This window comes from Chenopodium album, chromosome 13, assembly GCF_948465745.1.
Source record: "Chenopodium album chromosome 13, dcCheAlbu1.1, whole genome shotgun sequence".
Taxonomy (NCBI): Eukaryota; Viridiplantae; Streptophyta; class Magnoliopsida; order Caryophyllales; family Amaranthaceae; genus Chenopodium; species Chenopodium album.
In genome coordinates, this window is record NC_137846.1 from 46,778,046 (window position 1) to 46,850,134 (window position 72,089).

The window sequence follows — 72,089 nt, forward strand, 5'->3', positions numbered from 1 at the left end:
ATCCTTCGCCATGAAAATTCCACACTTTATACCTCTTGTTAAATCTATGAGCAATTAAGTGATTATATACCACTTCTCTAGGGAACCAGTATCTATTAACACACTTCGTACATGGGCATAAAATTTCTGGTTCATCATCTTCCTCAACGTCCATGGTTGAATTTAGAAATGCAAAATCAAGAAAATTCTCAACTCCTTTGATATACTCTTCGGAAATTTGGGGTGCATCAATCCAATCTTTATTGGATTTTTCCATAACTTAATACTCTGCAAGGACTGTAACACTATAAGTTATAAGGACAGTCAACAACAAGGGTAATAAAGTAAGAGACAACTAATAAATCCTTGGTCAGTCTAAAACAAAATAACAAAACAATAATTATGTGATTAAAATGCATATTTGGAAGCTTTATCAACAAATTCTGGAAATAGCTACCCCATACTAAATGTCCCTACTATTTCAAAGCTATTTTGATACCTTAAATAAAAGCCACATTATTTTACAAAATGTAATTTTATAAAAGCAACATATCATCTTATATTGAGGACAAAAGGTTGGATCAGCAAAGTTCACTCACATCGAAACTTAGATGATAAACAGTCAAAGAAAAAGTAGTATATTTTATTCCAAATTAATTAAAGATTACAATACCATAATTGAGTCATACCCTAGAGAGGTGCTAGAGAGGGGAGTAGAGAAATTGCAAGATTTCATAACTAGCACAGACACACACAAAAGAACAATTATAGCTACTTATGCTAGTTGAAAAGGAATACAACACGATTATGATTGTAACATAAGCATGGAAATCAATTAAACCCATGAGTACCAAATAAAAAATGTAAAAGCTCACAGTCAGACTTGGATGTAAGAAAAGAACTTTAGCCAAAGTGAACAATAACAAAAACCAGAAGATCCAATACATCGTATTCTAATGACAACACAGGATCATCTACTTATGTTACCCCCGCAATATAATACATCGTATACTATTAACTATGATATAGTGTCATTCTCTAGATTGCTTATGTTAGTAATAAAAAATTTAGACAGGAAAAAGGGAATAGCAGAGCACCATAGGAGGAAGTAGGCAATAGCTAAAGCCAAAATGAAGAACGACTATTGTCTACTAATCTTGAAAAGGTCCATGAGTGTACAATATATAACTTGGCATACCATATTAATTAACTAATGCATTTTATATGATTGTGACAATAAAAACGAGCTGAGTTCAGACTACTGAGCTATGATACAAATATCAAACTAATCACAAATTTAGCTAGCTATACGCTTTTATTTCAGCAATGATAATCAATAGTTCATAATCCACATTATAATTTGATGAATTGTCAATTTAATACTACATTCACAATTGAAATAAAAATTAGGTAATAATGTAATATCAAAACCTAGATTGTGAAATTGACATTCTAGCAATTATATAATGAAATCTTACCTCAGAAGATATATCAATGGTGGAGAGAAAGCTCAGAAGATGCTTCAATGCAGATTTTAGAGTACGCTTCAATGGAGGAGAAAGAAGAGAATGAGTGTTGCTGCATAAAATTGAATAGTTAGGTATGAAATAAAAACGAAACCATTAGAGGAAGATTAATGACATGATGTTAATTCGGGCACCATAGTTTTGGGCCGGGTTAAATGATTAAATCGGGTCGTGAGTAGTTTTGGATATAAAAATGGTTTTAGAAGTTTCAAGTTAGATCGAATTTTTTTTGAACTAGAGTTAGATCTAATTTAGATCTTCAATCATTGGGATTTATTGGTTTTGAATAAATAATGAGTTGATCACAATTCGGTTTAGATAGCTAGGATCCTATTTGATTCACCTTAATTTTGCTGAACTGAAATTATTTTTACTGAACTGAACTTATTTTTACTTAACTGAACTTAATTTTACTAAACTTAAATTATTTCTACTGAACTTAAATTATTTTTACCGAACTGAAATTATTTTTACTGATTTTCTACTATAGAAAATTGAATTTTACTGAACTGAACTTATTTTTACTAAACTAAAATTATTTTTACTGAACGTAAATTAATTTTACTGAATGAACTTATTTTTACTGAACTGAAATTATTTTTACTTAATATTATTTTTTTAAGGTGCGTGAAGAGAACAGGGCCTAAGTACCGGGTAAAGTCGATTTGAGTCAACTTTGGGTTTAGTTAAGGTCAACACCAAGTCTAGTAATTGGATTTTTTCAGGTCGAATTTTAGATAAGGTCAACACCAAGTCAGGTAATTGAATATTTTCAGGTCGAATTTTAATCGAATTGAGTATAAAATGAATTAATAAAACTGTTGTTAGGTTGATTAGATCGAATAAAATCGGTATGTAGTTGAGTTTTTTTTTTTTTTTTGAAAGAAGTATGTAGTTGATAATAGGGCCTGTTCATATTTACTGAACTGAACTGATTGGAGCTGAATTGAACTAAACTGAACTGAACTGAACTGAAATGAAATGAATATTTTATGAGAGAAGGAAATTAGGAGCTGAACTGATTGGAGCTGAACTAAACTGAACTGAACTGAACTAAACTGATTGAAGCTGAACTGAACTGAAATTAAGTAAATATGAACAGGCCCTAAGTCATGATAATCCTTAGTTTGATCAACTAATGCCTAACCACAACAATGGATGGAGTTTGGTTAGATATAATTGCATGGACATTTTGTGACTATTGAATTAAATACTTTATTTTCCTAATAATCTATACAATTTTACTTTCACATTCGTGGGGATTGTAGTGTTTGGTTATTTTGATAGTCATTGTTCATTTGTGTATCATAAAAAGAGGAGTAGTGATAGACCACTACCAGGTATGGGCTCGTTGGGCCCATACCAGGGGCAAAAATGTAATTTCGCGTATTACTTATCGTATGAGAATTGAGATTATAGGGTGTTGGGTAGATTTAGAAACCCTTAGGTATTGAGGATTGATATTTATTTTGATCTCTACATGTTTTTCATTAATCTATATATCTATACTATAAACTAATATCAACTTAACTAACCAATCCATCTTAAATTTAAAGTCTTTATCTTGATTAATTCTTCAAAAAAATCTTTACTCACATATTCACATGATCTATTAATTTTATTATAGTGAAAAGTATAGATTGGTCAAATAAATTATATTTATTGTTAAGTTTCATTATTGCTAAATAGTTTGAAATGAGCTGAAATGAATATTTTATAAGAGAAGGAAATTAAGAACTGAATTGATATGAACAGATTTTAAAGTACCAATTATTTTCACCAAAATAAAAACCCTTCATTTAACGATTTACAGGGTCACTTGTAGGTGTTACTTGTATTCTGAGTAACTCCTACCAGTAACCTCCGACTAAACCCCATACCAAACCAGTAACATCCTACAAGTAACCTCAGAATACAATTAACACCCCGACAAAAATCAGTAACACCTTACAAGTAACCCCAAAATACAATTAACGCCATACATGTAACCTTTGTCGCACCATGTGACCAGCCGCGTACAAAATTTTTTAAATGTTTTATTTGTGAATAGATAAGAGTGAAAATAAATTTATAAATTAAAAAAAAAAAGTAGTACACTAGTACCGTTGGATGGATGATGAAACCTATGAATCTAGACAATATATTAAGCTATACTAAGATTATACGGAGTATACAGAATAACAGATAGAACTTAGACATTTATTTCCAAAAAAAAAAACAAAGGTTTGCCGGTTTCATCTCCAAAACCCGCGAACATGGTGAAATTTTTTTGGCTCCAACAATTTCCCACTAAGAAACAGTTACTCACGTTTCACTTCTTGATCTGCTTCCCTCACTACCCAGTTACACAATTGCCTTTATATATGCTGAGGTGCGAATTGATTAAGGGTGTATTTATTTTGCAATGAATTAGTTGATTTGCTTTTTTCTGAACTGCTCCTTTGCTTTTGAGATTGACCTTTGGTACTGGCGAAGACGCCGTTGTTCTCTGTATCTCATTAGTAAGTCTTCATTGCCTCCTTTTATATCTGAAGTAAATGGTTTCTTTATAATTGGATGTTTAATTTTGATGTTAGATCTGAGTTGAGTTTTATGACGGGTATATACTAATTTGTTTTGGATGTCTTTGAATTCCATAGATTTTACTTGAAAAGCATGTGTTGATTTTGATCTAATGATTGTATTATATGCATGTAATTTTAATTTTCATTTATTGTACTGTGGAATTTCATCCAATAATGTAAGTTAGGCACTTTGGCATACAAATAGTGACGTTGAAAGAAAACATCTAATTTTGGATGTATAATTTCAAATATTAATCCTATAAGCAATACCCACTTGCATTTACTCTATTTTGCATATTATTCATTGGTGAGAGAGATAAAGAGAGAGATGGGGTGGGGGGGGGAGGTTTAAGACAAGTTATGGGTAGGCCGTAGGCTACAGGGTTCTATTATGTACAATTGTACATTACCAAAATTTAAATTGAAATTGAGAAACTAGAAGTTGAGGACTAGTATTAGTTACTAACAACACATGATGCTGACTATGCAATAATTCATGATCCAATTGATTGACCAATAACAAAGTGCTCTAATCCAATCTTAATTTCGTTTGGTTTCTTATGTGTGCTTCTATTTTCCATAAATTTAAATTCCACATATAGTTTGATTCATACTTCGAGGATTTCTAATTTCATAATGTTGTAGATGAACTCTAATTGAGTTATAAAGGTGTGATTTGGCGTATGGATAGTGCATAAAGTTCAAACCCACATAGCATAAGACTAGCAGTTGCAGAAACCTGATTTACTATGGTTTAACACTACTGCATAATAAAAATATCAACTTGATGCTTTATTTTTTTCTCTTTGATTAATTATTTGTGTTTTGTTGTTCAATTTACATATATTTACCCCTTAGCTTAGTTTTTGCTTTTCATTTTATACAAGCTTGCTTTGTGACAGCTTATATATGTACATATATGTGTTTTTTTTCTTCTGTTTCATTGGATTTATTTTCAAATTTTATTAGCTTCAAGTATGACAAAGAAAAAATTAACTAAGCTTGGAGCTATAAGAGGTTCTGGTGATCAGCATCAAACTCGTGAACCAAGAACATCGGGATATGAGAGAGTTAGAATGGAAAGGATCAAAGAAAATGTGTCTAAAATGCAAGAGCTAGGTTTGAAGGATCAGGCCAAGTCATTTATGGCACTAGTTCAAAACAATAGAGGCAGTCGTAGTAAGGCTAAAATAAAAAAGGTTTCACAGGATAATGAGCTTTATCAGCCTAACCAAGATTCTGATATGGAGCATGAGCTTGTTTCCTGCGGCGAAGAGTTACCTAGTCCACATTCTAAAAGTAGTCTCAAGTCCAAGTCTATTCCATGGAAGGTAATTATATTCATGAAATGAATTATCTTAGCATGTCTCAATTCTTTACACTTGTTAATGCTGCTTAAATAATAAAGTGTTGTGATGTTATGTGCATTTTAATTGTAGTTGCTTAAAATGTCTCTAATGTGTGCACTATTCCCATCCTTATGGCCATGAAAACATTTTATTGTTGTTTTGTTTGTATGCATTATATATATTGTGAAGGTTAGAGATTATTAGGGTATGGAAAACTTAAACAAAGAATAGATGAATACACCTCAAAATAATCTGATCAAAGATTGTAAGAATATATCAAAAGAGTTGTGTCTTATCTTGATTTTGATACTATTTAATTATTCTTCCATGGAGATTGAGGAAGCTATAAAGCGTGGTCAAAGATAATTTAATTGCTTAACTAAAGATATATATTGAGTGTGGAACTATTTTTTAATTAGATAGACATTGTTCTTTTTCATATAATGTATGTATATATGTTAGAGTATTGTACTTCTTTCCTTCTTTTTTTTCACATTCACAGATTCGCAAAATGAAGGCTGTGATTCAAAAATCAGTGAAAATTGCTTCAGCTTTTAAGAAACGTCGACAGAAAGTTCATTTGGCTTCTTCATCTTCTTCATCTGGTGGCCTTTCTACCCCTAGTCATGCATCACAACGTCATGTTATAAGAAGAGAACCTGTTGAAATACTAGAATTGGAAGTCAGACACTTAGATCAAAATGAGAATGATAAAGAAAATGGCAAGCTCTCTTTCTTTTCTATATTTAAAAATTATAAAATGTATACCTACATATGATCAATCATTATTTTATATAATTTTGGAATATCTTTGTTCGTGTTAGGTGGAATGGATAAGCCTAGAAGAGGACCAACTATGTGCTATAAAGTCCATGGACGCAGCGAAGAAGAACGTTTAGAAATTACCTTGAATGAGCATGGACAGCCTATTGGTCCTGATGACAAAACTTGCAACGAGTTCACTAGCTTCTTAGGAACAATAGCTCGAAAAGCAAATATCCTACCATTAACTGTCCAAAATTGGCCCATATTAAGGAACGAGAAGAAAGATGAGCTGTGGGAATATGTCATGGTGAGTTACTTTAATCAATTAAGTAATTATGCTATAATTGTTATATAAGTGTCTATACTTTATGGCTTTTATATGCTGTAAAGTTTTATAAATTTAAGACATTTTTGCAGACTTTAAGATTTTTAATCGTCTTGCTGGTACTGCTGGAATGTCTCTAGTTCTTGGCACTCCCTATCAGTGTGTGTGGCTGACGTTTGTTGGGTATATATAATATGTGCTAGAAGAACATAGTGGTGAAAAAGTGTGATATAGGTGTGTCTGTGTGTGCAGCACTAGTGTATTTTAAGAACTCTCACAAGTCTACCCTCAACTAGGTAGCCAATGAAATTTGTTTTAATCAAATAACCTGTAAAAGAATGGATTTGAGCATTCAAATGTGCTGCAAACAAAATAAACAAGAATAAACAAATTCTATGTGCTAGTAGCTACTAGTAAGAGCTAATTCTTGCCTCCAGAAGCATGAAGTAACTCCAGTTTTCCTGTAGTTTCTTTTCTGATTAGTCAAACTCTCATATAACTTAGAAACACGAGTGTTGTTTTGGTCTAGCTCTTTGCATTAAATTACCTGTCATAATATATCTGTTTTATAAATATATGTCCAATTACTAGTAACATCAAATCAACAAACTTCATTACTTCCAACATATACACAATGCAATATTTTTTGCAAATAGTCTAGACTCCTTTATGTCATTTAATAAGCAATTCTACTAGGATATCTGAATAATTTTGTAGAATTGGAATCATTGCTTTTTCTATATTGTTCAGATTTAGTATTACTTACTTTGTTTTGTATTGCTGCAGAAACATTACATAGTTCCTATTGAGGGTAAGAAATGGGTTTTGCAAACCATTGGTGCTTGTTGGAGAGCCTACAAGTGTAGTCTGAAAAAAAATCATTTTAAAAAATATGACAATGATAAGATGAGGATGAAGAAGCGCCCAATACGGGTTCCAAAAATAATGTTTAAAGAATTATTGAAAATTTGGCATAGTGACAAGCATAAGGTATGTAAAATAATAATTTGCTTTGACTTCCCTCGCTCCCTTATAAATGTAATATGTAAATTCCTTGTGTTATAAAGATATTTATTATTCTAAAATATTTTTTCAGGAAATTAGTGAGCGAAATACAGCAAATCGTCTAGTGGGAAAAGAAAAAAATGTTATGCATACGGCAGGGCCAAAGAGTTTTGCTAGGGTCCAAGAAAAGTGGGTAAGTATTTACTTATCACATAATATGTTTATTTCATTTACAAATTAATATCATCAATATTTACCAAACATGTGTAGAAAAAGGAGAGAAAAACAACAAAAAAACCAACACTAGCAGAAATGTTTATTGAAACACGCAAGGAAAAGCAGACAAAGCGCAAGCCGGGTGACCCAAGGGACAAATTAATTGTAAGTTTCAAATTAATTATATGTATATATACTAAATTAACTTGCTGCACACATTATTCTTTGCATTAATTTTCTTATCTTTTCAAAACTAGAGAGAACTCAGGGATACAAATTCACAGAAAGATGGTGATAGTGTCGTTGCTGCTGTATTTAATTCTGGTGACAAAAAGAAGGGTAAGTTATGCCTTCAAGGAAGGGGTGTTTCTTCTACTCAATTAAATCAAAAGGCTATGATGAGGGAGACCGAAAAGAAGCATGCAGATGAAGTTAAAGCTATTGAAAAATATTATGAAGATAGGAGGCAGCAAGATAGAGTGGAGTTCGCCAATGGTCTTCGATCCCTCTTCTCTCAACTTCAACAACAAATTCCTTACACGTCTTTTGACCTTGGTGTGTTTGGCTCTTTATTGCTTGATGATCACTCCGAGAAGGATGCTAATTGTCAACATAATATGGAAGGAATGCTTCCACTTCAGTCTGCATCTACATCTAATCAGGTACATAATATTTTTAAAAAGAGTAAATTAATAGTGTAATGCGGAATTTGAGGACTGTTTTAATACCAACTTAAGACATACTACTAATCAGTAATAATCATCTCAAATACTTAGTTTGAGAGGAGGTTATTTTGAGCGAAGTTAGTTTTGACATTGTATAGATTATTTGTAATGAAATCATCCCAATTGTGATTATTCAATGGGCAACTCTATTTCAGGAATCGATTTGAAATTATAAATATTTTTATTCATGTACTACAATTTCCATTATCTGTAATACAACACTAACAAAACACTAATAAAATTTTATCACAAAAATTCCTATTTAGAAATGTTGTTGAATTATTTATTTCATTTTATATTACAGGGGGTGAACCACATGACTGATGAACAAGAAGAAGAAGCCATTGAAGACGAAGATGAAGACTTTATTTGATCATGCATGATTGACACTTATGCTAGTCCATTATTGTCACTCCATGGAGTTGTATCAACTCTATTGTCTATATTTTCTTTATTTTGTTATATATTTATAATCAGTAGTATGTACAATCTTAGACATCAAGTTTATTGCACTATGTGAATCTAATTGGGGATCAAAATTTATGTAGTTATGGATGCTAATATTTGCTTGGATGTTTGAAGTTTATTGTAAAAATGTTTATTATGATAATTGTTTCTTACCTAGTGATTAACAAATTTGTCTTCAAAAATTATTAACATCACAATGAATATTTCACAGGGATCGCATATGGTGCTCAATTTAAGAATAATTCAAACAATTATCATAATAAACAATAATTATTTGGTGGGCAACAAATTCTAGGAGGTTGTATTTACGGGTAACAACTTATAGTTGTTGCTTTTGAAACAATTGGCAACACTTCCTTTTAATTATTAACATATACGACAAACAAATAATTGTTGCATATTAGAGATTAGGTGATAGTTTTAAATTGTTACTAAAGGATGCAACAATTATAACATGTTGCCTTTGTAAAACTGTTGCCTTAGGTATCTCTTATACTTGTTTTTAAAATTGTTGCCTTTGTATCAAAAAGTGTTGCCTAAAGAATAGGCCACGGAGGTAAATGCTACGCCTCAATTGTGTTGCCTTAGATACAAGGCAACACTTTTTTAACATTAGGTAACACTTTTTTGTTGTTACCGATGCCTTATTTTGTTGTAGTGTACTCTGAAAACGGCTAATCTGCAAGGATTTTAATCCTAGAAAGCAAAAACAGAAAATCATTTGTTGTAATTTGCAGTTATATATAGCATCCATTAAAGTTGTAATTCACAAGAAAAATACCTCAATCATAGGCATGTATGTCAGGTGTGAGCTTGGTCAATGTCAAGGTTAAGCAGCTCTAGCTTAAAAAATACCTAAGATTGTCAGGCTACAGAAAATGGTCTCACTAAGGCTACTAGAAGTAACCTCTCTGAACCTTAAAATTGTTAAAATTAACAACTTTTATTAAAACCATCCATTGTAAATCTAATATTTCAAATTAATAACCTGGATGCAAATTTTGTACATGAGGTAAGATTCAGGTCGTTGAGCTCTAGACAAATAGACAAATAAGTATAGGGCTGAAATTTTAATTATTCACTAAATTAGAAAAGAATCTAGGTGTGAAAAGTAAGAGAAATTAGTCAATGTAAAGTAGAGGTACTCACATCTAAGCCAGAACAATCCCACAAGCAAAGTTTCTTCTGCTTGATAATAAGCTTCAGGATATATATGATGCAGCTTAGCTTGCTACTTTTCTGTGGACACTTATCACTGCTTTCATCTACAGAAGCATCATCCACGTCAGGATCATAAATAAACATACCACAGGTTATTACTCTAGAAGAGGTAACTGAGATTGAATACCATTTGTTCATATGCAGAAAGATGCATACATTCAGAATAAATTAAATGAAATGTAATTGAAAGCAACAAAAAATATCAAGGCAGCACAATTAAATCTAGGCAAGGAATATAAATTTACTTGAAGTAATATTAGGACAAGTAATGAGTTCATATTAATCAACATTAGCTGATCCTCCTGACATTCACTCCACGGATGAGCCCCTAGATAATGCCCCTTGAAAAGAACATGCCAACAAATAAGACATAGCAATAAAAAAATAAACAACTTTGCAATAAATTTATAAACATACGAGAATTAAAGCTCACTCTTTTTGCTTCAAAGTGTGGTCTAGGACTTCATTGGGACGCCTACGTAATCAACTATAAAATCAAATCCATGATACATAAGTCATCCCCTGAGCAGAAGAATAATAGTATATGAGGGAACTAAAGATATTTGAAACATAAGAGGATAATTGTTATATCTTGACTTATCAGCTATTCAATATCAAAATGAGCCAAACTAGCAACCATCTAAGCACTTACAAACATCGAGAAACCTTATATGAGCCTTTTACAAATATTATTGTAATTATAGGTAAGAAATTTTGTCAATAATGTAGAATAATATAATTGGGTAATGAATTGAACAAGAAAATCTAAACTGGGTTAGCTATAAAGGATTATGGCTGAGGTATTTTGGATACTATTGTATACTTCATATGTTATTGGGCTTGATTGTTTAATTTCAATAATAAGATTAATAACCAGTGCCTTTTAATAAAATAATTGATTATCTAAAATAGTAAAAAAAAAATATATTGCATAACTCACAAATACTGCTTAATTTCTAAAAATCTAGAATTTGTTGTTTATTATTTAAGAACAGTTTCATCCGGCAATACAATTTTATTTCAAGATAGCCATATAATGAGTTATGAAATATGAGTTATGAAATATGGCAACATTGAGTAATTGATAGTTAGATTAAAATTATCATACGAAATAGAGACATTTTAGAAAAGGAAAATACAACAAATTTCTAATATAACTATAGGACAGAGATTCAGAACATTGAATAAATTGAAATTAGATAATGCTCACACTCAAACATGCTAATACATTTATATCCATACATGACAATTTACACCTAGCTTATGTATGCATCAGGACAGTTATGCTGAGGCTTGAGAGAAACTCATACAACTTTGAAATGATTTAAAATTCGGGCAGAAGAAGGAAAACAGGTTTAGAGTCACCACTTAACAACTACTTGTTTATTTTTTTTTTTCAGAAATATCAACTACTTGTCTAAATAACACTAATCTAGCATTTTTCCTCATATCAATTGTTGGTCTAATGATTAATTTAAAATCACAACCCAGATTGTAAATTAAATATCAACCAATATCTATAATCTAGAAAAAAATAATCAAATGAATAAAAAACACAAGCGTTCAGCAATACCATTTCAAACCTTTATTATTTTGAGAATAATTATTAAGAATAAGAGGTCGTGGGATGATTAGGAAAATGGAAAATATTATGTTATCATACCACACAAATTTTAAGATCTGCAACATTTTTAATTAAATTAATTTCTTCTTCCCTATTTCTCCTCTCCAGCAAATAGAATGTACAATTGCAGCAACATATTTCTCCTCTCCACCCTATTAGGTTTTCAATTTTGATTTAAAAACAAAGCGAAAGGTACAATTGCAGCAACAAATTTAAACACTTGGGCAAAACAAAAACAAAGAGGTGAAAGTGAATCTAGGGTTTAAATGTTGGACGAAAACTTACAACTTGGAAAACTGAAAACCAGGTAGTAATAAGAGGCACCGTCAGATCAAAATGACAATTTAGTTCCGACTCTGGCTAGCTGGCGGTGGTTGCGGCTTGCGGGGTCCATTCCTAGCTCCTTCCTCTAACATCTCACTCCTTAAATTCAAGATGCCGCTTGAAAATTTGAAGAAGAGAACCTGTTTTGGTTTTTTTTTAAAAAAAGCCATTTGATTGAGAAAGCTAGGTGGATCGGGTTTGTAGCCTTGTTGATTATTCATGAAAAAGAAAAGGAAATTGGGCGGATTTCTTTTGTTTTTTTAGAGGAAGGGCGGGTTTTCTTAGGAAAGCGTGAAACTTTTAATTTTGGAGAAAAATTAGGCGGGATTTTTTAGTGCGTCCAGATAAAGAGTTCATATTTTTAATACTCATTGTATAAAACAGCCCTATTGCAACGGCCAGCTCTTATCCGTTGCATTAGACCCTGTTATTGAGAAGGTATTAAGCAGCCGTCGCAATAGACCTAGCTATTGCAACGGTTATGTACGTAGCCGTGGCGTTAACCAAAATTTAGCCATTGCATTTGGTTAAAAATGTAGTAGTGGAATTATGAATACGGAGTTAGGTTGTAATTTCCTAAATTTTTCTATTTTAAGTTTCGAGGACGAAACTTGTTTTAAGGAGGGTAGATTGTAATACCTGAATATTTTATGATTTAATACAATATATTTTATATTGTAATACCCGAATATTTTATGATTTTATACAATATATTTTATAAAAAAAGTATATTTTTATTTATTAAATAACTTTCCTAATCTCATATTTTTAATTTAGAGTTCTGAAATTTTTAAACGCTATTTAATATCAAGTAAGACTCTTGTTGCTTTGAGACTATAAAAAAAATAATAAATAAATAAATAAAAAGGACTCACAGCCGTTTTCCAATTGTCATACATTATATGCGGTTATCAAAGCCAAATTTGTTTCTTTCTTATTAGCTTTTATTCATTCTCTACTATCCATCACCTTAATTATTGCTTTAGATGAGGATTTGCATCGTGTGATCAATAGAGAGGACGCAGGTTAATTGTAACTCCATCTATTTCTTGCCTTGACTACATGTATGTAGTTCGATTGTAATATGTCGAAGGTAATCACACTATCAACCTTTAAAAATCGTTTGTTTATAATTTGATTGTATTATTTGTTATATGTAATCACACGAATCTTAATCTTTAGAGTTGTTTATTTGATCATTGATTATTGTTTGTATTGATTATATTTTGTATTATTATATGTAAATTTTATGATTTATTTGTATGATCAAGATTTATATATATGTGATTAAAGTGTTGTATTATATGATTTGATTGTTGTATTAATTGATTGTGTTATTTATGCAAGGGTTTTTAATGTTGTTGTTATAGGGAGTATTGTTTTATCGAGGTTTTAGGGTTGTTAATGCAGAGTGTTATTTTTGGGTTGAGATTTGATTATATTTGGGTTATTAGTATTTTTTTTTTAAGAGTTGAGATATTATGATCGAATTGTCATGTAATTTGGGAAGTCGTGCCATTATTGAGATACTATCTATTAATTGTGAATGATTATTTGATCGATGTATGAGATCAAAAAGGTTGAGATTATTATTTTGTTCTTGGTTTGAGGCTCGGCGTTATATAACTTAGTCCTTAGCTTGTTGGTAAGAGGGTAATAATCATGAGCTAAGAATGAGGTATAATCTTTATTATTTATTTTTCTATGGTCCCCTACAGTGGGAATTGACCCGTATGTGGTCTGGTTCAAGGTGTTTTCTGGTTATTGAGAGTATTCAAGTTTTTATACTTGTTGGTTTGTTATTCGAATTACCCATGTCCAAGGCTAGGTATAAAGAAAAGAGCGTGACATACTTATTGGTTATGAGTTAATTGAGTGAAGGATTGTATTATTATTCAAGGTTTATTCGACAAAGGTTATTTTCAAAGTACAATGTGTAATGTAGTTTTAAACTACATTATTTAATTGAGTTAGTAATGTTGATTATCCTATTAAACTCTGTATTCTGATATGTGGTGATTACTCAGCTTTTTGTTAATGTGTGTGTTTGTTTGTTGTGCTATTTGTATTTGCGGCCATGTCTTTTTCTTGTGGTGGCCCTGCGACGATCTATTTTGGAATTTGTCCTTAATGGTGAGCAGTCAAGTTTGTCTAAACAGGTTGATCAAGTGGTCATAGCTAAAGGAGCTCAAGTGTTTCGATTAGTTTGTTATAACAAGTTTGTAAAGTTGTATAAATAGCTCACCTAGATTTATTGAGTTGTACAGTTGGAATTTTGTAAGCCTTAACACTCGACAGCTTGTTAAGTGTGGCGGTGATACCTCCGATTTAGGTGTATGCTTCCGCAATTTTATTTAAGCGTTGTCTATTTTTCCTTTATTTATTGTTTATTATTAGTTAGTAAATCGGCAGTGTTACATAGGTTTAGAGAGATAGAAAACGGAGTCCAACTAAGCAAAGCATTATTTAATGAATAATAGATTAACAATGCAAAACCAAGGCATTTATTTTTCAAACTGCCACTATATTAACAAAACATGTTAGGGCCTGTTCTATTCAGCTTATTTTCAGTTCATTTAAGTTCAACTCCAATAAGTTCAGTTCAGTTCTTATCTTAATTTCCTTCTCTCATAAAATATTCAGTTCAGCTCCAATAAGTTCAGTTCAGTTCAGCTCACTTCAGTCAATCAGAACACACCCTTAATATAGAAATATAGGATATCAATGGGGACTAGCTCAATTCTGCATTTAGGTAAACTATTACATGCATACGGTACCCCCCAAAAAAACAAAGGAGAGTTCAGTTATTTCGTTTTGTCTGCGGATGAAGAAGCTCTTGCTAATGTTACATTGTCTCTGATTCAGAAAAGCAAATCATGGATCATAAATTGCGTGCTTTGGCAACTAAACTACGCTAAGAGAAACATATAGTATATTACATGCTATACTTCCTCCGTTCCAATTATATTGCAACAATGATGAAATTACGCACCCCAAAGCATAATTGATATGTTAAATATCTATAATTATATATTAGTAAAAATTATAAAAAGTTGATATTGTTAAACTATTTTATGAGACCAATCAAATAAGACAAGCCTCGTATTTGGACTACGGCAAGCGGGGCGGCCGCCCAATGCCCCAAAATTTTGAAGCCCAACTTCTTAATGCAAGTCCAAAAGGAATAAAAATAAGCATACAATGCAACGTACAATACTTAATTCATATTTATGTTCTTTATCGTTGAAACTTCCATATACATTCAATGTTCTCCTAGAAATTAGCTATTCAATTTTGGAAGTTGAATATTCCATGATTTATTCCTCCAAAAACTCCTATTCACTTTCTCTATTTCATAGTGCTAGTCCCATATGGAATCAATCACATAAAATACGAAAATAATAATATTTGAAATCTAACATTAAAGTTCAAAATAATTCATAATTAGTTTACCTTATTTAAGATATTTGATTTTTTATGGGAAAGCATAAGTCAGAATTACATAATTCAAGGCAGAGGTTTCCTTACTTAGGCTCTGTTCAGTTCACCTTAAAAATATAATATTCTGTAAAAATAATTTCAGTTCAATAAAAATAATTTCAGTTCAGTAAAAATAATTCCAGTTTAGTAAAATTAATTTTTGTTTAGTAAAAACCAATAACTATAAAGAAGAAATATAATGGAGATTCAGTAAAAATAATTTCAGTTCAGCAAAATTTATTTCAGTTCTAGTAAAAATAATTTAATTTTAGCAAAAATAATTTAAGTTGAGTGAAATTAATTTCAGTTCAGCAAACATAAGGTGAAGTGAACGGGGCCTTAGAATCATGTCATCAATCCACAACCAATTAATTCCAAAAAAAAAGTTAAAAATGTAACATATTCAATTTGAGTAGATCTTTTTAAAATGCCCAAAATAGTATATGGAACTAACATTATGAAATAGATGGACTAACTTTATGAAATGGATGGAGTATCAATTTTCATAAGTATAATCCTTCTTTTTCTACGAAATTAATTCTTCTATCATTATCATTACTTTCTGATTTTTTTATCTTACTTTCTAAATTAATTCTCAATGTTACCCCATAAACGGTTTTCTTTACATTCAATTTCATAAATGATACAATTTTAATTGTTCTTCAAATCTCAATTTTTCTTATTACTTTTCTTCATTTGTTTATGTATGCAGGGTCATAGCAATGATTTTGGGGGCCCTGTTCCAAATAGAAAAAGGGGCCCTTGTGAAAATTATACAATTTTAATCTATAATTTAGACAATGCACAATTTTCCAATGTATACATTACAAATGATAATGCTTTATAACAATGTATATTTAATCACGCAAAATGAATTCGGATATTTTATTAATGTTGATAATAGCAACTAAATACAACTCAAAGCTTATATAACTTAACTTTTATTAGTGAATTACAATGTTCTTCTAGACAAATTAATAGGTTAGCACACTTTAAAATTAATTATACAACGAACTACGGTATTAGACCAACTAAAATTGCTTCGATTGACATTATCAAAACCAGAAAAATTGAAAAAAAAAATAAATTAATTGCTTCAATTCGTTCCCCTCAAAAAAGAAAAAAAAAGAGAAGCTTCAAGTTGTTTTTGTTTGATTTTGTATCAATTGAGAATTAGATGAAGATGATTGAAAAATGAGGGAAGAAACCCATATATATATAAAGGAAGATAATTGGCCGTTTGATAACTATAATTATGGAAAATTGAAATTGATTTCTCATTGCCATTGTTATGGAATTGGAACAAATATAGTTTGAATTTTACATAATTTTTTTACTTTTTTTTTCCGTTAAAAATCCTTGAATAGAAAAATATGCAATACAATTTTCCACGGAATTGATTGATGTAATTATGGAAGAATTTGGAAATTGGAGAAATTAAGATGGAAGCTTGAAATCCTTGAATAAAGATAGAAAATAATGAGGAAAAATCAGAGTGATAGACTAATCGTGAATACTGCTGCTTGCTTGGCGTTACTAACAAGGCTTGCTAACAAGGAGAATTTACTTTTTTTTTTTTAACTAAGAATAGGGAAAAAAAATGGGTCCCTTTAAGATTGGGGGCCTAGTGCAAGAGGGTACCTTGCATATGCTATTCTACGGGCCTGTATGTATGTTATTTTATTATCTTAGTTTTTGGATTTTTTGCTTCAAAGATGAACTATCCAAGAACAATAAGTATGAGAGTGCTGGCAGCCATTATTCTAAAATCATTAGACGATTATGTGATGTAATTCTTCAACTTTTTCTATGTTATTATTTTTTTTAAGGGTTTTTCTACATTATAACTCTCAAAATTTTCGTTTTCTAAGATGTGCCTCCCCCTTTGGAGAAATCCACGCTATAACCCCAAAATACATTTAGTTTCTATACGGTAACCTTACCGTTATTCTGCCGTTAACAAATTTCGTTATTGGGGCCTACTCTCCACTTAATAATATTTTTTTAATCAATTTGCGTGTTGGAAATTATTCCGTTAAAGGTTTCGAGGGTATTTTGGATTTAGAGGAACCAAATTGAGCTCAGATTTGGCAAAAAAAACATAAATGCCTTGTTTTGCGTATTAAATACGTAAACACGCTAATTGAGACATTTCTTATTACACAAAAAGAGGAGTTTACATTTTTTTTTTCAAATTTGAGCTCTATTTGGAATCTTAAGGGACAAAATAGCCCCCAAAACCTTTAACGGAACAATTTCCAACTCGCAAATCGATAAAAAAAAATTATTAAGTGGAGAGTGGGCCCTACTAACGGAATTTGTTAACGGCAGTATAACGGCAAGGTTACTGTATAAGAACTAAATGTATTTTGGAATTATAGTGTGGATTCAAAAAGAGGGACACATCGTAGAAAACGGGAAGTTAGAGGGTTACTATGTACAAAACATTTTGTTTTTCTTAATTTATAATGTTTTTGAGAAAACATGCATCCAATTATGATTAAAGGTCAAACAAGAGTATTGAATAGTGCAAAAATCCCATTATTGCAATATTGATAGAATGAAGCATAATTTAACTCCTATGCACTTTGTATAATTTCTTAGGCTTGTTCTTTTTGGTTTTATAAATTCTACTGTTAAATTGTGCCTTGATTAAGATTATATGTCATATGAATATGTCTACCTTGGGCACCAAGCGTTTTACTTGGGCACCAATCTTGGTAATACTTGGGCACCAAGTGTTATACTTGGGCACCAAGCTTGGTAAAGTTTACCTTGGGCTCCAAGGTTAGGAGGTCTATAAATACCCCTTAGGATTAGTCATATTTATTCATTCAATTTCATGAGTAGTATTTCATATGGTGATACTCATGGGGGATAATCATGGGATATATTCATGTGGATATTGAATGGGGATATTCAATATCACTTTGTAATATATAATTTGTAATCTGGAAAATTCCTCAAGATCAATAAAAGATTTTTCTCTTGTCTGTCCGTGGAGGTAGCCAATTTGATAATTGGTGAACCACGTAAATCCGTGTGTTCTTGTTAATGCATTTTTATTTTGTTTCTCCCTTACATCCGTCATAACAAGTGGTATCAAGAGCTAAGGTTCAATCTTAGTGAGGGAGATGTCTGGGGTGAATGTGAAAATCGACAAGTTCACGGGAAGAAATAGTTTTAGCCTATGGCAGATCAAGATGCGGGCGTTGCTGAAGCAACAAGGGATGTGGGCACCATTGACAAAGAAGTCAGTGGGTCCGGAAACCGCTGAGATGGCCATTCTAGAGGAGAAGGCACACTCGACAATAATGTTGTGTCTTGCAGACGATATCATCATCGAGGTCGCGGAGGAGGAAACCGCATTGGGTTTGTGGTTGAAATTGGAGAGTTTGTACATGACAAAGTCTCTAACCAACAAGTTGCTTTTGAAGCAACGTCTGTTCAGTCTGCGAATGAATGAAGGTACACCTCTCAGAGATCACCTAGATCAATTGAATACAATTTTTCTAGAATTGCGTAATATTGATATTAAGGTTGATGATGAGGATGCAGCTTTATTACTGTTAATCTCTTTACCGCTTTCATATGAAAATTTTGTGTAATCTTTCATTAATGGTAGAGATACTGTGACCCTAGAAGAAGTTAGATCTACTCTTCATACTAGGGAATTATGCCATAAGGCATCTGGCAGTACAGGTACAAACAATCAAGCCTCTAGATTAATGGCTAGTGGAGATAAGGGGCATGGAAATGCCAGGAAAAGGAAAAATAAGAAACCCCGAAGTTTCAAGGAAGGTCCTAAACCAACTGATGTCTGTAATTACTGTAAAGAAAAGGGGCATTGGAAAAGGGAATGTCTTAGGAGAGTTAAATCGCAAGAAAAGTCTGGCTCTGCTGCTGTAGCAGAGGAGAATTCGAATTCTGAGGATGACATAGCTCTAGTTGTAGGTGAACAAACACATTATACCGATGTGTGGTTTCTATATTCTGGAGCATCATACCTGTAGACACCCATTTGTGTCTCCCCAAAACCAAACCCAGTGATGAATGCCTTGCACGTTGTGTTATTATCGAATTAGGTGAAAGTGATTTGAAAGCCAAGTGTTGCGGTTTAGTTTTAATTAAATTCTTTTCTCTCTGTTTTTGAAAACGACCTTATTTATTTGAAAACGTCCAATTCAGTTTATTTTGGTCCATGATAAGGGTCCAATAATGGTGTAGATGGATAGGGCTCGAAGAGACCTTTCCAACGATATATTATAAGCCCGATTCCGATGAATAATGAGGAAGTTATGGCCAAAATACTAAACTGGGCCTGGTTAATTATTTTAAATACGGCCCAATGATCTAGAGGAGGGCCCAATATTAATTATTGTTCCTAAAATTATTAGGATTAATTATAGTTTTCTGGAAGTTTCTAGAAATTTCCTTTTAATTCTAATATTGTTAGATTTAATAATTAATTATCTTTAAAAGATTTTTATTTGGAATAAAATATTGTTTTGTTATCTTAAAAATACGTATTTTATCTTCTGTACGGATTCCGTAGATCAAGTTGATTAAAGATCGGATTCCGCGTGAAGAAAAACGCGCTAATACAGGCTGTCGCCAAACGACAAGTCTGTCGCCGCGCGACAGACCCTGTCGCCGCGCGACAGACATTGTCGCATCGCGACAGAATTAATTCCTGGCGACAGCGTGGAGTTTTATTCCTTATCAAATTCTATGTTTTTCCGGATTATTTTCATTATAAATAGCGTCCGAATCTCTGTTTTCAAAAAGCATCAATTAACAATATTCACAATCATCTATTCTCTTCCTCAATTCTCTCTATTCCCTCTCAAGAATTACTTAATTCTTTTCTTTCTCTCTCTTTCTAAACAATCTTTTTTAAAAAACACAATATTCCGCATTCACAAGACTTAGAGTCTCTTAGCCAAGTTCGAAGTTGCCTTCGCCCTAGACGTGCAAGGTTAATAATTTCTGAGGGTTTGGTCCAAATCTAGTCTAAACTTTATTTAAATTGATTTTAATTTAATTCTTTAATTGTTCTTTATTTATTTTCATTGAAGTTACTAACTTGTGTATTTTGTTATTAGAAAGAGGTACGAGGCTTCAAAGTATGTAATCTTATTACTCTCTTTTAATGTAGAAAGCATGTTTAGATTTGTTTATTATTGTCTTATAATTTCTAGTGTCATGTTAGGATGTTTAATATTCCTAGTATCATGTTAGGATGTTATTTAATGCTTTCTAGTATCATGTTTAGGGCGCCTTTAATCCTTTCTAATATCGTGTTAGTACCATGTTAGGTTTGAAGCTTTGATCTTTATTGTTTAGTGACATGCTAGGGTTTGTTATTAATCTTGTTAGTATCATGCCTAGGATCTTGCTATTATTTTTGAGCTTTATTATGCCTTATCATGCTATTATCATTATTATTATTGATTTATTATTATGATGCTTATGTTGCTTGATATATTTTATTGTTATTGCTTGATCACGCCTTTTATGCAGGTTTAAAGGGAATTTGTACCTGAAATCACGCTTAATAAGATAATTAATAATTTGGTTTAGGCTAATGTGATTTTAATTCAAGTGATCGCCAATAACAGTTTTATTTGCGCATTAATATTCAACCAACATAGATTAAACAGGGTAGGTTTAATATAATGTTTGTATGTTATTCGAAAAGCGCACATGAATACGAGCAGAACAAAGTAGAGGCCTATTTTATAGGGCGGGTCCTTTCTTTTGTAGATTGGATTCGTACCCTCATCCCCGGACCCTATTTGGTTCAAGACCTTATGGAGTAGTTGATGATCCTTTTGGATTGTCTTTTGGGTTTACAAGTTCCTAAAACTTGTTGGCGACTCTTTTTGCTCTTTTTCTTTCCCTTTGGAACGCCACCGTACTTTAGTGTATGATCACAGTGGGGTTCAAGTTTGGGGTTATCATAATGCTTGAAATATTCCCTACAGTTTTTGGCGACTCCACTGGGGAGGATTTCTATTTATATTCCTGAAATTTATTTAATTTTGGCAATTATTTAGAATGAGCGGATGAGACTTGAAAAATTCTAAGTATTTCATGTGCGTGATTTGATTAACATTATTGTCATATGCATTAAAAGGTCCTCATGGGAGTACCCCATGAGTCAATCCATAGGAATTTTACACGTAGGAAATTTGGGAAATATCTTTCATGACTAGAATCGAAAAGATAATACGAAATCTGGAAAATTCGAAGAACACAGAAACTTGCCAAGGCATGTAGGAACTAACGTCTAGAAAACAGGGCTTGTCGCCCGTAAAAAGTTTCTGTCGCCTGGCGACAGAATCTTTTTTGCGGCGACAGTCCCTGTAGTCTGGCGCCAAGTTCTTCCAATACCGAGCCAGGGGTCTGCCTTCTTGCTTTGACCATTTTTAGTGTTGTTGGCTCGATTTTGCTTATTGATTGAGTCATTTTCTCACTTTTCTGAACCCATATGTGTTCTACATATGGATATAACCCTCTGGGGGTTCCTGCTTCACCTGCCCAATGGAATATCCCACTATCATGTGCAAAGTTCAGATTTGGGTACGTGTAATGTTTGTGAATCCACCAAACCATGGAGTCGAGTCCGATTTCATCTCGCACTCGCGGAATCCTGTCCATTCGCTCCAACCCTCCCGGTAGGCTTGTGTGCAATGCATATGGATTCTTAACCATGGACCTTTTTGACTTAACCCATATCCTCGAACTTTAGAGAACTAGATCCATGGTTAGGTTGCAAACTCATCTTGTGACTATGTGAACTACTTGTGCACCCTTGCTTGTATTTATTATATATGTGCTAACCGTTTGTTTGACCTGTGATTAAGACTAAATAAATTGACTAATGACTAAAAGGACTTTGTCTAATTAATTAATTAATTTTGAATTAATTAAAGGCTAATAATTTAATCAATTCGACTTAGTACCACTTTAGGCATGTCCATTTAGAGTAAAATTACTGGAAACAGTCCAGATTAATGTTCCAGCAATGGCACAGGAATTTGGACTGTGGCGCTGCAGTTTAGCGTCTGTCGCCTGGCGACAATTTTGTCGTCTGGCGACAGGCTCTAAACCGTAGCGACAGTCCTGTTGTTTTAGCGACAGTCCAGTTCTTTTGCTCGAGTCATCACGACGAGTCTAATTAACAGTCTACTAATCGGATTAATCAGTTTGTTAATGGTTCAAACCATGTTTAAGTCTTTAATTGAGCTTAGGCACTTAAAGTCCCATGGTCATACACTAGTAGTCAAAGCATGTCACTCACATACACATAAATCACACACATAACATGTTTGTCACTTTATGACCATGTCTAGAGAGTCTTGAATGCGTGTTTTCCGTCATTTTTTTTAGGGGGGTAAGTCGGATATTAATCCTCCAATTTTTAAATTCCTTAAAATATATACCCCAATTTTTAAATTTCCTTAAAATATATACCCCATTTTTTCACTTTTTCACTTAAGTCTTTTAAACATAAAGTCAAGTCAATTAGAGTCAAATATTAAAACAAATATGGTTTAAATTACAGCGCGTGGTCAAGAAAGGAAGGGCGTTTAATCAAAGACAACACTTTTGTTCAAGTTTTACTTTTCGACAAACCAGTCGGTAGGAAAAGGAAAGCTAAGAAGGCAATGGCTAGTCAAGAAGAACTTAATGAAGTCAAGGGACAGGTAGCCAACTTGGCTGAAATGCTGCAAAACCTATCGCTGCAAATAAGTAATCCTGAAAAACAAAAACAAATGGACCTAATCCAGGAAAGCTTGGGCAAATTGTCCAGCGACTTTAGATTTCAAGAGATTAGCTCCCAAGGGGTCTCGGTGGATAAGGACCTTCTTCCACAAAAGTTCAATCCCAATGACATCCCTAAGTTCAAGGCTATGGACAATCCTTATTTTCATTTAAGAGCTTTTGAAACTGTAATGGGTATTAAGGGGATAGATAGAAAGGCATTTCATTCTGTATTTTCATTATCCTTAGAAGCTGTATGTCAACAGTGGTACTTTTCACTTGATAAAGAAAAGACCTCTAGTTGGGAATCTATTGTGAGCGCTTTCATTGAAAGATATAAATGCAATATACAAGTTGAAACCGATCATAGAGAATTAGAAATGCTGAAACAAAAAGAAAACGAGGGTTTCACCTCCTTCTTCAATAAATGGAGGGAAACCACTGCAAAAAGGGTTGAAGTGCCTAGTGAAAAGGAATCCGTCAGGATGTTCATTAAAAACCTCCAAGAAAAATATTCTAAGCATCTCAAATATCAAAGCAACTTAAATACTTTCAAAGCAGTATATGACATTGGAATTAACATTGAAGATGACCTTGCTAAACAGAAAATTGCTAATAACAACTCAAGTAGTGGCTGGAAAAATAAGAAGAAAGACAATCCTTCTTCATCCAAATCTACCCACTCAAATAATGTTAGCACTTTTCCTCTTAATGAAGTATTGGCAATGAATAATAATCAAGGACAAAAGAAACCATTTAGGAAGAATTATACTCCTATTGGTATGAGTTATGACACCGCATTTGATCGCTTACATGCAAAAGGTCTTATAACTCCTATTGGACCATTTGGGGACCCACCTGTCGAAAGGAGAACGGCTAGCTGGAACCCAAATGAACATTGCAAATATCACCAAGGTAGGGGTCATCCTACAGAGAATTGTTGGAGATTAAAGGAAGCCATTCAAGATTTGATTGATAGTAACAAGCTCCCATTACCTCCTGCAAGTAAGAAACCAAGTATCAATACCGCACTGCTGTCGGATTCCTTAGCTATTTCCGATGAAGAAAACCAAGAGGATCCATCTAGCCTCATAGAGCCTATCGAGACCATTGAAGAAGAAATCTTTGAAGATGCTCTCGAGTTCCATGGCCAGGAACCTGCAACCAAGCAAGAAGTAGTGGCATTGACATTAATATTGACAGAATTGAAAAAATTAATATCACAAACCTTCGAGGCCATAAAAGAGAAAAATGAGTTGCTTAAAAATAAACCTCCTCTTAAGCAAAAGAAACCATTTTCTCTCCAAGTAATTGACACTCCCAAAAAGAACAATAGGAAATATACTCCAATTGGGACATCATACACAAACATGTTCAAAATGCTCTTTGAGAATGGAAAAGTTCAACCTCTCGAACCAAGACCATTTGAATCACTGAAAAGGACAGACAAATATTATTGTGCATATCATCAATCAGGAGGACATACAATAGAGCAATGCTTCAAGTTTAAGGACTTGGTTCAACGTTTGATTGATGAGAAAAAGTTAGTTCGACTTCCACAAGATGCCATGATTAATGGAGTATGGGACAGTGACGATGAGGATGTTTACCTTAAAGACATTGAAGAAACTCCTCTATCAACAATATACCCAGTAAGTGACATTTGGGACGAGGAGGATTCACCCATAGATGTCCTCACTAGGTCCGGGAGAATACAACCTCCCATTTCAACACAACCTATACCTTCTATTCAGCAAATTCCCGTGCCTATTATAGAAGACAACGATGTTGTCAAACAGCTAAAAAAGACTAAAGTAGAAATGAATGTATGGAAACTTTTAGCCACATCTCGAGAACATAGAGTCGCAGTCATGGATGCACTGGCTAAGGTAGGCATAGATTCGGACACCACTCCTGAGGGACTTGCAAACTTCCTCACGAGCGATCTCCCAAGTTCAATTAATTTGGTCACGTTTTCGGATAAAGATCTACCACCGGAAGGTGACAAACACAATAAAGCTCTAAACCTCACAGTCATATGCAAAAGAATGAATGTCCCTACGACTCTTGTGGATAACGGTTCAGCAATTAATGTATGCCCACTTAGAACCGCAAGAATGTTAAGAATAAGAGATGAGGATTTATCCCCGTCAACCCAAGGAATAAGAGCCTATGATAATTCACGTCGTCAAGCATTAGGGACGATCACTATGAACGTAATGGCAGGCGCAATTGAACATGCTACTACATTTCAAGTAGTAGATATCAAAGCATCTTTTAACTTGCTATTAGGACGCCCTTGGCTTCATGATTTAAAGGCCGTCCCTTCGTCTCTCCATCAACAAGTAAAGGCTATAGTTGGAGGCATTCCAATTACCATTGATGCTTCATCTATGAGGATTAAAACAGTAGAAAATCCACTAATTAATGTGGAACACGACGAAAACGATGAAGATTTGTGGGGCTTTAGCGAAGAGGTCTCCTTAATAGAGGAAGATGAAAGGACCCCTCTTCATTATGACCTCCACTCAAACATGATAACAAATGCTATCCTAAGAAAACAAGGACACTTTCCTGGAATGACTCTAGGAAAGAAGAAAGGAGTAGCTAAACACATGGGCTTACCTGGCCTCCCTAAATTGGATACTTTCGGACTTGGTTTTGAACCAACCCGCGAAGACCTTAAACGAGCCCAGGAAAAATCAAAAGCACGAAGAAATGCCCGCATACAAAAAAAGAAAATACCCATGGATCAATATCCTCTCACTTTAAACGGGCAATTTATAAGAGAAGGAGAGGATTACCCTTGTCATGAATTTCCCGAACCTTTCGTTGTGAATGGTATAAGGCAGCCTGGATTCGAAATCTTTTTGGATTGTTGTTTCCTAGACGAGATCCCAGTCCCAACATATAAGGAAAAGGCACCCCCTTGTTTCGACTTTAATGTCATGGGACTCCTCTTTGGAAGGGAAAAGAACGAATCAAGACATGCGGAAGATGATTCTTCACTTATCCAAGCAGTTCTCCAAAGCGAAAATTTCGATCCCTCCGAACTTATCACTCCAATAGAAGATCAAGAGCGTGGATGACGCAAGACAGTGAAGATAGTTACTATAAATGGAAAGAAGATTTCAATAACTACAGGGCAAGGACCAATATTCGAAGAGTCGTCTGAGTCAGAGTCTGAGTTAGAGTCTTCCCTCATCGAGTCTTCTAAGTCTTTAGTTGTAGCACCCTCACCTTCTTTTTCTACTCCTAGGATAGTTAGCAATCGAGTCCCGACGGACATCTCTTTATTTGATGTAATGACTTCTGAGTTTAATAATATGTCTTCTTCCCCTTATTCCTCTTGTTTTTCTTTATCTAAAGATGACGAGCATTGCTTAACTAATGATGAAAATGACAAAGAAATAATTAAAGCAATGGAAACACTTGAAAATAAGACACCAATAATTGAGGATACAGAAACGGTTGATATCTCAAAAGATTCAACCATTAAAAGAGAAGTTAAAATCGGACTGACGCTAAACAAAGAAGAAAGAACCGATTTAATTAATCTGCTTAAAGAATTTATCGATGTATTTGCTTGGTCATACGAAGATATGCCAGGCATTAATAGAGAAATAGCTCAACACACTATACCACTAATTCCAGGAATGAAACCTGTAAAACAAAAGTTACGTCAAATGAAACCCGACGTGGCCCTTAAAATAAAAGAAGAAGTACAAAAACAAATAACTGCAGGTTTTATCCAGGTATCCAAATACCCCGAATGGGTCGCCAATGTTGTCCCGGTTCCGAAAAAAGATGGTAGAGTTCGAATGTGTGTCGACTATCGAGATTTAAATAAGGCAAGTCCAAAGGACGACTTCCCTTTGCCACACATCGATATTTTGGTAGATAACACAGCAAACCATGCACTTCTCTCATTTATGGATGGATACGCAGGATACAATCAAATCCTCATGGCCGAAGAAGATATGGAGAAAACAACATTCATAACACCTTGGGGTACTTATTGCTATACGGTAATGCCATTCGGGTTAAAAAACGCGGGTGCTACTTACCAACGAGCAGCAACTGCCTTACTCCATGATATGATGCATAAAGAAGTGGAGGTCTATGTGGATGACATGATTGTAAAATCAAAAGACCGCCAAGGACACCCAATAGCCTTAAAGAAATTCTTTGAAAGATTAAGAAAATACAACATGAGGTTAAACCCCTCTAAATGTGCTTTTGGAGTTACCTCAGGGAAACTCTTGGGTTATGTCATAAGCTCTAGAGGAATAGAGATAGATCCCACCAAAATTAAAGCAATCATGTCCATGCCACCGCCCAAAACCGAAAAGCAAATTCGAGGATTTATTGGCCGGTTGCAATACATAAGTAGGTTCATATCCAAGTTAACCACGATATGCGAACCAATATTCAAAAAGCTTAAGAAAAATGTACCAATCATATGGGACAATGAGTGTCAAAAAGCCTTTGAGAAGATCAAAGCATATCTTGCGAATCCTCCCGTATTAGCCCCAGCACTCCCCGGAATACCCTTAAGACTATACTTAACCGTCACAAAGGAAACAATGGGAGCTATGCTCGCACAAGAGGTAGAAAGCAAAGAAAATGCTATTTACTACTTAAGTAAGAAAATGCTCGAGTATGAAACACGCTACACACCATTGGAAAAGCTGTGCCTCGCGTTGGTGTGGGCCACAACTAAATTGAGACATTACATGCTCGTGCATACCGTTTACGTATTCTCACGAATGGATCCCCTAAAATATCTATTCGAAAGATCTACACTTAATGGACGAATCTCAAGATGGATAGTAAATTTGGCCCAATTTGACATAAGGTTTATGCCTCAAAAAGCAATTAAAGGATCAGTGGTCTCGGATTTTCTAGCAGATTTCCCAATAGAAGATTCAACACCCTTAGAAGAGAATGAATTCCCGGACGAAAATTTAATGATGACAGAGGATGATACATGGACTCTATATTTTGATGGAGCCTCAAACCAAAAGGGGTGCGGCGTAGGAGTCTTATTAGTATCACCTAAGGAAGAACATGTCCCTATATCCATCAAATTAGATTTCGACGTCACCAACAACGCAGCTGAATATGAAGCGTGCGTGGTAGGCCTCGAAACCGCTTTAGCCCTAGGTGTAAAGAAACTCCGGATATTTGGAGATTCATCCCTAATTATTAATCAAATCTCCAAAAGATGGAAGGTTAGGAGTGAAAGTCTAGCTCCTTACCAAACATATTTGGAAACTCTCACCGATCAATTGGAAAAAGTGGAATACACTTACCTACCTAGAGAGGAAAACCAATTCGCCGACGCCTTGGCAAGGCTAGCCTCAATGGTTAGAATACCTAAGGAAATTGAGCAAATGCCTTTAACCATAGAAAAAAGGCATAAACCAGCATACATTCAGGCCATAGAAGACGACGAAGTAATTCAAGAAGAAGAACCAGAGGAGGAACCATGGTTCGTAGAATATTGAATTATGTCACCAAAGGGGAATATCCTCCTCATGCTGACAAAAGAGCGAAAAGAGCATTAAGACTCTTAGCTTCCCAGTTTGTACTCATAGGAAATGAACTACACAAAAGGGTACCTAAGGGACGAGCTCTATTATGTGTAGGCAAAAAAGATGCTCAAAGGGCTATGAGAGTAATCCATAAGGGTATATGCGGAACACATGTTAACGGCAAAATGCTAGTCCAAAAGATAATGCGAGAAGGATATTATTGGACTACCATGAATAAAGATTGTCATCAATATGTAAAAAGATGCCCAAAATGTCAAATTTACGCAAATTTGCAACATATCCCACCATCTCTTCTCTACACCTACACTTCACCATGGCCTTTCTCTACATGGGGAATAGACATAATTGGAAAGATTACACCTCCCGGAACAGGAGGCCATGAATACATCTTGGTTGCAATAGATTACTTCACAAAGTGGGTGGAAGCACAATCATATGCTAAACTCACCGCCAAGCATGTAGCACTCTTTATCGAAAGAAACATAATTTGTCGATACGGAGTCCCACATGAAATGATAAGTGACAATGGAACTCACTTTCAAGCAGAATGTGAAGAATTGCTACAAAAGTATGGTATTCAACATCACCATTCTTCCCCGTATAGACCTCAAGCAAATGGAGCAGTTGAGGCCGCCAATAAGAATTTGAAAACGATCATCGAGAAAATGACTGAAAATTATAAAGATTGGCCTGACAAACTTCACTTCGCACTGTGGGGTTATCGCACGTCAATCCGAACATCAACAGGAAATACGCCATTTAACTTAGTATATGGAATGGATGTCGTACAACCTGTAGAGTTAGAAATACCTTCTTTACGCATTGCGTTAGAAAGTAAACTCGATGAAGTTGAGTGGACTAGAGCACGATATGAAGAGCTAATCCTACTCGATGAAAAACGACTAGAAGCTCTACATCATACCCAATGTTATCAAACCTGCATGGCTAGACATTTCAACAAAAAGGTCAAAACTAGAAATATCAAGGTTGGGGACTTGGTATTAAAAGCATTAAGGAAAAATGTCTTAGATCCAAGAGGCAAATTCCGGCCTAATTGGTCTGGACCATATATTGTCAAAACAATCCTGTCAGGAGGCGCGGATAAATTAACTGATATGGATGGCAATGAATTTTCAAACATGACAAACCTTGACCAACTTAAGAAATACTACCCATAAGTACTTGAGTGAAACGCTCAAGAGAGCTACGTTCGGCCTGATTCCTTAAATAAAGGATACGTAGGCAACCCGTACAGGGTGCGGCCACTTTAATTCCTTCAAATTCTGTATCCCCGAAGTAAAAAATGCACGTCCGCAAAATTTCAAAACTAGCGCCAGACGATAGCCTCTGTCGCCAGACGACAATTTTGTCGCCAGGCGATAGAGCCCAATCGTCAGCGACAGTGCATCAGATAGCAGCGCCAGTCTTCTGCAAGTGTCTAGACCAGTTTCGCATGTTCTGGAAATTTATTCGACTTTCGTACTCGAATTAATTCTCCGAAAAATAAATGTTGTAATTGTTTTCATTGCTCTAATTGAAAGTTAATTAAAATAAAAGCTGAAATTTTATTGATTAATAAAGAAAGTACATTATTGGTAAAATAAAAGCTGAAAAATTAACTAAAATAAATTAACTTTGTCTAATAAATCAAAAGAAAAGCAATGTTCTAATCGTTTTTCTCCTTCTTCATTCTTTTCCAATTTGTGTCTTCATTCTCTTCCTCTTGATCCATAACCTTCGCTAGGAGAAAACCGTTAGAAGATCTACACTCTATTTTAGTATAGATAGTCTCTCCTTCCGCTAGGACTCCATGTTTCTTCTCCACCCAAGCTTCCTTCTTAGTAGAGTCGACTTTTCTTTTTCCTTGATTCTTCTTGGCACTCTTCTTTCTAGGCATAATAGGAGTCTTGAATTCAATTCTTTCCCCTAGGCGTTCTTTAGCAGGGACCTTCTTGTCACCTAGACGATCCTTCACATTGGTCTTTTCAATTGTAACTTGAGATTTTTGGAATCTTCCATCAAGCCATTGCTTCACTTTATTTGACAAGCAAGGTGGTTCCTTATGAGTAATCACCTCCCATAAAGGGCATAACACTCCAGTATTCATCAAAGCGCTCAATCTCTTGTGACACAGGAAATTCATAAGGACGGCGAAGATCTCCTGTAGGGATGGTTTGTGCGAGACCATATTGTCTCATGACTCTACAAGGAAAGTAAAAGGTTAGTCTCGACAAGCTCGGGAGACGACAATATGCTTGGTTACTACAACCAATCATCGCCTCAATCCTCCACCAAGGAACAATCCAGTTTATGGTAAAGTCACCGGCAGCGAACACCTTGCTCCACTCACGGCGACCAATTTTCAAAAATCGTTTATTTCGGCGGACTATGCAATTTGGAACATATGTGTGAATATCATCAGGAGGATTAATAAGCTTCAGCCTCTCCATGAGCCATATCTGCAAATATGTATTACAGTGTAAAAATAATATTCTTTAGTTCTTGATAAATTAATAATAACATTATTTTATACCTGTAATAAAATTGGAGAACCTCTTAAAGGTGCTCCTGAATTCTTTCTTAGTGCATCTAACCACAGCATAATCTCTCCAACAATTAATGGCATTGGATTTCTCCCAGATTCAACTTGTTCTATAACAGATATAATTATCGATTGCCCTTCACTAAGAGCAATTGGTTAAATAAACAATAAAGGAAAGCCCTTCTTTTATAGACACGGAAATCGGGATTGGGATTATCATAAAAATAATGTGCAAATTCTGTCAAATTAACTATGTTACCATGCACTATGTGTTTCAAAGCCGTCCCCCTCAAATAAAAAAAGTGTTCGAAATCTTTATAGTAATATTCATTGATTCTAGGCATTACCGCAAGGTCTGTGGAATAATAACCTATGATGGCCCCAAATTCTTCCGGTAAAGGACATATTTCATCATGAAAAAATCTAAAACAATGAGTATCAATATTCCAATAGTCTATGGCAGAATAAATAAAGTCAATATCAAGACTCATCCCCTTGACTCCAAACATACCCCCCATATGAGAAAGATCTAATTCTTTTTTATCTTTAGCAGTTAAGTGACGACACCATTCATCCATGTACCCACAAAAGGTTCTTTTAGCTAAAGGCATGATTACTAGTTAATTAACTATTTAATAAGCTGGTTAAATTACGCAGTAAACGGATGATTCGGGGGCTATTTATAACTTTTTTTTGCACGACAGACTTCAATTCCTGTAGGAAACAGGAAAGCGCGTCTGTCGCCAGGCGACAAAATTGTCGCGTGGCGACAGACCCTGTCGCGTGGCGACAGGATGGTTTACGCGGCGCCAGTTTATTCCTTAGCAGCGTCACCTATTGCGCGTAGGAAACCGTGTTTTTACGTATTTGATTTCGACTTTGACTTGACTTACTGTTCTATTCCTCTTCTCATACTCTCAATATTTTGATTTTTATTATTATTATTATTATTATTATTATTATTATTATTATTATTATTATTATTATTATTATTATTATTATTATTATTATTATTATATTAAAGCTTAATTAATTTTAAGCTTGCCTTCATTTTCTTTTTTCTTTTTTTTTTGGGGGAGAGAGTCGGTACCCTCCATTAATATTAAAAATGATGGAAAAATTTTGCGCAAAAATTACACTTTCTCACACACTTACATACACAATGCATTCATTATAAAGTAACAAACTAAGTAAATAAAATGTTCAATAAATAATAAAATGCATATATATATACAAGTGTCTGGTACATGAGTCATATAAATACAATAGGCAAAGTCCTACAAAAGTCAAACATAAAACAAACACAGGTACAACTATGGCGCTGGAGGTCGCAAGTCGCGAGGAATGCCAAATATATCGAAAAATGCCCTATTCCGCGGAGTATGTCCATCATCGTCCCCTGGACCACCAGACGGCGCAAACTGCAGCTCAGGACCAGGCCATCTAACCTCACCCTGAAACCCGACGGAAAGAGGCTGGGGCTGCAAAGGCTGCTGCGACGACGAGCCAAACTCGTATGTCCCACCACCCATCCCACCTCGAACGGTCGGCCCGGTCGGAATGTCCTCAGGTGATGACGCCGAATCCTCTACAGCGGCGGCCTCAGAACGACCACCTCGACCACCAGAGGTAGTCCGACGACGCCTCGAGTCGGACCTAGTAGTCTCCCTCCTAGGCTCGGGCCTCGATCGAGTGCGTGGAGAAGGAATAGGCTGCCCCTGCAAAAGTAAATCAAAATTAGCAAATGCAACGAAAATAAAGCCAAAAGCAGTAAAAGTAAAAGTAATACCTCCTCAGCGTCGTTGCTACGACAGGTAGCACGGTTCCGCAACCTCACAAGCTGGCTGCGAAAGGCGTCAATGCACCTGGCCATAGCCGTCACCACCTCACGAGAGAACTGCCAAAATAGCCAAAGTCAATAACAATTATAAAGCCAACATAAGGATGGTATAAAAAATAAAAAAAATAAAAAAAAAATTACTTACTCGAGTCTGGTGACGAGGAATAGACCGCTCCACAAACTGCTCTCCCTCTGGAGCCGGCGGAATAAGCTCCTCGATCGGTCCATACGTACCCTGGTAGCGTATAGACATCCTCGGAGGGATGAACTCCCTAGGACCAGCCTGCTAAAAGTAAAAGTCAGAAAGATACTTGGGGGCTACCTAAGAAAGATAAACTAAACGAATAAAAGCATACCGCTGCCTCCTCTGAAGGGACAGGAGCCGGCGCTAGCAACGGTAGCAGGTCCTCCTCATAGCTCTGCTCGAGGAGAACGTATGACCTCCAGGGAGTACCTCGCGAAGGCCCACCAGCACGATCCCGCTGCAAGGCATCGTGGAACATATGCCGAGGTGGAGGAGCGGGAACAACGAAAGTGTCCGAGGAGTGCTGGATGGCCACCCTCTCCCCTAGGTAGACCACCGCGCCATATGTCCCCAGAAAGTAACGACGCTCAGCTGTATACTGCGCCGCCAGCGCAGAGATAGGAAAAGCAGCCCAAGGCCGATATACCGGGCTAGGCTCCTGAAACATCACTAAGTAAGATACTAACACTAAAAGGTGATAAAAGAGAAAGTAAGAATTAAAGAAAAACCCACCATGAGGATCATCTCTCGAAGACGTAGCACCTCCGGCGGACCTCTGCGGCCTCCCCAGCTAGCAGCAATGGGGAGCACGCGAGGAGAAGGCCTCGCAGGCGCAAGAGAAGGAAAGTACTCGTAGAACCAGATCTATACGAAACAAATGAAAATTAGTAAAGATTGTGCTTCTAAATTTAGAGTTGAAACCTCAAAAGGAAAGGAGATGTACCTAGCTCTACGACCCTCCAGAAACTGGAAAGGGCTATCTCTCCAGACAAGGCCTTGTGACGACAGGAGCGCCGCAAGCCCAGTAAAAAATCAGCATAGGCCATGCTGGCCCAGTCATATGTCCCGACCAACTGGAGGTCGCGAACGGCAGACAGGTAGTATAAAAGTACTCTACTACCTCGATCAGGGGAAAATGTCCCTGATAGCAGAATCAGCACAAAGATGCGCACCCGCTGCTCTCGGGTAGTCGCATCATCCTCGAAAGCTGCAGCCAATGTGCAGCGACGGATACATCGGGAACTCAGCTGTCCCGACTGAGCCTCAGCCTGGGCCCGAATAACGATCGGCCCCAATAACTCCAAAACCTCCGGCGAGTAAACAGTAACGCCAGCATCGAAAGGTAGAGGAGTAGACTGGAATTCTAGCCCCGTAATGAGACTAAAGTCAGCTGGAGTGACTGTCATCTCACCCCAGGGAAAGTGAAAAGTGTTAGTGGTGTCCCAAAAGAACTCCACCAAAGCCCGAACGACGAGGTTACCCCCATCGTATGAAAACATGGCCCGAGTGGCCTGCAGCAGAAGAGTCAACCCACATGACTCCCAAAGATGACGAAGCCCCTCATCGCGGCAGATGAAGTTGTCGTACAGGGAGATGATGGTGGAATTACCCGAGCCATGGCTACGGGTCCTCCCACTCGCTAGACCTCGTCGGATTCTCTCCGACAGATGATGAACCGGCGCGTGAAATAGAGTGCGCTCGTCCCAATAAGGCATGACACCCAGCCCGGAAGTAGAAGGTACGTCCTCGCCCTCGCTGGTGGGCTCGTCCTCTCGACGTGTGTCCCTCGACCGAGAACCGGAACCACGTCGTCTAGCCATGCTAAAGTATGTAAAAGTAATTAAGTTTAAGGCTCTACAGTATCTAAAGTTCGCCTAAGCCGCATGATACTATGTTCAAAAAAAAGCCGAGTACGTAATACTAAAACAGAGCAAAATCTCAAACAAGCATGGAAGTGTTCTTTGAGCAAATAAACAATTTCTTGCAAACATATGATGAATATTGTGACAAATTGTACAAGTAAAAGCAGTCAAAATGCAAAGAACGACCCACATTGTTCTTCACGATCTTAAGAGGTCCTACAATGGTGAATTGTTTATTTCTTCACCAAATTGAGTCAAACAAGTCTCAAAATACTCCCAAAGTAATATACAAGCATAATTAAACAAATTCAAGGCATAAAATTCAACAAGCAAAGCAAATTAAGCAGAATGATTTTCGAATTTTTCGAAAATTCGCAAACAAGAACGCGTAATTCATCAAAAACCGAGTAGAGTTTGAGCAAAACTTACATGGATCGGGAAAATAGATAAGAAAAGCTTCGATTTGCAACAAGTTTGAGCGAATTTGGTCGAGAAATGAGCAAGAACGAGTAGATTGAAGTTTTTCGCGAAATTTGTGAAGCAGAGCAGCGAAATGAGAAAGAAGAAGAAGACGGGTTTAAAACCCCGATTCTGTCGCCAAACGACAGAATTGTCGCGTGGCGACAGATGCAAAAGCTCGCGACAGGCACTTCTGGTCAGCGCTGGAGCGGCGACAGAGTGTTGGGCTCTTCCTTATGGTTTTGTGGGTCCATTTTAGTAGTTTGGGTTCCTTGGTACGCCAGTTAGCCCCTTTGAGCAATTGACATGATTTAGTCAGCTTGATCAAAATGCACTGAGTGATCGACTTGATGAAAGATCGTCTCACTTTAGCTTAAAGTGCCTACGTTTTGGCTCGTAATAAGGCACCGAAATAATGGTTCAAGGCACCGAAATAATGGTTCAAGGCACCGAAATAATGGTTCGAGGCACCGAAATATTGGTTCAGTAGATGCACCAAAGTAATGGTTTACAAAGGCGAAAGCACCAAAGTACTGGCACAAATATAAAAGAACAATGATAAATAATGATATTAAGGGTCAATAGGTAAAGTGATTCTTTGGCAATGTCTCAACATAAAGGGAAATTGTTTAGCGGCGAAGTACGGTCGTGACGAGGTAGTGTCACAAATGGTGGGGATGGCGAAGCGAGGCCACCTTCGGCGGTCCCTCAAGGTAAAGAAGAGATTGTCTATAGCGGCGACATACTGCTGTGGCGACGTACGGCCACACCCAGGAAATGACGACATACAGTTATTTTCGACGATATTCCCGAAATACTGTGGAGGATTGTTACCAAGAATATTGAAGGCGACGACATATGGTTATCTTCAACGATGGCGTTCACGAGGCACAGTGGAGGTTGTCACAAACAACGAATGCAACAACAGCAGAATGGTTACTTTCAGAGACGTGTGCTCGACGGTGCAAGATACGCGTTTCTTAACTCTTTTATCTGTTTAAATAATGATTGTTTTGCAGGTATCGGCGTTATAAGAATGATTTGGAATCGCAGAACGTTTTGAATCATTCTCGGTCCCTATCGATACTTTGACTCTCGTTTTTCGAAACTTAAGTTTCTCCAAACTCAGTCAAAGTAGGGGCTTCTGTAGACACCCATTTGTGTCTCCCCAAAACCAAACCCAGTGATGAATGCCTTGCACGTTGTGTTATTATCGAATTAGGTGAAAGTGATTTGAAAGCCAAGTGTTGCGGTTTAGTTTTAATTAAATTCTTTTCTCTCTGTTTTTGAAAACGACCTTATTTATTTGAAAACGTCCAATTCAGTTTATTTTGGTCCATGATAAGGGTCCAATAATGGTGTAGATGGATAGGGCTCGAAGAGACCTTTCCAACGATATATTATAAGCCCGATTCCGATGAATAATGAGGAAGTTATGGCCAAAATACTAAACTGGGCCTGGTTAATTATTTTAAATACGGCCCAATGATCTAGAGGAGGGCCCAATATTAATTATTGTTCCTAAAATTATTAGGATTAATTATAGTTTTCTGGAAGTTTCTAGAAATTTCCTTTTAATTCTAATATTGTTAGATTTAATAATTAATTATCTTTAAAAGATTTTTATTTGGAATAAAATATTGTTTTGTTATCTTAAAAATACGTATTTTATCTTCTGTACGGATTCCGTAGATCAAGTTGATTAAAGATCGGATTCCGCGTGAAGAAAAACGCGCTAATACAGGCTGTCGCCGCGCGACAGAATTAATTCCTGGCGACAGCGTGGAGTTTTATTCCTTATCAAATTCTATGTTTTTCCGGATTATTTTCATTATAAATAGCGTCCGAATCTCTGTTTTCAAAAAGCATCAATTAACAATATTCACAATCATCTATTCTCTTCCTCAATTCTCTCTATTCCCTCTCAAGAATTACTTAATTCTTTTCTTTCTCTCTCTTTCTAAACAATCTTTTTTAAACACAATATTCCGCATTCACAAGACTTAGAGTCTCTTAGCCAAGTTCGAAGTTGCCTTCGCCCTAGACGTGCAAGGTTAATAATTTCTGAGGGTTTGGTCCAAATCTAGTCTAAACTTTATTTAAATTGATTTTAATTTAATTCTTTAATTGTTCTTTATTTATTTTCATTGAAGTTACTAACTTGTGTATTTTGTTATTAGAAAGAGGTACGAGGCTTCAAAGTATGTAATCTTATTACTCTCTTTCAATGTAGAAAGCATGTTTAGATTTGTTTATTATTGTCTTATAATTTCTAGTGTCATGTTAGGATGTTTAATATTCCTAGTATCATGTTAGGATGTTATTTAATGCTTTCTAGTATCATGTTTAGGGTGCCTTTAATCCTTTCTAATATCGTGTTAGTACCATGTTAGGTTTGAAGCTTTGATCTTTATTATTTAGTGACATGCTAGGGTTTGTTATTAATCTTGTTAGTATCATGCCTAGGATCTTGCTATTATTTTTGAGCTTTATTATGCCTTATCATGCTATTATCATTATTATTATTGATTTATTATTATGATGCTTATGTTGCTTGATATATTTTATTGTTATTGCTTGATCACGCCTTTTATGCAGGTTTAAAGGGAATTTGTACCTGAAATCACGCTTAATAAGATAATTAATAATTTGGTTTAGGCTAATGTGATTTTAATTCAAGTGATCGCCAATAACAGTTTTATTTGTGCATTAATATTCAACCAACATAGATTAAACAGGGTAGGTTTAATATAATGTTTGTATGTTATTCGAAAAGCGCACATGAATACGAGCAGAACAAAGTAGAGGCCTATTTTATAGGGCGGGTCCTTTCTTTTGTAGATTGGATTCGTACCCTCATCCCCGGACCCTATTTGGTTCAAGACCTTATGGAGTAGTTGATGATCCTTTTGGATTGTCTTTTGGGTTTACAAGTTCCTAAAACTTGTTGGCGACTCTTTTTGCTCTTTTTCTTTCCCTTTGGAACGCCACCGTACTTTAGTGTATGATCACAGTGGGGTTCAAGTTTGGGGTTATCATAATGCTTGAAATATTCCCTACAATACCATATATGTCCACATAGAGAGTGGTTTACTACCTACGAGAAGGTAGATGGGGGAAATATTTCGATGGCCAATAGTGCAATCTGCAAGGCAATTGGGATAGGCTCTATCAAGATTCGGACACATGATGGTAACTTTTGCACTTTGAACAATGTCAGGCATGTTCCACAAATGACCAAGAATCTGATTTCTCTTAGCATGTTAAACAACAAAGGTTTCAGTTTCAGGGGTGAAGGTGGAGTAATGTATGTCTGCAAGGGTTCGAATGTGGTTCTAAAAGGTGTCAAGCGTGGTACTTTGTATTTTCTACAAGGGTACGCTCTATCAGGTTCAGTTGCGGTTGGACATATGAGTGAGAGAGGAATGCAAATCCTCTCCAAGGCAGATCTTCTAAGTGGTCATAAGGTCACGGACCTTGACTTTTGTGAGCATTGTGTGTAATACCCCGCATTTTTGAAACGTATTTTCTAATTAGTATTCTCTTAAAAAAGGTATTTTAGTAATTTATTTTACTATTTGAATTTTGGAGCCAAAATGATATTTGAATTTTGGCGCCCCAAAAGTATTTTAAAACTCAATTATTATTTTTGGATTTTGGATGAGATTTATTATCCATTTATTTTATTTTAAAAACCGGATTATTTATATATATATTACGGATACTTCAATTAAACAAAATTATATTTTATTATTTATTTAAAAGGGCCGAAAATTCCTAAATTATTAACTATGATTTTCGGATTTTCTATGTGTAGAAAATCTTATTTTCTTAGATATTTTATTTAGTGAATAATTGAAATTTTATTAATTAATTATTTTATACAATAAATATTATTTACACAATTATTTTCAATTCCTTAAAACTAGCAAATTAATTCCCTAAATATCTAAAGCCACCATGATAGATTTTTGGGTGACTTATTTTGGTAAATTATATTTTTAATTATCTCCTTAAAATCTCTTATTTTCCTTAATTCTATTTCTCCATCTTTTTAATATCTAATCATCATATTTTCTTGCCATTCATTCTTCTTAATTATTCCCCAAGTAATTCCAATTTCCTTATTATTTTTCATGACATACATACATTCCATAATCAAGTATACACAATCACCTTAATATCCAAATTTTCCTTAATTCTTTTACTCACTTCTCCAAGTAATCCCTCAAACCTTACTTGCCATAATTCTTCCCACATTCTCTTGCCATAATTCTTGCATGAGCTAGCCTATAAATATCCCTTCATACCTCTCATATTCTTCACACCAAAAACCCAATTCTCTTCTTCTCTCTTATTCTTCTTTTCCCTAAACCTTTTCATACTTTTCTTCTCCTCTTTTCATATAAATATTATCCCGTATACCTTTGAAGCCAGTTTTCCACTTCTGGTCAGTTTTTGGGGTATTGATGTTTCACAGAAGATTGTTTCTCTCGAAAAATCCTTGAGGTTAGGCTCAAGAATCACCCAATTCGGAGTTATATTGAAGGAGTTATGACCTCTGCAAATTCTGCCTATTCTTTCCTACGAAAATTCAATTCTCTTTAATCCTATTCTTTTATCTTCTTCATGGTTAGTTTTCTAAAATACAAATACCTATTTCAAAGCTATAATTTTATATTAAAGTATTATTTTAAAAGAGTTTTATAGTCCATGCACATTAGATTTGAGTTTATGTTGTAACAACCTTATGGTTATGTTATTTGCAAGGTGTATTCGTGATTGAACTTTGAAAGTACGAAGTGTTGATTGATATTCGGAATCAAGGTTCTTGAGGTTCTTTTTGTGTGGTTTTTCTAGCAAGGATCAAGGTACGTTTAGGTGGCTAGATACCTTTGAAAGTGATTAGTTTGAATAACATGTTTTACATGATTTGATTGGTGATTGAATTAAATTGATTTGAATTATGATTTTGAAATAAATTATGTTTGAAGATATTGATTTTAATAAAAGTATTTTGAATGATTGATTTTTAAATCATGTTTTGAATGGTTTGAATTACTTATCATGTTTAAATAAAGGAATTGATTTTAAAAGGTTTGTTAAATTAAATAAAAAGTTTTTCAAGGAAGAGTTATTGATTTTGAAAAGTTATTAATATGAGATTTTATTCTCAAGTATCTATTTAAAAGGTTTTGATTTTCAAAGTATGTGGAATTATTAAAAAGGAGTTTGAATTATATTGGAATTTACTGGATATTAAAAGGATTTATTGAAGCATTAAATAATTATTATTAATGCTTTATAAGCATGTTGGTAATCCCACTATGTGGATTTGGTTTATTGATAAGGCCTTGGACTTTGTATGACCGGGTCTTTCCTCAAGAATAGCCTTGTAATATAAGGAGACTAGCTTGGGGGGTATGCACACTTGGGTGAGGAATTGGATTAAAAGAAATTGGTTCTTAATAAAGGAATTGGTTTTATTAACTATTATTTTGAATATTGAATCATTGGAATCGGTTTTGGAATAATGAGTTTGGAATTTATTGGATTAATTATTGAAAATGATTTTTTAAAACATTTTTGCAAATAAATTTAGTTTACATTATCTTGCACTTATCGTACTTAGCATAATTTGCTAATCCGTATTTCTTATTTGTTTTGGTTCGCCCTGTTTACCTTAATGGTAAGCAGTGTTGACTATTTTCAGGTGGAGTCATGAATGAGCATATGGGAGTCCTGGGATTTGCTTTACCTAGTTTAGGAATGTTGGTTACGTCTTTATTTGAGTACTCATAACAATGTTACTATTTTTATAAGTATTAATAAAAGGAAGTTGAGTTTCCGCTGCAAGTTTTGTTATTGAGTTAAGTATTTTGAGTAGCCTTGCGTAATCACGCGGCGGTAATACGCCCAAGTCTATCTCTACGGTATAATTATACGTATTATACTGGTATTTCCGGAGAGGGAGATTTGGGGGTGTTACATTGTGTTTTTGGGAAATCACATCGTAGCAAATTTCCTAAAAGCGTTCACAGAACTAAAGGCACTCTTGATTATATTCACTCGGATTGTTGGGGCCCTTCACGTGTGGAATCGTTGGGAGGTCACAGATATTTTGTGTCGTTCATTGATGATTTTTTAAGAAAGACTTGGGTGATCTTAATGAAAAACAAAAGTGAAGCTTTCAAGAATTTCCAACAGTCGAAGGTGTTAGTGGAAAATCAAGATGGGAAGAAGATTAAGAAGCTACGAACTGATAATGGTCTGGAATTTTATTGGTCTGATTTTGATGAGTTTTGCAAAAAAGAAGGGATTGCTAGGCATCATGCAGTGAAGGATACACCACAACAAAACGGTGTAGCAGAACGAATGAATCAGACACTTTTGGAGAGGGCTCGGTGCATGCTCTCTAATGCTGGATTGACTAGAAGATTCTGGGGAGAAGCAGTCAGTACGGCATTTTATCTGATCAATCGTGGACCGCATACTGGAATTAACCTCAAAACACCTTATGAGGTGTAGTCTAGTAAGCCTGCAGATTACTCAATTTTGAAAGCTTTTGGTTGTAATGTTTATTATCATGTAAATGAGGGTAGGTTGGAACCACGAGCAAAAAGGAGAGTATTCGTAAGGTATGGAGATGGGGTTAAAGGATATAGAATATGGTCCCCATCGGAGAATAGGGTTATACTTAGTAGAAATGTTGTCTTTGATAAAAATTCTATGTTTAGCCCTATTGTAAAATCCACAATTGGATCAGATAGCGGTAGTGTTGATAAACAGGTGGAGCAGCAAGTCACTCGTGATGAGAGTGATGGGGGAAAGGAAGAAGATGTTCAACACGATATTTCTGAAGCACCAAGTTCTTCAACACCAATTTTGAACAAGCTTGGTCTAGCTTTGGATCGCTCTAAAAGGGCGAATTTTGGGAAACCTCCAAATAGGTTTGGTTTTGAAGACATGGTGGCTTATGCACTACAGGTTGCCGAAGAAGTGGATGTCTACGAGCCATCTACATATAATGAAGCGGTTACATGTACGGAGTCTACCCATTGGCTTGCTGCAATGGGAGACGAAATTGAGTCACTTCATAAGAATAAGACTTGGGATCTTGTTCAAAGGCCTCCAAGGAGAAAGATTGTTACTTGTAAATGGGTTTTCAACAAAAAGGAGGGGATAAGATTTGAGGAGGGGATCAAGTATAAAGCTCGATTAGTTGCAAGAGGGTTCACACAAAGGGAAGGAGAAGACTACAATGAGATATTCTCACCTGTGGTTCGACATACTTCAATCAGGGTACTACTAGCAATGGTTGCACATCAGGAGTTGGAGCTTGAGCAACTAGATGTTAAAACAGCTTTTCTACATGGAGAGTTGGAAGAGGATATATACATGACCCAACCAGATGGTTTTCAAGTTCCGGGAAAGGAAGAATTTGTTTGCAAGTTGAAAAGGTCCTTATATGGGCTAAAGCAATCTCCTAGGAAATGGTACAAGAAATTTGATAGCTACATGGTGGAGCTAGGCTACAACAGGAGTCCGTATGATTGTTGTGTATACCACAACAAGTCGGTGGATGGGTCTTTCATCTACTTAGTCCTGTATGTAGATGATATGTTGATAGCTGCAAGGAACAAGTCTGATATTCAGAAGTTGAAGGGCCTCCTCAGTGCCGAGTTTGAAATGAAGGATTTAGGTGCGGCTCAAAAGATTTTAGGCATGGAGATTTATAGGGATTGGGGTCAAAAGAAACTTTTCTTATCACAGGAAGGTTACATTGAGAAGATTTTGTCTAGGTTCGGCATGTCAACGGCTAAGCCTATAGATACTTCAAGCGCAGCCAATGTTCATTTATCGGTTGCTTTTGCGCCTAAGTCGGTTGAGGAGAAGGAGTACATGTCTCGGGTTCCCTATGCTAGTGCAGTAGGGAGTTTGATGTATGTTATGGTTTGCACTAGACCGGATCTTGCACATGCTGTCAGTGTTGTCAGTAGGTTCATGAGTGATCCTGGTAAGGAGCATTGGCAGGCAGTGAAGAGGATTTTTCGTTACCTTAGAGGTACGTCTGATGTTGGTCTCATTTATGGTAGTGATGTGGCATGCTTAGTTACAGGTTTTTCGGATTCCGATTATGCTGGGGATGTAGATGGTAGAAGGTCTATGACTGGTTATGTGTTCACTCTTGGTGGTTTTGTTGTTAGTTGGAAAGCTACTTTACAGCCTACGGTGACTTTATCTACTACCGAAGTAGAGTACATGGCCTTGACAGAAGCGGCTAAGGAGGGAATCTGGCTAAAAGGACTAGTTAGTGATTTGGGAATACATCATGATCAGGCAACGGTGTATTGTGACAGTTTGAGTGCAATATGCTTGGCCAAGGATCAAGTACATCATGAGAGAACTAAGCACATTGATGTCAGATATCATTTCTTGCAAAGTGAGACGAGAATTAAGGTGAAGAAGGTAGGTACTGCTAATAATCCTGCCGTTATGTTCACCAAGACAGTTCCGCAAAGTAAGTTTCAACATTGTTTGAACTTACTAAATGTTCGAGGTTGTTAGTAGCCCTCGGGGGCTAATCTGGAGCTCTTACGAGCTAATCTGGTGTCCTACGCGGCAAATCTGGTCTGGTTGTCTTTTGGGACAAATCTGGTTGCAGGGAGAGTTTGGGCATTGTGATCAATGCATCTGGTTTTGTGAGAGGTTTCAAATCAAGGTGGAGATTGTTAAATTGTGTCTTGAATAAGATTATGTCATATGAATATGTCTACCTTGGGCACCAAGTGTTTTACTTGGGCACCAATCTTGGTAATACTTGCCCAAGGTTAGGAGGTCTATAAATACCCCTTAGGATTAGTCATATTTATTCATTCAATTTCATGAGTAGTATTTCATATGGTGATACTCATGGGGGATAATCATGGGACATATTCATGGGGATATTCAATATCACTTTGTAATATAAATCTGTAATCTGGAAAATTCCTCAAGATCAATAAAAGATTTTTCTCTCGTCTGTCCGTGGAGGTAGCCAATTTGATAATTGTTGAACCACGTAAATCTGTGTGTTCTTGTTAATGCATTCTTATTTTGTTTCTCCCTCACATCCGTCATAACATCTACTTTCGTTAACTTGCATCATAATATTATTATTACTAATAATTATTAATTGTTAGGAATTTATTACGTGTATCTTTTGTTTAATCACAAATTATTATATGAGTAATTGGTTAATAGGGTTTACAACGATGAACAAATTACTACCTGAAATCAAAATTCTACCCTAACGCTCCACATACCATTCACATTATCCACTTTAAAGATGATTTTTTTTTTTTTTTTTGAACAGACTTTAAAGATGATTTCTTTTAAGTGTTTAGAACTGCTAAGAGGTTTTGTTCTAAGAGGATGATGGGATGACATGTAGGGAATTTTGATAAAAAGTAGTGTAATTGAGGAATTTTGATTTCTTTTAGCAATTTTAATGAAAATTGCTCTTATCCTTAATTATAAAGACAAAAGTCTATTCAGCTCGTCTTGTGTACGGCCGGCCACATCGTGTGGCCACTTAAAGTAACCCCTATAACATTGATTAAGTAACCCCTGTAATACCAATCGAGTAACTCCTATAACATTGACCGAGTAATTCTATATCAATAACAAAGTAACCCCTTAACACCGATCAAGTAACTCCCATTACACTAGCGAAGAAACCTCTATAGTAGCTGGCCACACGGTGTGGCCAGCCACATATAAGGATTTATGAGGTTTGACATTAAAATTAGATATTTCTTGTAGTATGTTGTAGCTTGGAAGAAAAATAAATAAATAAAGAAGTTTTTATTATACACATGTCATAATTTAAGTGGGTGAAAAATCAAGTAATGTAGCTTGTTTGAGCAGGTTGCTAAGTCTTTAGTCTTAGTATGTCAATGTTTTCACTCTAATGGTAAGCTATATGCTTGCAATTTTAATTAATTTACTAACTAGTCTTTTTTTTTTATACCATTGAAGATGCTCTAATTGCTAAGTTTCGATTTACTATTCCGTGTGTTGTTAAGATGAATGCATTAATTTGAACAAATATTCAAATGATGTAACATTGTAACATGTAAGCAAACATATAGATGGATGAAGAAACAGGCTTCTATGTGAAAAAACAATCCTATAAATCTAATCTAATATATATAAATAAAGTAGGCATTTTTCGGGAGCATATGGCGTGCCACATAAGAAAAGGTATTATTTTGTCCAATGAAAAATTAGATTAATAATTTATTTTAGAATTAAAAAATTTACTCGCCACCTAAGCAAAAGTGACGAATAAGATTTAAGAATTTTGACACATAGGCAAAAACAACGAATAGAGAATAATTAACATTTAAATTACTTTTAAAAACCAATAATTATCTTCTCTTAAAAAAAAACAAAAAAAAAAAAAGAAAAGTAATAATTATCTTTTTTACATATATGGATGCAAATTTTTAATCGCTAATATCTTTAATCTCTCCCTAGAAAATATTGTAAAATTTTGATTATAATAATGTACTCATCGAGACGAATAAAACTAAATCTCATATGACTAATTTCCCATAATATTTTATAGTGAAACAATTATAAATGAGATTAACATTTTAAACCGAACGAGTATATTAAATAAACGCATAGGCAAAAGACTTATTTTGATCAATAAAAAAACATGATTTGTCATTTCTTTTTTGAATTAAAAATTTAAATTGTCACATAAGCAAAATTAGTGAAAAAGGTTTGGGATTTTAAATTCAAGCGTCACATAAAATAAATAAAACAACAAAAGATAACTTTAGTGTTAAAATTAAAAAATTATCTTATGATATTAGAAATTTTATCCGTATATTTAATGAATGATCTTCCTAAATATATACAATTTTAAATAAAATAAAATGATTACTAGAACCGTGCATCGCACGGGCTTACATCTAGTATATATATATAAAGGGGAGTTTTTCCCAAGTTTTTAGAGAGCCACATAGGATCTAATTTTCTTAGTGCGTCATGTAGAATTTAAATTTTAGTAGTAGCCAGTTAAATAAGAGATTATTAAAATCTTTTATAATTAAATAATTTAAATGCCACGTAAGCAAAATTGGCGAATGAGATTTTTAAATTTAAATTAATTAAATATAAAATATTATCTTTTGATATTAGGAATTTTTATCTAAATATATAACCAATTTTAAAACAAAAATTTTTTAAAAATATATTTTAAAAAATTCAAACAAATTGTGCATTGCACGGGCTTCATCTAGTAGTTTTCAATACACAAGTAATAAGTTGTTATAAAAAAAAAAAAAAAAAAAAAAAAAAGCGGATTAAAGATTGATTCATTCCAATTTCCAACTAATTAGTCACCGTAGCATAAATTACCCATCCACCTCTTAATTGTATGAAGGACACAAATTTTTTATTCTGGTAGCATACATCAAGTTCAATTCTAATGCATTTTTGAGTAAATTAAATCTTTGGCTTTTAAATGTAGGTAATTAAAGGTCCGACAACATAAATACATACATGAATAGCAGATTAATAAAGAATTCATAATGATAAAGAAAAAAACAAGGCTAAAGGCATATAGTAGAGTTGGAGTTACCTAATGTGTTGGAGACCATTTGCTTTGGAAGATAACTCAAAAATAGAGGTGTAGATGAGGGATGAAACATATTTTTGAAAAGTCTGTCCCATTTGGTTCGCTGTATTTTTCCTTCAGCCCATCGCAGAAGTGTATATGGAGTGTTGTGAGTGACGGAAAGATTGCTTCTGGAAGCGATTTCAGTCTCAGACAATAACGGATGTCAAGTGAACGCAAAGACTTGAGGCAATCAAGCCACTCTGGGAGGGCTTCCAACTTGTCACAAAATTCAATTTCAAGACTTTGAAGGGTAGTCAAGTATTGAAGGCCCTTTGGCAGATGTACCAGTTGTGGAAGTTCATTGAAGCTCAAGTCGGACAGGACGTGAAGGGCTTTCCATGGAAACCCTTCCTCTTCTTCCAGTTTCAGGTTATGGCATTCCCAAATCGATAGTGTTTTCAAGTTGGTGAGACACTCTATTCCTCCTCCTGACAAACTTTTTAACTTTTGGCAAGACAAAAACTTAAGACTATGAATGGAAAATGCGTACTTCTGATTATACTCTTGTACAGAACTCGACAAACTCTGGACCTCCATGTTAAGCAATGTGAGATGATGAATGCTTTGTATAGAATCACGGAAAAGGGACTTGAGTATTCCTAAATTGTCTGTTTTTAATTCCCACAAATCAAACACATCAGAATTATTGTTGTTGCTGCTTGATAATGAAGAGCCAGCAGAGGTGGCCGTTGCATCATCTCTATGTCTACAAAATGTCAGTGCTTCGTCGAGGCCACATAAGGTAAATTTTTTCACATGTGGACAATCAGGAAAACATTTCAAGCTTTGGCAATTCCAGAGGAACAAAGACTCAAGTGACGGAAACGATGGTACAACAGCAGCACCACCACTATCATCCTCCACGAACTCTACATTGGGCATTTCTATGAGCGTAAGATATTTGAGATGCTGTAGTTGACTCATTGCTGGCAGATGTTGCAAATCACGAAAATACACTAGTGAGATTGTCACAAGCCGTGGGAGAGACATTGCTAGTTTGGCTGCCCATCTTGGCAACGTCACACCTTCATATCCTGTAATTCTAATCTCTCTAAGATCATGGTGGGGTTCGAGTCTTTCTAGCAATCTTTCTTTTAAAACTACTGGGTCATCCTGCTGATACAAATGGTTGATTCGGTGTGATCTAACCCAGATGTTTTCTTGTTCTATCAACAAAACCTTGATATGTTCCTTGTTTAATAAATATGATCCCTCCTCAGAGTTGTTCAAATCGTATGCATATCCTCTTTTAAGTTCAATTTCAAGTCTATTTCTAAGGTTAATTAGAGGCATCAAATCTCTAAGTTGACCCATTTGGGTTTTTTTTGAACTTTTTGGACCCAATACAAACGTTGTAAGGGTACAAAGACCAGTCATACTATCCATTCCAACAGGCATATGAGTCAAGCTATAGCAATTAAATGTATCTAAATGCCGAAGATTGACTAGTTCCCTCAAGTCCTTAGGCAACTCTTTTAGTTGCAAACATGATCTTAAGTTCAATACCTGCAAATTATACAGTCTAGTAATTGACTCAGGAAGTGTCTTCAACTCTATATTATAAGAGAGATCAAGATACCTTAAATGCAAAAGGTTCTTTATTGTACTTGGTAAAACTTTTATACTAAAATGGTGCAAGTCCATTACCCTCAGGCGCTTACATTTTGCTATTACAGTGGTCATTGACGATTCACAATTCAGCTGACGTATAGAAGGCCGAAGAAAGGTACGCAATCCCCTCAACTTCCCAACAGTATCACTTGTACAAAGCAAGGAGGGACGCCATATAGAAAGGGAGAGATGACGTTTTCCTTCAAGAACGCTTTTGCTAGTCTCCGTTAAGCACAACTCCTTTCCTGCTACTTCTTGTGCAAGATCGTGAATCAAATCATGCATTCCACATGAATAAATTTCACCATACGAATCCCTTTCAATGTCTTGAAAAAAACATCTGTTTAATAAAATCGAAAAATACTCCTCACCAACATCTTCTATGCTCTGCATGTCATTCAACGGCTTAAGATAGCCTAATGCAGACCATAGACATATCAACATATTTTTCACAATGGCATAATCCTTAGGGAAGAGTGCACAATAACTAAAACAACTCTTTAACTGAGGAGGAAGATGATGATAACTAAACTTCAATATTGGCATTATGCTCTCTTCACCTCGGTCCATTTCAGGCAACTCAATGCTCTGAAATAATTTCCACTTGCTTTTGTTACAACCATACAACATGCTCCCTACGACCCTTATAGCCAAGGGAACATTTGCACATTTTTTCACAATTTCTTTACCAATGCAAACAAGGTCATCATCTACCACTTTACTCTCGTGGTTAAGTGATATCCTCTTAAACAAAAGCCAAGAATCATCGTCAAGCAAACCTCTTAATGCATACATTGGATCGTCCCCTATAGCTCCTCCCACCTTTTCTGAGCGTGTAGTAACCACAATTCGGCTTCCTCTTGCACCTACCTGCAAGAACTCCCTCAACTTAAGCCATTCATCACGACTTTCGTTCCACACATCATCTAGAATAAGAAGATACTTTGTCCCTTCTATTCGTCTTCTAACTTTTCTCTGCAACCCATCAATTCCAAGATCACAAGGATCTTGCTCGGCGGCTGACTTTAACATCCTATGGAGGATTTCCTCAATAGAAAAGTCATCAGAGACACAAACCCATAACTTCAATTCAAATGCACTTTTGATCCTACCATCATTGTACACTAGTTGAGCAAGAGCAGTTTTCCCCAATCCTCCCATCCCGACGATGCTCACAAAAGAAACACTATCAATTGACTCTCTCAGCAACATGTCTATAATGGCCTCCTTATCGATATCTCTCCCAATTATACTATGTTCATGCACATAAGACCAGGTTTCCTCTTTTCTCTTAACAGCTCTATACACATTACTAAACCCAAAATCTGCACGATCTTTAGCAACGCTATCCAGCTTCTCTCTAATCTTCTTTATCTTTTGAGATGTACTAACAGCAAAAAGAAACTGGTTTTCACTGGAGAAGAAAGCACGTACCGTTTTGGAGATCTTACCATGAGGCATCCTTTTCTGTCTCTGAGCAATTGTGGCGAATTCATCAAACAAGTCATCAGCATCATAGACTGCATCCTTGAGTTTGTTAAGCCAATCTAAGCCTTGACTGTTGAGCTCCTGCTGCTTGGACTCCGCATCAAGGAGGACATTCTTGATGGTTTCAACAGTTCCGCGAAGAGCTTCAAGTTGAGATTGATACCCAAACATACAGCACAACTCTCTTAATTCCTTGCATTGTAGTGCTGAAAATAGAGTTTGCGCGACACTCAACACCATACCTGTGGCCATTTTCTTTGTTCCCTCGCCTTTCTGAATGAAAATAGATTTGAGATTGTATGAATCACAATAAAGTTGCTGATTATAAAAACGGTACTAAACAGCAGGCTCTTTAGTAAAGTGCTAAGAAATTCTATCACACTTTCCCCTGCTTTTTTTCCACTAACTATGAGAAGTAATTGAGGTTAGTAGGATTAAAGTTAGCAAATGCAACTGTGCAAGTTCATTGATATGAAATTCAAAGAAACGGGTCCCTCACTCCAGTGCTTTACTTCCTTTTATTGACTGCCTTAACATTAATTTTATGATTTTATCTAGTGGCGCCGAAAGTTAACCAGACATGAAACCAGCGGGATTAAATTGTTTAACAACCTGTTTGAGTGATTAAAGTTAACAATGGGGAGGGGACTAGAACCTAACCACCCAGAATTGATTCCCAAATCCGAATTAACCCAAAGGGTGAACCGGATGTAACACCAAAAAAAATGTTAACATGATAAAACATGTTAATTGCACCTCCTAATTGTATGAAGGGACACATATATAAATATATTACTGTTATATGTGATATCAACATTCAACATACTTCTTGGCATGCATGGTTACGTATGATTAGATGTATAAAGTATAATTTTGTTCACATTATTTTGAAAATTTGAAGCAACAATCAGTTTCTTGTGTTTCTTGTGCACTTCATATCGTATTGTTTTATAACTTTTGGCTTCTCTTTGGATATTCTCGTCATCTTAAGCAGCTTCATTGCGCCTCTACTTAGTTATTAATAAAAAAAAATCATGAATATCAAGCAAGGTTATACAAACAGGTAACTTTATAACCTTGGTTACCTGTCTCTTTGATGTATCGTGTCAGGGAACATGGCTATCATTAGCAGCTTGATAATCAAGAATTTCAGCCTCAAAGACAAGATGCAGATTCTTGAAGATGAATTTGATACTCTGACAGCTCGAGCATCTGATATCAGGTCTGAGTTGGAAATTGCTGAGCTACCATCTAGGAAAGAAACGAAGAAGAGAATTGAAGTTGAGCACTGGTTGAAAAATGTTAGAAGTAAAAAAGTTGGAGATGCCATATGGTTTTGGGATAGAACCTCCTTTGGTCTTGTGAAGTGGACTCCCTGTCCAATATGCTGTCAATAATTAGAAAAAGCTACTCGTCCTAGATGACATGTGGCAACATTTTCCAATATTGCAGAGTTAGTCGCCAAAGAATGTGGAGGTTTACCACTTGGGATTAGGACAATGGCTCGAAGCATGAATAAGGTGCTTGATGTATATGAATGGACCAATGCACTTGTATTAATACAGCAGCAACTATTCCCAAACCTGCAAGAGATTGAGCTTGTGAACTGTCCTTACATGACAGAAATAATAGCAGGCAATGAAGATGAAGGAGCTACAAGGGGTGATAAGGATAGCCTCCTTTCATTCCCAAACTTGAAAACTATATCACTATGTAACATGCCGAATTTGGAGAGTATCTGTAGAGGACTACTGCTGTGTGATTCTCTTATCAAGTTGAACAAGGAGGGCTGCCCTTTGTTGAAAATGATCCCACTCTCCCTGCCCTTGCTTTGTGATTCTTCTGAATGCACACTTCGTCGTCTTCCTACTGATATAGAATGGTGGGCATCTTTGGATAAAAACTATCCCAAAGATGTTAAAGTCCTAAGACATCTTCTTATTAAAAGATCTGTTCTGAAATTTAGAGCTACTTAGTTTTGGCTTGTAATATCACTTGAACATGTGTATAACATATCTTATTCTAACATAAATTGGTTATGTATTAAGAACTTATCAGTTGATTTGTAATGCTAATCAGGATTTTGGCCTTCTGATTTCGTCTTTGATTTGTAGCATTCTGAATGATTGTTTGAGATTTCCTTGTTTTTTTAAGTTCCAGAGCACTGGTTACCATACATATCAGAAAGAACAATTGATAAGCTTAGCTAACTGCCTAACTTGATGCTTACTCTTTATTGCTAGCACAGGGCCAAAATTTAAAGAAAAACACTTACTGTTCTATTCTATATTTATGCAATGTTTCAATGAAGGCTGTTCATGAATTATTGAAACATTCAAGCCCAGACATGAGATTAGAGGTTGTCGGAAATTATTTTTCCCTTGATTTTCTCTTATTGATTTTCCCTTGATTTTCTCTTAATGGCTGTATTTAGTGAACAATATGGAGTATTTTAAAAAAAAAAAAAAAAAAAATTGATTATTTGGAATACTTGGTCATATTCATATATGGGTAATATACACAATTAATTACTACTTGGTCAAGTGGAATAGGCTAAGCTTATCTAGTCATACTACTATTAAATATTTATCAACTTATACATATATAAACCTTCTGCTTCAAACAGCAAATATATTGTTTAAAATCATTGACATAGTCTGGTTAGCATGGCCTAAGGAGTAAGGACTAATGGTATCGAAAAGTCATGTGAGATTATACTGGATAGTATCTGGTTTTGATTGCGCCAACATTCTATTGGTGCAAGTTGTGCAACGTAGAGGAAGCTGTAAAACCAACGCATTTGACAAGTAATTGCACCCAATACAATAACATCTAGAACAAACAATGATTAAGTCGGCTCTCCGACCTAAGTTTGAAGGTTGAAATTTCACCAAATCACAATCATGTCATACTTGTAGGCTTTAGAATAACTAGTAAAAAAATTTACTAAATACATGCTCTCTATTAAATTCGTAAAGTATAGGATTTGTTGTGCCTGTCATAAGTGTTGGGACAAGGATGGGCGTGACGGACCTTCCTGGGCATCCACCGAATCCGCCCACCTCATTGACATTCCAGATTCCATATGGTAATGAAGAGGAATAAAGGGACTTAATTTTTCAGTATCTTTTGAATGGCTACATAATAACAAAACAAATTCAATTCCATTCCCTCAATATTTGCCATTATACCGAATAAGCCAGTCAGGTCCAATATCAGAGACATTGATCCTCATGACAGTCAGTTTCACATTACTATTTTAAATTTCTATTAAGACTCAACAAGGCTTTACTAGTTCAGAGGATACATCAGCCAAAAGAGGCTGTCAATCTTTTGAAACTGTTAAGCAATACTTATATGATCTATCAAAACCAAGAAAAAGTAATTGCTGTGATGTACTCCTTCCATATTGACTTCTGAAGCCGCAAACCAAGTATATACGAAGCCAAAACAGAGGAAAAACAAAGAAAACGGCATATGAAATTAGCATGATTCTAACCCAAGTGGCCAAGTCCAGCAAATGATGTGGTCAATGACAGTTAACTTGGTTCTAAATTCCAAATCAATGAACAGGTCCTTGCAGATCTTTCCACAACAGGATTTACAGCTAATGAGGATCTAAAGAGATGACTAAGCCTTCCAAATCGCAATTAACACCTTCAGAGCAACTACTGAAATAATCATCCTTTCTTGACAGGACGAAAGACTAAAGGGAAATGACCACCTTAAAGCACTTCACACATCAATGCCATCCACTGAAGGAAATTTCAGAGGACAATGAGTTCAAATGTGATGGCTGTGAAATGTTAGGCATCGGACAGAGATACCAATGCAAGGAATGCAGTTTCAATCTGCACATGCATTGTGGCCATTGTCCTGCAAATCTTTGCTCATTTATGCACCCAAAACACCGACTTCACTTGACCTTAGTGCAAAGGTCAAGAGCCTCATTTTCCAACAAACATGCCTGTGAAGTATGTGGTAAGGGTGTAGGGGGCCTATTCTATCACTGTAAGCGGTGTGAAATTTATGTTCACCCACTTTGTAGCCAATTGCCTCAATATGTATACTACATAACAGATGTAGAGCACAATTTAGAGCTACAGTGTCGAGAAAAATCTAATTCTTGCACTGGTTGTGGGGGATACTGCAGTCACTGGTATTACAAATGTGGCAAGTGCCCTATAATCCTTCATATTGACTGTCTACTATCAAAATTTCTGCTCTCAAGACCACTACCTCTGCAAAAGAAAAAGCCATTTTCTTGGTCATCACAGAAGAAAAGGTCAACTGTGGCATGGTGGTGGTTCTGTGTAGCTTTTGTTATGGCTTTACACTTACTTCACCAGGTAATGGGATCCCAATTTCCAGCAGATCACAGATAAATGTGGTTACATAGAAGAGGTAACTCAGGTGAGTTTGAAGTTGGGCTACATGAATTATTTTACTCTTTTTTCAAATTATCCAAATACTTGTAATTACATGTACTAATATATGTTGGCCTTCTGTTATGTAACACCAATGGAGATATTTCCAGACACTTAATTTTTATAATAAATACAAACACCAAAATAAGAACTGTTAGACATAATCCTAGGATGATCAGCAAAGAACAGGTCAAAGTGATTGCAATACAAGCATATACTCCATATTACAGCTATCATAGGTTTCATATTGCAAAAGGTACCTCTACTGTATTTCAAACAGAATGAGGAACAATGAGAACCTAATAGTGTGAGCTTTATATACAGCCTTCATCGCTTGTCAGTCTTCATCGTCAAGTGCAGTGAAGTCTTCTATACCTTCAGGCTCAACAGTATTTTTATTTGATGAACGCAGTTCCTCGATTTCCACATGTAATAGAGCGTCACACACCACTCTATTAGCCTTTAATGGTTTGGGACAACCTGAAAGCAAGAGAAATTAGGTATAAATGTTACAGCTCAAAAAGGTTAGATGAGCTAAACCATAGAACTGATGATTAATACAACCTGCTACAGGGCATTTTTTCGTTGGATTATTCTTCATGAAGTGCAGAATTGCACTCTTATCATAGACGTGCTTGCAGTCCATGCTGCCAAAGGAAAAATCAGTCAAGAGTTTCAACAGCAGAGTTACAGGAAACAAACTGCCTTGAAAAAAGTTCGACTGCTTAATTCTCTTTCTTTGAGCAACAAGTCAACTTAGGAAGGAAGTTACACAAAGTCTCAAACCAAAAGACAAACTTACGCATCCAACAGTAAGTAGGTAAACTACAGAAGTTATACATGCTTTGATGAGTTAACAGACTGAGAGACCATTATTTTAACTCTCTCTAGGACTTATCTTCTACTTGAAATCAGTGAGCTTCAGAATTTTGAGACATAACTTAAGGTAGCCTTAACTCACAACCATCAAATCCTTTTCTCCAGTTATCCAATATATAGGCAGGCTAAGCTAATCACCATTTTCAAATATAATGACAATACATCTTCTACCAGGCTTGCATTCCCTTACTCCACAGCCAAAGGGATGCTACTTCTAGTCTTCAATGACAGCCTAAGTGTCTGATATACATTTTGGTAAAGTAACAAGAGTCTTGGCAGATTAAGCAGTATAAAGACAACAATAAAATCTTAAACCTTACAGAATCTAGATCATACAAGGAACTATGAAATTTACAGTCACTTCTTAATGCATTCGCTTTATTAAAAAAGTGCTGAAAACTTTGAACTGCATGCATTAATATAATAATATCTAATTGCAAATGAAATTTCTCAGCTTCAAGTGCTTTTCAGCTTCAAATTTATTGACTTACCATGGAGATGAACTTGAATATAAAATCACCAAAAGCCCACAATTATTTACTTACCATGGAGATGAACTTGAATATAAAATCACCAAAACCTACAGTTCCTAACTTGAGGTTACAATCTTAATGGTAACTCAATTTGTGGTGAAACTGGTGATCTCTACTTTATGTTTCCCAACTTCAGACCAAAAGCAACCCCTCATCACTCTCTCACACAGTCACACCTACCAAACATGCCTGTTGGAAGTTTAATCAAGGATAAGGGATACAGAGCTATTTTAGATTGACAAAACAGAGTATTATGTCCTATTATGACCAACTATCTAAACTTTAGGCAACACTCTAGACTATAAGATCCCAAAAAGGTTCCCTTATAATGACCCCCTAAAGTAGTTTGTGATAAGTCAAAGAAACTCCAGATAACTTAATCGGACAGACATGAAACACTAGTAAGAATACCATAATCCATATTAAAACCAGATATGCTGGACTTGGGGTCTTGGAAACATTGATCTTAAGCCCCAAAATCAACTCAAAAATTCAAAGAAGAGTAAACAATATTCTTTATTTTTCCAATTTGAGATAGAAAGAATTGCATCATCCACAAGCTGCAAGCGAGACAGCACAAGCCCTACCAAAAACCACAAATACAACCAAGCAGCTTCACTTCTGAAACCAGCTGACAGCAACTAAAGTAAACAAATAAAGAGGAAAAGGGGTACCAACCCCCAAGACTTTAATCAACTAAACTATTGGCATCCACACTCATGTTTCTTTTCTAACAGCTTGTTGAACTGATACAAAATATAAAATTACATCTGTCCCGCATACAAAATAAGTCATACAAGTATACAACACATGAAGAATAGATGAAATATTACCTGCGAACTGGATCTGCCAGGTCAGTAATTGACTTTCCAGATATTGGGCAAGCTGTATTTAAAATGCCTTGTGTGCTGGTCATCACAATGTCTTCTTGCTCTTCACCAGGCATTGGCTGACCTGAATGATGGACATTCTGCAAGAAAAACGTATGAAAAAAATTCAAGATATAATGTAAATAACCCAGGCATAAATAGTGAAACGTTTCTGTCTCCAATTAAGTTCTAGCAAATAGTACGTTAATCAGATATATTCTCAGTCACTTGCACAGTGAAATTCAGTTTCTGGATTCATATAATTGTATAATATGACTGACAGCACAAATTATAAGAAAGAGCATATATTTAAAATTATAATTTGAAGCTAGAGATAATAATTTCTAATATTCCTTTCCTGAAATTCTACATCATCAACATCCAATTATATAAAAGAGATACCAAGAAGATGGATCAAACAATACCCAAACAGCTTCTTTGAACTGCCGTAACATGCCAGCAGTCTGACGATTTGAAGACGCATTACGCTTGAGCCTAGAAACTTCATTTTTAAACAGCTTATTAAAATCGGTTAACTGCAAGGGGGGGGGGGGGGGGGGGGGGGGGGGGGGGGCAAAACAAAACACAGAACATTAGCTTTTTATAAAGAAATAGAGAATAATCACATGAGAAAAAGAAAAATTCGTTCAGAGAACCTCCGGGCCAGGTTGGTAATTGCTCCCAACTGATTCCATCACATTGGTAAAATTCATGGATTCTTCATAAGTGCCCAATAACTCTACAAAAGCGTCTTCAAGCTCTCTTACCTGCAACATGTTACTGTCAGTTCATGGACAGGAGCTTGTGGTGGATGGCATCATTGCATCCGAAAAAAATAAACAACAACAAAGCATAAGCATTGAACAATCAACAAACAAACACATAAAAGTATTACCAAGTTCCCTCTCTTTCAACATCCTCTAAAGCCAATAAGGACTATAAGAGCGATCACTCAAAACTTGTAAGCTTGCCCTTCAACCGATCATCCCCAAGATGATAATATATGTTGCAGAACAAGAATATATATCCCTCATTTCCTCCAAACAACTTCATAAAATAAAGCAATGATCTTTATGTAGATCACACACATATTTTCTTCCAAAAAGCGCGCCATTTAGTAACAGTATCTTGTAAGTTTATTGGGTTTTTTAGCCAAAACAGCAACAAATAATTTGATTTGTTATACCCATAAAATAACACCCAATCACCCTAATTTTATCAACATGCATTATTAAACATTCATTACATCATCTAACTAGCAAGATCACATCGTGTAATTGGTAAAACTGCTGAGAAATTAGGGTTCATAATCTTCACAATATTAAATCAACATTATGGTTCATACTGCATATATAAAGGAAAACTAGTAAAAATGACAAATTAGGGTTTAATTGCATTGTTATTTTGAAGAAATTACCTGTTCAGATCGATTGAATCTCTCCATTTCTACCGCAACTTCCCTCAACGTATTTAGGGCTTTACGGATGTCCTGAATAAGTAAATAAAAACATCAATAAAAAAGAAAATTTTAGTAAAAAGTAAGAATTAAATGATGAACAATTAAGTAAATTGAAGATGAAAAGGCAGTAAAAATTACAGAGATAAGTGGTCGATTATCGGAGACGAAGGTATCAGTAGTGTTTTTGATTCGCACGGAAGCTCCCACGCCACGGCGAGCAGCAGAGGTAGACGCCATTTTTGCCCCTTTTTCTCTTCAAGTGAGTTTCAAGGGTTGTGTTTTTGGAGGGAAACAATAAGAGAGCAATTACTCACTAACTCAAACTACTTTATTTTATACTCCCAAGTTATTGGCCTACGAGTAATTTCTAACCGGTGCCCGACTGACTGAGTTGATATCAAAGCATTAATACTATGCTACATTGCTATGTACGAGTAATCGTTAACCGGTACTCGATTGACTCGTGTAAAGTCGTAATACGAGTATAAAGATGGCTCTGGATCGTGTCTCGTGGAGTCGTGGTAGACCCACATGCTTTAAAGTTAGTTAGACCCGGAATACATATTTAGTTTCTTTCCGTTCCGTGCCATGTCGAGCCGAAGTTTTCAAAAGGTTGGCTCGTGCACGGCCCATGTCCACAATGCCATCGTGTCGGGTCATGTCCGGTTTGCATGCCTAGCAAAATTGCATTGATTTTAGCATGCTTTGTCATGTCTTGCCCCATCGTGTCGTGCCTTATCGTGCTTCTCTCAAATAAAGACGACCCAGGCCCAACCCACACGCACAATACCGTGTCGTGATGTGCTTTTACAAGTCCATGTCGTGCCGTGTTTTTTTTTCGTGCTGGATTGTGCCGAGCTTTATGCCGGCTCGGCCCAGTGCCATCTTTAATTGTAATACGGAGTATGTAGTTATGTACTCATGACTTGTAAGTTGTAAGCAAGCAAAATGTGTTTGCTACGCCATAAAGTATCAAACACTCTGAACAACTTTCGGTAAGAAAGGGAGTATTGTGTATTTTTATGAGATAGTAAAGATATCATTAAATAAATAAATAAATAGTACAATTTGATGGTATTATAATACTTTTTTTAATTTAAATTTTTGTACAACAGCCGAATATATTAATGAAATCAGGGTTTACAAAATATGAAACAAGAACTAAAGCTTATCATTATCTACGTAAATTATTGTTGAATTAGCATTTCATGTTATAATATACCGTAAAATTAGCAACAAATGTGTTTTACACGGGAAATATTGACCAAAGCTAGAGGATGAAATAAAATACTACTCCCTCTGTTCCTATATGTTCTTTATGTTTCTATTTAGGGTGTTCCTTTTCATTCTTTACATTTAGTATATTTTCTTTTTAAGTCATTAATTTTGGACAACGTTACCCTTGCTTTACAATTTAAATACTCAATTGTCCTCTACTTTTTATGCGTAATTATTGTACATTTCATAATATTTTAATGGCTTTTCAATATTCATTATTACTTTCTCTCACATCTCTATTCTACTTTCTTTCTACTTTCTCTGTTTTTTAATAGTTGCAACACACACTTTTTCACGGTACTTAAGGTATGTGGAGTTCACATGATATACTACCTCTGCTTCGTATTACTCGCAACAAACGAATATTTTATATCTCACAAATAATACTCCTTTGTTGCGAGTAATGCGAAGCGGAAGTAGTAATTGTTGGGGATTTTGTGTTTAACAAGGGTCACAAAGAAAGAAAATGAAATAAACTGGTAAAATCTTCGAGGCGTGAACGGAATCACTTTCCCAAAAGTATAATTCCGACCCTATACTACAACCGGGTTTCACGGAAATTTACTTAGGAGATACAACAAAGAACAATTGCAATCACAAGTGTTTAGGGTAATTTTACCCCGCCACGTGGTCCAACCAGAGGACGACACGTGTCAGCTTCAGGTTGGCCCAAAGTGGACCAATCAATGCCTGACACGTGTCATTCCAGAAATCAAGGGAAAAAAGGGCGGCCTTCAGGCCCAAATCCCGAGAAAGCCGTAAAGCGGCGCAACCCACCAATGATTAGGGTTCAGTGACCTAATCAGGGGCACAATTCCCAAAGACCCTATAAATAGGGAGACATCCCTCTTTTTGATGGCACGTTTTACCATTTATTACAAACAGTCCCTGTGATAGAGACATCTGAGCTTGGAATCCAAGCAGATACCCACCTAAATTTCCGCATCTTTTCCTTTCTCTACAAGTTACTAACTTGTGCGTCAGAGGCAGAGCACCACCCAACAGGTGTCTCCGTTTGTTTTGCAGGTACAGCTCCCCTTGGATCAGTCTCCGAGTAGTAACTCTCCCGAGGGACAAAAACACCCAAAACATTTGGCGCCGTCTGTGGGGAGAGTACCTCGAAGATGGTTCAAGAGTCTGTACCACCCCCTAACCGTCTAGGCGATGACCCAGAAGTCTTTACAGACCAGGAGGATGAAGATCCCCAGGTCGAAACCTTTACAGCCGATGACGGCTCTCTCAGAATCAAGCGCATCCCGCCCAGAGAGACTCTGGAGCGGGGTGCCTCCCAGGCGGGTGCAAGTCGACCACCTGGCAGCCGAAGGGGAAACCCATACGGCCGCAGGATCAGCACCTGTCACCCGAGACGAACTCATGAGATTCATGACAAGTTTCAAGGGTGAAATTAAAGAGCTGATCACCCAGAGCCGGGCTGGCTCGAGTAGAGGTCAGTCGGCCAAGAAGGCTCCTCCGGAGAAGCGGAAGTTAGTCAGAGAACGGCAGCCCACTCCTCATCCAAAGGAGAAGGCAGCCGGGACCATTGATTGGTAAAAAATTCTCTTTCCTAAGAGGAACAACATCCGCCGGACTCAGCAGACGGTGGGAAGCAAAAAATCAATTCTTGATGCCCGGGAGATCATCAACCGGAAAAGAAACCAGTCGCTGTCTAAGTCGGCTTCAACGTCGAACTTTCCAGACAGCTTCAACAACATTTCTGCAGGGAGTGCACCCTCCTTGCATGAGAGCCAGACAGGCGGTAATACCGTCCATTCTGGCCCTCATATGATTGGAGTTGTATCGTACGTGCCTACCTAGGTTTACGGACAGTATCCCCCTTACTTCATGCAGTCGGCTCTCTTTGGAGGTCAGGCGGCATATCAAAATGTCCAGCCATTGGACTGGCAGCTCCGTCTGCTGCGCCTGGGTGAACAGCCTTCTGTGTTCACCCGGGAGATAACCGAGGCGGCTCAGCCGGCCAAGGTTAAGAATGTATTGGTTGGTACCTATGATGGTACCACCAATCCGGAAGACCACCTCATGGCTTACACCAACCTCATGTATCTGCAGGGGTTGGATGATGCCACTTGGTGTCGGTGCTTCCCGGCTACATTGAAGGGCATTTCCCAACAATGGTTTGGTAATCTGCCAGCCGGGTCCATCGATAGTTTCAGGAAGCTCGCCTTCCTGTTTGCCTCCAACTTCTCAATGAACATCCCTGCTAAGAAAACAAGCCTTGATTTGAGCACTGTTAAGCAGGGAGAGAGAGAAGGGCTGCGCTCATATGGTTTGATCAGAATTCAGATTCAGGGACTGTCTGATGAGGTAGCTTTTACAGACTTCTTTAAGGGTCTGAGAGACGGGTCGACCTTTAAGTTCGACCTAGTCAGAAAAGGGGCTTTCACCTTACAGGCGACCCTGAGGGAGGCGAAAAGCTATATTCAAGCTACCGACCTCTGCTCGCCTGGTAACCAGTCGGACTCCAAGAAGTCCGACAAGCAGAAAGACAGCCGGTCCGCTCAGCCGGCGAAAAATAAAGAGAGCAAGAAAGGAAAAGAAATCTGGGCGGTTAATGCCTCTGACCAGCCGTCCCAGAAGAAGAAGAAAGAATTTAAACCGTACGTCCCAAAGTACGAGTTTAACAAGGGTTGCAACTCCATCCTCATGGAAATCAAGGACCGGTTGTCCCTAGAGAAGCCGAATCCAATGAAAAGTTCCATTCAGTCAAGGAACAAGAGCAAGTTCTGCCAATACCATGAGGAGGTTGGCCATGACACCAACGACTGCTTCAGCCTACAACGGGCGTTGGACCGTCTGGCTGACAAAGGGCTGTTAAAGTCCTACATTTCTAAGTCCCCAGCCGGGGCAAAAAAGAAAAACAAGGGTCAGTCATCCAAGACAAGCCCCCAGCCTGCTAGTAGCTCGGATACCGACAAGGAGCCGGTCTACACAATAGCAGGCGGGTTCTCCTGTGGTGGCCCTACCATCCGGGGCACCAAGAGCCATCTTCGAAAGATGGACAAGGATGATGATGAGCAGGCGTCTGCAAGCACCTCCTTCCCAGACGTCTTGATCACTGAGAAGGATAGGGGCAGCGTCCGCCGTCCGCATGATGACCCAGTCGTCATTGAGTGTAAGGTGGCCAACCAGCTGGTTGGAAGAATCCTTATTGACACCGGCAGCTCATCAGACATCATCAGCCTCCGGTGCTTGCAAAAGCTGAAATACAACGTTAGCAACATGCATCCGGTCACCCACCCCTTGGTTGGTTTTGGGGGTGGGATGGTCTACCCAGCCGGAAGAATTAACTTACCCATCCGGCTGGGAGAGAAGGGCCAAGGACGACATATTGTCGTCAGATTCTTGGTCGTTGAGGAGTTGACCGCCTACAACATTATCCTTGGCCGACCAACCCTCAACGTAGCCAAGGCAGTGATCATCCCGTCTCTCATGCTCATCAAGTATGAGATGGATGACGGCACTGTTGGTTCCCTGAATGGGGATCAGAAGACGGCCCGAGAGTGCTATCTATCAGCCGTCAGAGACAACGTGGCCCCAGGCGGCCAGGAACCAATAGACCTTGACAATCTCAAGGATGCCGACCCAGCGCCTGCCCCACCAGCAGCCAAGAAGAAAATAAAGGCACCTCTGCTGGTGGAGAAGCAGAAAGAGAGAAAATAGCAATCACTGACCGGTGAACGGTCAGATGAGCCCCGTCCCCAACCGGCTGGTGAAAACATTGATCTCGTTCTGGATGACAGCCGTCTAGAACGTGCTGTAAAGGTGGGGACGGTTGCCCATGCTACCTTGGGTGCAAGCTTGCACCTTCTGCTGAAGGAATTCAAAGACATTTTTGCCTTTGAAGTGGAAGAGATGCCAGGCGTTAGCCCGGATCTCGCTGTCCACAAACTCGCCGTGGACCCTAAAAAGAAGCCCATCCGGCAGAAGAAAAGAAACCACGATGAGGAAAGAAGTCAGGCGGCTGCTGCCGAAGTCAAAAAGCTGCTAGATGCCAGGTTCATTCGGCCTTGTAACTTCCCCGACTGGGTGGCCAATGTGGTTCTTGTTAAGAAACCGAATGGGACCTGGCACATGTGTGTTGATTACACAGACCCCAACTAGGTGTGTCCAAAGGACAGTTACCCGCTTCCAAAGATCGACAGTCTGGTTGATTCTACAGCCGGTCACGCCTTGATGAGCTTTATGGATGCCTATTCCGGCTTCCATCAGATACCCCTGTGGAAAAATGATCAAGAGAAGACGGCCTTCGTCACTGATCAGGGGTTATTCTGTTATACTGTGATGTCGTTTGGCTTGAAAAATGCGCATGCCACTTTCCAACGGATGATTAATACGGTCTTCATTAATCAAATTGGGAGAAATGCGAAGGCGTACATTGATGACATGATAGTCAAATCCAAGCTACAGACGGATCATCTTGCTGATCTTCGAGAAACATTCACCACCCTCAGGCGGCATAAGGTCATGTTAAATCCAAAGAAATGCGTCTTTGGTGTTGAGTCTGGGAAGTTTCTCGGATTCCTGATTGATCAAAGGGGGATAGAGGCTAACCCCGAAAAGATACAGGCGGTAATTGACATGAAGTCACCCCGTTCTGTCAAGGAAGTTTAGAGACTCACCGGTTGTCTGGCCGCCTTGGGGAGGTTCCTCAGCCGGTCAGGCAACAAATGCCTCTACTTCTTCCAAGCAATCAGGAAGAAGACCAGATTTGAATGGGGGGGATGATGCTGAGGCGGCATTCCAGAGGTTGAAAGAACATTTACATTCTCTACCTAGGTTGGTCAGCCCTTTGCTTAGGGAGACGTTGTACATGTATTTAGCTGTCTCAAATCATGCCCTCAGTGCCGTTCTCCTTGCTGAACGAGACGGCTGCAGCTCCCGGTTTACTTCACTAGCCATGTTCTCAAAAATGTTGAACTCCGGTAACCCATGGTTGAAAAATTTGGCCTTGCTTTGTATATGGCATTCAAAAAGCTGAAGCCTTACTTTTTGGCACATCCGGTGGTGATTTACACCGACCAGCCACTCAAGCGGCCAATGTCTACCTTGGAGTCATCCGAGAGAATGTTGAAATGGGTTATTGAAATGCAAAGTCTTGAAATCACTTACGAACCAAGAAAGGCAGTGAAAGGTCAGGTGTTTGCCGACTTCATTGTTGAAATGACCCGTCCGGTGGCTCCGGATAATCTTGATCAGGTTTGGAAAGTGTACGTAGACGGGAGCTCTACAAAGAACGGCTGTGGTGCAGGCGTAATCTACGAATCTCCTGAAGGGGACAGATTTGAGTATGCACTACGCTTCAAGTTTCAAGCCTCTAACAATGAGGCGGAATATGAAGCCCTGCTGGCCGGCATTCGCATGTGTAAGGCGACGGGGGCCATGAAAATTGACGCCTACTCTGATTCCCAATTGGTTGTTAGCCAGTATGAGGGAAGCTATGAGGCTACTCATCCGGCTATGATCAAATATCTTCAGGCAGTCAAAGAAGAGGCCGAGGCACTTGAGGAATTCCGGCTGAATCAAGTGCCTAGGTCGGAAAACAACCAGGCGGATGCATTGTCAAAACTGGCGTCTTCCGCCTGCCATGATACGCCTCGGTCAGTCTTTTGGGAAGTTCTTGAAAAGAGAAGCATTTATAAAGATCCCATTGGAATTCTGGACCGAAGCTCTACCTGGATGGATGGCATCCAGGCTTACCTCTCAGATGGTACACTTCCTGATTCGCCACAGGAGGCAGCCGTCCTGAAGAAGCGAGCTGCAAGCTTCGAGTTGAAAAATGGAGAACTCTTCAAGGCAGGGTTTCTTAAGCCCCTGTTGAAGTGTGTCACCCCTGAAAAGGGGAAGGAAGTACTCGAAGACCTGCACTCGGGATTCTGCGCCTCCCACATAGGCGGCAGGTCCCTGGCCGTCAGAGCCAGACGACATTACTTTTGGCCCACTCTTGAGGCAGACGCCAAGGAGTTGGTGAAGAAATGTGACAAGTGCCAAAAATTTGGCAAACTCATTCAACGTCCAGCTACTGACCTGACGGCCATTCATAGCCCAATCCCGTTTGCAAAATGGGGCATGGACATTCTAGGTCCTTACACGCCTGCTCCAGGCGAAAAACGCTACATCTTGGTGGTTGTGGATTATTTCACCAAGTGGGTGGAGGCTGAGGCGGTTAAAAACATCAAGACCTCAGACGTGATTTCCTTCATCTGGAAAAACATTATCACCCGGTATGGGGTACCTATGTCTATGGTGTTTGATAATGGTCCTCAGTTTGAGATGCCTCAGCTAAAAACTTGGTTGGGAGATTAGGGGATCTCAAGCTATTTTGCATCTGTCTGTCAGCCCCAAGCAAACGGCCAGGTTGAAGCTTTCAACAAACTCATCTTATACGACATTAAGAAGAAAATAGAAAGAGCCGGTGGCTTGTGGGCAGAAGAGTTAATCCATGTCCTATGGGCCATCCGGACAACAGCAAAAGGGGCAACCGGTGAAACCCCATTTCTCATGGTTTACGGTGCTGAAGCCGTCTTGCCCATCGAACATTACGAGCCGACTCTCAGAGTCATGCTATATGATGAAGAGGCAAACTGGGAAGCAATGCGTCTGGCATTGGATTCACTCCCAGAACGCAGGGGAAATGTCGCCTTGTGTCATGAGATTTACCGTCTGAGAATGACTAGAGCCTACAACAAAAAAGTGCACAAGCGTCCCTTGAAAGTTAACGACTTAGTGTTACAAAAAATGGAGGCAACCGGTAGGGCCAATGAGCTGGGGAAGCTAACTCCAAATTGGGAAGGCCCCTACCGGATCTATGAAGAAGTAAGGGACGGCACCTACCGCCTGGAAACTCCAGACGGCAGGCGCCTGCCTAGAACTTGGAATGTAGACAATCTGAAAAAGTACTACTTCTGAGAATGTAAGTTTTTTGTAAACAGTGAGTCAATTAATGAAGATTCAGACTTTGTTTGCAAAATTGATTTGTTGTTTTTTGATTATCCGGTGGATTCTTCATTTACCTAACTAAGTTTGATACTTAGTAAAGTTTACATTTGTTTGACCGTCTGGGTAATACTCAGATGGATCCTTTATTTAATTAAGTTTGATACTTGTATGATTTAATAATTGCCTGTCCGTCTGGGTAATACCCAGACAGGCTCGTTTGTTTAAACAACTAAGTTCGACACTTAGTGTAAATTCAATGTTGTAATAACGATCGGCCAATGCTCCGATTAAAAACTAAGCACAAAAACGCTTAGTGGCTATACAACCGGTCCTAAACAAGACCAAAGGCTGAAATGGCCAGATGGTTGCTCATTTTATAAAATCGCCTGTCCCAACATGGACAAAGGCGTCCGGCGACACCCCTCCGGGTGCAATCGTCGCAGAGAACATACTATTTGTCGGTTCTACGTACCCATGCAAACGGCAAAAATTGAACGACCGAATTGGTCAACTCATAGTCGTCTGACCATAATGATCTGTGAAGAACGATCAAGTTACCAAATACCGGATGCCCTGGGGCATCAGTCGGTCACCGGCTGAAGTTCTCACTTGGGTTATTTATTCCAAAATTGCTCTATCTATCCCAATTGGGGCGAAAGAGTTGTTCAATGGCTATGAAATCTCTACCAAGACGGACAAACGCCGTCTGGGTAGTGACTGGAACGCCTGTTGGTGTACGGCTGTGCACTTGGTTTGGGGCAATCACTACTGTGATTGATTGACTTACAAACGTATCATGCTCTTTGTAGCATCAGACGTTTCCTAGTCAATCAACCAACTCCATTTGAAACCAATCACACAGCCGTCCAGGGGCAAGGACAACCAGGCTATTGATTAGTTAGGCAAAAAATCGCCGCATGCTTTTGATAAGTTGGGCAAAAATGAAAAATTAAAATTCGCAAAAATTGAAAATCAGACGCAAACGCAAAATGATCAAAACCGACTCAGTCGGTGCATTCCATAAAAGTCCATCCAACCAAACGGTTGTAGTGGATCAAATGTAAACCGGACCCCGTCCGGGAGAAAAGAGAAATTGTTAATTAACTCGGCTCCACAGCCGGTAAATACAAACATACTCGGCGCGCAGGCCGGAAAAGTAAGTTTTGGCATACTGCCGGTGAAAGATCACTTCTGGCCTGCAGGCGGTGCTTCCGGGTCCTCTTCCTCATCGTTTGAGGGAATCTCTTGTGCTTCACCTGGACCAGGTTGCTCAGACGCGGGGGGCTCATTGTTGGAGTTGACCCAGGCTTCAAAGGACCCAGGCTCTGGCTAACCTCTGTCTCTCAAGTACACCACGTACTTGGCATAGCTGTGAGCCAGTGCCCAGATGCTGTAATCCGCGTCTGGGTACAAGGCAGCCCAGGCGATCTTCATACGGGCGTCATTGTCAGCGTCACTCTCAGCAACTAGGCGGTTTTGTTCCGCCTCCAAGGTTGCTGCAAAGTTTATATGAGCCTGCGCAGCCTCCTTCTCCAGCCTCTCAACCTTGGTCTTCAGGTTGGTGTTCTCTTCAGAAACACCCTGAAGTGTGCCAAGGTCCGCCTAGGCCTTCTTGAGCGTCTTGGCAGCTTTCTTGGCGCTCTCATCCGCCTTCTTCTTGGCCTCCTCTGCCTTCTTCTGGGCCATCTCAGCATCACTCGCCCGCTGGTTGGCCGTCTTCAGATCTGTCTCCAACTGCTGGATTCTAGACGCCTGTGTCATTATGATTGCTTTAGTTTCAAGTTCATTTACGATAGTCAAGTGTAAAGCAATATTATCAGCGTCTATGGCGGACTTCTTGGCCCTTTTTACCTCTTCCCGTTTGCGGGAATAAGGACGTTTGAGCCCGTCCACCCGCAGCATAGCCTGCAAAAAAGCAAGCGGTATGAGTATTGTAGGCGGGATAAAACACTTGGTAAAAATAAATTTGACAAGTTTCTTACCTCAGCCAGAAGGGATAGAATGCATTCCAGATTGAACGTCTCTATCCCAGGGATGCTGTCTTTATCCCTCTTCCGGACGGCGTCAAGCATGGCCTTGGCATGCTTCTGGACATTTGGCCAGCGGGTAGATTGATCTGCACCACAATCAATACGTGATGAGTGCGAAACTAAGGCAACACCTATTTGTTGCCGACCTTCTGAAGATGACGTCTGTTGAGAGTGGGATTTCACCCGCAAAGGCCACCCCAGCTCAAGCGGGGATTCAAAAGGGTTCTTACCTTCAGAGCCAGCCAAGCGGGAACCGCTTGCAAGCGTGGTGAACCCCCCGGTCGCTGTTACGGGGTTGACGAGGTCGAGGCCCAGGCTGCCGCCTACCCTCTCGATTCGCCCCGCTATCCGTATTTGTTGATTCCCGGCTGAGGCGCCAGGAGTTGAGGCGGAGGTAGATTTTTTGGTTTTGTTGAGAAGGGCGGGGGTTTCCTCCCTAGCCCGTTTGAGATTTTTCTCAAACGTCTTTCCAACCTCTCCTCCCTGCGAAAATCAAAAAGTAAAAGTTAGCATCCGGAGAAAATAATCTTTGTGGACAATCTAAGAAAGGGTCAGGCGTTTTTTTACCTTGGCCTTGAGCGCGGCCGCCGCTTTTTCTGCAAGATCCTTGCGGATGGCTGTAGAGGAACACCTGGGTGTCTTTTCCGTCTGAAGCAAGTTTAGAGCTTCTTCTGCAAAAAGAGAAATTAGTTAATATCATAAATCAATTCCGATACGAAAGCACTACAGGCGAATATAAACTCAGGCGCATACGTTTGGTAAACATGTTTCCTAGCCCGCAGGCGGCTAGAAAACACTCGTCCTTGAACCAGGCGCTCTTGGGGATCCAGTTCTTGGGGACTTTTATTGTTTCCCCAGCTGACAAGGTCGCGTCTGTAAGGCCGAAAAAGTCTGCCTCAATGATCTTGTCAAAGTCTTCCTCTGGGATCCGGGGAAGAGTGCATTTCCGGCCCAACAAGTCGGGCTTCTTATTGTACTGACGGAATTCATAATTCTCCCGTCAGCTGGGAGCTGACATCAGGTAGAACCTGTGCTTCCAGCCGTCGAATTTCGAGACCTTGTCCAAGGTCATCATGTATTGAGGATGCGTGGTTAGAGTGTACCACGCCCTCCAGCCGCCTGGGCTTCTGCTAAGATAATGCATACTAGCAAAAGCCTCCCAGCCGGGGTTAAGCCCTTGGAACTCGCAGGCGCCAACATACCCCAGAATGTTTGTCCAAGAGTTAGGGGTAAGTTGCCAGACTCCGAGGCCGAGCCTCTCAATATTGCCTTCACCGCCTGGTGAAGGGGAAAGCGTAGACCAGCCTTGAACGCCGCCTCATAACAGTCGAAATAGCTGTTGGCGTTCTCTTGATCATCCTCCCAGGCAATGGTGCCATCCTCAGGCAGCACCCGGATTCTATACCCGTCTCCTAACGGGTGCATTTGCATAAAGTTTTCTAAGTTCTCCTCCATTTGGATCCGGTCCTTAGAGGAGACGTGGATGTTGAAGGGATCGTCCTTCTCGTTCCACTTCTTCTTTTCTTCCTCCTCGCTATCCTCAAGCAGGGGTAAATCGTCGCTACACTCAGAGGTAAAGGCGGAGCTGTCGCTCTCCGTCTCCACCTCATTCTGGGTCAAAGGGGCTGAGGCGGCCTCATCGCCGCCTTGGTCGCACTCTTCCAAAAAGGAATCTGGGGGAGTTGAAGGGGCGCGCGGAGGGGATCTCTTCAGAGCCGTCTGGCCTCCCTGACCAGATGTTTCTCCCTCAGGCGTTTGGCCGCCTGAGCCTTCGCTTCTGTAGTTTGGATCAGTGGCCGTCTGCATAGTCCGAGCCATTGTGTCCTGCACAGACACATAAATGGTCGGAATCCAAGGCAAAGGGTGGTCCCAACACCCCGAGATGGCACTCCCAGTCTTAGACTCAGCCGTCCAAGGTGACCGGCTGGAATCTAACCTAGGTTGTGCCGTGTGTGTTGGTGATGCATCCATTTATTGCAAGAAATATGTACAAGCGGTGAAACAAGAAAAAGAGCTGAGAGAGGCAGAGACGGTACCTTTGGATTTGATATCTAAAAACGGACGGATTCGGCTGGGTTGATGGAGTACGAGCTTCCTTGCTTGCGCCTGACTCAAGCGGATGACTTCTGCTCTCTCAAAGTTCTCTCTCTAGAAAGTTTTTGTAAACGTACAAAATTATGAGGGTAAACGGCTATATATAGAGGGTAAATATGGGGGCATTCCCGTAATTTACTCGGAAGGTGAACGGTTACTTCTTTATGGTAAAATTACCGCCAATTGGAGAGTGACACATGTCACAGATGCCACGTGGCGTGCCACGTCACATCTGTGAGGGGCAAATGTTTAGGGTAATTTTACCCTGCCACGTGGTCCAACCAGAGGACGACACGTGTCAGCTTCAGGTTGGACCAAAGTGGACCAATCAATGCCTGAAACGTGTCATTCCAGAAATCAAGGGAAAAAAGGGCGGCCTTCAGGCCTAAATCCCGAGAAAGCCGCAAATCCCGAAAAAAGGGCAAATGTTTTGCAGGTACAACTCCCGCTAGATCAGTCTCCGAGTTGTAACTCTCCCGAGGGACAAAAACATCCAAAACAACAAGTAGGATGATTACAATTCAATGTAGATAAGTGTATGTGATTTGTGATGATGATAATTAAACTTTGCATATATTTTCAAGAAGAAAAAAGGAATCTCACTTTTTCTCCTCTCAAATTCTCTTATATCTAACATATGTTCCAAAAGAACATATTTATACTCAAGGCAAAAAACAAAGCAAAACCCCTCAATTATTCTCTCGAAAGAAACTGACGTTAACCGTCAATTTCAAACACCCAAGACCCGCGCCCGATCGGGCCGGCCACCGCCCGACCGGGCGATTATGGACGTCGATCTCTGCAACTTCTCGCGCCTGATCGGGCGGTGGTAGCCCGATCGAGCGAAAACCCAGCAGAATTTGTATCTCGTTCTCGCGCCCGGTAGGGCGGCGGCTGCCCGACTGGGCGGTGGAGCAAGATACCAGAAGCAGCCTCGCGCCCGATTGGGCGGCTACCTACCAGACCGGGTGGCTGAGAGGGTGGCAGAACTCCAGCCCTTTTGCTTCCTATTAATTGAGCCTTCTCCCTTTAAACCAAGGTTCTTCATTCAACCTTTTTACCAAGGTTAATTAATCTTGTTATTTGCTTTAATAATCTTGTTTAATTAATCCACAACACCATATCCTAAGTAAATTAATTAATTACATGAATTTTGTCTCCAATTC

The 72,089-nt window shown here is 37.7% G+C and overlaps 3 protein-coding genes across 3 annotated transcripts; 1 reads left to right on the forward strand and 2 right to left on the reverse strand.

The window, feature by feature from the left end:
• Positions 1 to 47,298: 47,298 nt before the first annotated feature.
• LOC145575593 (putative disease resistance protein RGA1) lies at positions 47,299 to 50,652 on the reverse strand. The gene has a single exon (XM_081633437.1). The coding sequence runs from the start codon at positions 50,650 to 50,652 to the stop codon at positions 47,299 to 47,301; it is 3,354 nt and encodes a 1,117-aa protein (XP_081489563.1).
• Positions 50,653 to 54,116: 3,464 nt separating this feature from the next.
• LOC145575594 (uncharacterized) lies at positions 54,117 to 54,785 on the forward strand. Its single transcript, XM_081633438.1, has one exon. The coding sequence runs from the start codon at positions 54,117 to 54,119 to the stop codon at positions 54,783 to 54,785; it is 669 nt and encodes a 222-aa protein (XP_081489564.1).
• A 145-nt stretch (positions 54,786 to 54,930) lies between these two features.
• Positions 54,931 to 58,863, reverse strand: LOC145576734 (E3 SUMO-protein ligase MMS21-like). The gene is made up of 7 exons (XM_081634449.1): positions 58,706 to 58,863; positions 58,526 to 58,597; positions 57,765 to 57,875; positions 57,534 to 57,644; positions 57,073 to 57,209; positions 55,392 to 55,474; positions 54,931 to 55,307 (listed from the first exon to the last, which is right to left on the reverse strand). The coding sequence occupies exons 1-7, from the start codon at positions 58,802 to 58,804 to the stop codon at positions 55,165 to 55,167; spliced, it is 756 nt and encodes a 251-aa protein (XP_081490575.1). The 5' UTR covers positions 58,805 to 58,863; the 3' UTR covers positions 54,931 to 55,164.
• Positions 58,864 to 72,089: the final 13,226 nt, after the last annotated feature.

Excerpts from the sequence above, each read along its gene's own strand:
- LOC145575593 (XM_081633437.1), bottom strand. The coding sequence starts at position 50,652 with ATGGCCACAGGTATGGTGTTGAGTGTCGCGCAAACTCTATTTTCAGCA.
- LOC145575594 (XM_081633438.1), top strand. The coding sequence starts at position 54,117 with ATGACCACCTTAAAGCACTTCACACATCAATGCCATCCACTGAAGGAA.
- LOC145576734 (XM_081634449.1), bottom strand. The coding sequence starts at position 58,804 with ATGGCGTCTACCTCTGCTGCTCGCCGTGGCGTGGGAGCTTCCGTGCGA. Across the intron at positions 57,210-57,533 it reads AGTTCAAAGAAGCTGTTTGG|AATGTCCATCATTCAGGTCA; the intron begins GTATTGTTTGAT and ends TTTTTCTTGCAG. Across the intron at positions 55,308-55,391 it reads GAAAAAATGCCCTGTAGCAG|GTTGTCCCAAACCATTAAAG; the intron begins GTTGTATTAATC and ends TCTTGCTTTCAG.